A 66,391-nucleotide genomic window follows, 5' to 3' on the forward strand; every position below is an offset into this window, starting at 1 on the left:
CATTTGCAGCTAGCTTTAAAGGGAAAGCTACTGTAAAATTATTTCCCCTTTACATGTTTCAAATTGCCATAGAGTGTCTCAAGCTGCTGAACCCAAAGCCCCCTCTACAGGTTGCTTTTAAAAAATGCTATATACGCTGCTGCCACATAATGTTAAAGCTACGTGCATAATCCTGAGCATACCTCAGTATTATTTGTTGAAACGTATCTCTTTTCTGAATAGTATACTAATAGAAAGAGATACATTTAATATTAAAATAAATACCTACACCAAAAATTGTTTTTACAAGGCACTACACAGCCCAAGGTGCAAGTAAACAACAAAATGGATATAGCCAAACAGTTATATCGTTGTTAGGTCTCATTCCATCTCGCTCTCAAAGGTGTAGGAGACGGAGCTGCTATTACCAGACCAGAGTAATTCATTTGTCTTCACAATAAATCATTTTCTACAAAATAAACAGAAGAAGCCTATCCGCAACTCATTGTCCCCTATTTATTAAAACAATGTTGCACACATATACAAAACACTTACTATGTTATGTCAAGTTTATCAGACGTCACAGCGAATCACACTGGTTCCCGGTAACTGCTACAGTCCTGTGTCACTCCAGGTAATGCTCCCAGTGTTGTAGTCCTCTTGATCGAAGGGTGCAAGTAGGAAGAAGGATCCCTCACTTGGCCACAACGCGTTTCAACTTCTCCTTGGGCAGTCTTTATCAAGAGGATACTATGCCAGAGGAGCAGTTGAAACGCGTTGAGGCCAAGTGAGAGATCCATGTTCCTACTTGCATCCTTCGCTCCGTGAAGTTAGTCGGAGTGAGGAATACAACACTGGGAGCATTACCGGGAGTGACACAAGAGTGTAGCAGTTACTGGGAACCAGTGATCCGCTGTGACTTCTGATAAGCTTGACATTTTCTTCTATCTGGTAAATGTTTGGTATATGTGTGTAACATAGGTGACAGTGAGTCACGGATTTGCTTCTTCTGTTTACTTTGTATGAAATTGATATTAGCAGTAAATTGGAACATTTTGTTTAAATGCCTTCTTTATCTGAATGTCCCTTCCTGGTATTACTATACACTATCAAGCCAGGATTTAAATATCTCCCTAAATGTGTTTGTGGGACCCAGTCAATTTGACAATACTATATGCAAATGTTTGTGCTACAATATGTAAATGTTTGTGCTACTATATGCAAATGTTTGTGCTACTATATGTAAATGTTTGTGCTACTATATGCAAATGTTTGTGCTACAATATGCAAATGTTTGTGCTACAATATGCACATATTTCTGCTACAATATGCAAATATTTCTGCTACAATATGTAAATGTTTGTGCTACTATATGCAAATGTTTGTGCTCTATATGCAAATGTTTGTGCTACTATATGCAAATTTTTCTGCTACAATATGTAAATGTTTGTGCTACAATATGTAAATGTTCGTGCTACTATTTGCAAATGTTTGTGCTACTATATGCAAATGTTTCTGCTACAATATGTAAATGTTTGTGCTACAATATGTAAATGTTTGTGCTACTATTTGCAAACATTTGTGCACAAATCGCCTAGGGACAGATGGTTGAGATTGACAACTCTCACAGTATTGGTGGATAGATAAATATCTGCAGTAGCAAGAAAGCTAAAAAGATATACTGGAAAAATACTTTAATTTTCATGAAAAGCTTGAAGGGACAGTCTGGTCAAAATTAAACTTTCATGATTCAGATCGGGCATGCAATTTTAAATAACTTTTCAATTTACTTTTATGATCAAATTTGATTTGTTCTCTTGGCACTCTTTGTTGAAAGCTAAATCTAGGGAGGCTCATATTCTAATGCCTATGGCCTTAAAGTGCCACCTCTTATCTCAGTGCATTTTGATAGTTTTTCTAAGTTTTTTACAGCACTGATTGGCTAAAATACATGTCTGCCAAAAGAACTGAAATAACATAATTTATGTAAGAACTTACCTGATAAATTCATTTCTTTCATATTAGCAAGAGTCCATGAGCTAGTGACGTATGGGATATACATTCCTACCAGGAGGGGCAAAGTTTCCCAAACCTCAAAATGCCTATAAATACACCCCTCACCACACCCACAATTCAGTTTAACGAATAGCCAAGAAGTGGGGTGATAAAAAAGTGCGAAAGCATATAAAATAAGGAATTGGAATAATTGTGCTTTATACAAAATCATAACCACCACAAAAAAAGGGCGGGCCTCATGGACTCTTGCTAATATGAAAGAAATGAATTTATCAGGTAAGTTCTTACATAAATTATGTTTTCTTTCATGTAATTAGCAAGAGTCCATGAGCTAGTGACGTATGGGATAATGATTACCTAAGATGTGGATCTTTCCACACAAGAGTCACTAGAGAGGGAGGGATAAAATAAAGACAGCCAATTCCTGCTGAAAATAATCCACACCCAAAATAAAGTTTAATGAAAAACATAAGCAGAAGATTCAAACTGAAACCGCTGCCTGAAGTACTTTCCTACCAAAAACTGCTTCAGAAGAAGAAAATACATCAAAATGGTAGAATTTAGTAAAAGTATGCAAAGAAGACCAAGTTGCTGCTTTGCAAATCTGATCAACCGAAGCTTCATTCCTAAATGCCCAGGAAGTAGAAACTGACCTAGTAGAATGAGCTGTAATCCTCTGAGGCGGAGTTTTACCCGACTCAACATATGCAAGATGAATTAAAGATTTCAACCAAGATGCCAAAGAAATGGCAGAAGCTTTCTGGCCTTTTCTAGAACCGGAAAAGATAACAAATAGACTAGAAGTCTTTCGGAAGGACTTAGTAGCTTCAACATAATATTTCAAAGCTCTAACAACATCCAAAGAATGCAACGATTTCTCCTTAGAATTCTTAGGATTAGGACATAATGAAGGAACCACAATTTCTCTACTAATGTTGTTGGAATTCACAACTTTAGGTAAAAATTCAAAAGAAGTTCGCAACACCGCCTTATCCTGATGAAAAATCAGAAAAGGAGACTCACAAGAAAGAGCAGATAATTCAGAAACTCTTCTAGCAGAAGAGATGGCCAAAAGGAACAAAACTTTCCAAGAAAGTAATTTAATGTCCAATGAATGCATAGGTTCAAACGGAGGAGCTTGAAGAGCCTCCAGAACCAAATTCAAACTCCAAGGAGGAGAAATTGACTTAATGACAGGTTTTATACGAACCACAGCTTGTACAAAACAATGAATATCAGGAAGAATAGCAATCTTTCTGTGAAAAAGAACAGAAAGAGCAGAGATTTGTCCTTTCAATGAACTTGCGGACAAACCCTTATCTAAACCATCCTGAAGAAACTGTAAAATTCTCGGTATTCTAAAAGAATGCCAAGAAAAATGATGATAAAGACACCAAGAAATATAAGTCTTCCAGACTCTATAATATATCTCTCTAGATACAGATTTACGAGCCTGTAACATAGTATTAATCACAGAGTCAGAGAAACCTCTGTGACCAAGAATCAAGCGTTCAATCTCCATACCTTTAAATTTAAGGATTTCAGATCCTGATGGAAAAAAAGGACCTTGAGACAGAAGGTCTGGTCTTAACGGAAGAGTCCACGGTTGGCAAGAAGCCATCCGGACAAGATCCGCATACCAAAACCTGTGAGGCCATGCCGGAGCTACCAGAAGAACAAACGAGCATTCCTTCAGAATCTTGGAGATTACTCTTGGAAGAAGAACTAGAGGCGGAAAGATATAGGCAGGATGATACTTCCAAGGAAGTGATAATGCATCCACTGCCTCCGCCTGAGGATCCCGGGATCTGGACAGATACCTGGGAAGTTTCTTGTTTAGATGAGACGCCATCAGATCTATTTCTGGAAGTTCCCACATTTGAACAATCTGAAGAAATACCTCTGGGTGAAGAGACCATTCGCCCGGATGCAACGTTTGGCGACTGAGATAATCCGCTTCCCAATTGTCTATACCTGGGATATGAACCGCAGATATTAGACAGGAGCTGGATTCCGCCCAAACCAAAATTCGAGATACTTCTTTCATAGCCAGAGGACTGTGAGTCCCTCCTTGATGATTGATGTATGCCACAGTTGTGACATTGTCTGTTTGAAAACAAATGAACGATTCTCTCTTCAGAAGAGGCCAAAACTGAAGAGCTCTGAAAATTGCACGGAGTTCCAAAATATTGATCGGTAATCTCACCTCCTGAGATTCCCAAACTCCTTGTGCCGTCAGAGATCCCCACACAGCTCCCCAACCTGTGAGACTTGCATCTGTTGAAATTACAGTCCAGGTCGGAAGCACAAAAGAAGCCCCCTGAATTAAACGATGGTGATCTGTCCACCACGTTAGAGAGTGTCGAACAATCGGTTTTAAAGATATTAATTGAGATATCTTTGTGTAATCCTTGCACCATTGTTTCAGCATACAGAGCTGAAGAGGTCGCATGTGAAAACGAGCAAAGGGGATCGCGTCCGATGCAGCAGTCATAAGACCTAGAATTTCCATGCATAAGGCTACCGAAGAGAATGATTGTGACTGAAGGTTTCGACAAGCTGTAATCAATTTTAGACGTCTCTTGTCTGTTAAAGACAGAGTCATGGACACTGAATCTATCTGGAAACCCAGAAAGGTTACCCTTGTCTGAGGAATCAAAGAACTTTTTGGTAAATTGATCCTCCAACCATGATCTTGAAGAAACAACACAAGTCGATTCGTATGAGATTCTGCTAAATGTAAAGACTGAGCAAGTACCAAGATATCGTCCAAATAAGGAAATACCACAATACCCTGTTCTCTGATTACAGACAGAAGGGCACCGAGAACCTTTGTAAAAATTCTTGGAGCTGTAGCTAGGCCAAACGGCAGAGCCACAAACTGGTAATGCTTGTCCAGAAAAGAGAATCTCAGGAACTGATAATGATCTGGATGAATCGGAATATGCAGATATGCATCCTGTAAATCTATTGTGGACATATAATTCCCTTGCTGAACAAAAGGCAAGATAGTCCTTACAGTTACCATCTTGAACGTTGGTATCCTTACATAACGATTCAATATTTTTAGATCCAGAACTGGTCTGAAGGAATTCTCCTTCTTTGGTACAATGAAGAGATTTGAATAAAACCCCATCCCCTGTTCCGGAACTGGAACTGGCATAATTACTCCAGCCAACTCTAGATCTGAAACACAATTCAGAAATGCTTGAGCTTTCACTGGATTTACTGGGACACGGGAAAGAAAAAATCTCTTTGCAGGAGGTCTCATCTTGAAACCAATTCTGTACCCTTCTGAAACAATGTTCTGAATCCAAAGATTGTGAACAGAATTGATCCAAATTTCTTTGAAAAAACGTAACCTGCCCCCTACCAGCTGAGCTGGAATGAGGGCCGCACCTTCATGTGGACTTAGAAGCAGGCTTCGCCTTTCTAGCAGGCTTGGATTTATTCCAGACTGGAGATGGTTTCCAAACTGAAACTGCTCCTGAGGATGAAGGATCAGGCTTTTGTTCTTTGTTGAAACGAAAGGAACGAAAACGATTATTAGCCCTGTTTTTACCTTTAGATTTTTTATCCTGTGGTAAAAAAGTTCCTTTCCCACCAGTAACAGTTGAGATAATAGAATCCAACTGAGAACCAAATAATTTGTTACCCTGGAAAGAAATGGAAAGTAGAGTTGATTTAGAAGCCATATCAGCATTCCAAGTCTTAAGCCATAAAGCTCTTCTAGCTAAAATAGCTAGAGACATAAACCTGACATCAACTCTGATAATATCAAAAATGGCATCACAGATAAAATTATTAGCATGCTGAAGAAGAATAATAATATCATGAGAATCATTATTTGTTACTTGTTGCGCTAAAGTTTCCAACCAAAAAGTTGAAGCTGCAGCAACATCAGCCAATGATATAGCAGGTCTAAGAAGATTACCTGAACACAGATAAGCTTTTCTTAGAAAGGATTCAATTTTCCTATCTAAAGGATCTTTAAACGAAGTACCATCTGACGTAGGAATAGTAGTACGTTTAGCAAGGGTAGAAATAGCCCCATCAACTTTAGGGATTTTGTCCCAAAATTCTAACCTGTCAGACGGTACAGGATATAATTGCTTAAAACGTTTAGAAGGAGTAAATGAATTACCCAATTTATCCCATTCTTTGGAAATTACTGCAGAAATAGCATTAGGAACAGGAAAAACTTCTGGAATAACCACAGGAGATTTAAATACCTTATCTAAACGTTTAGAATTAGTATCAAGAGGACCAGAATCCTCTATTTCTAAAGCAATTAGTACTTCTTTAAGTAAAGAACGAATAAATTCCATTTTAAATAAATATGAAGATTTATCAGCATCAATCTCTGAGACAGAATCCTCTGAACCAGAAGAGTCATCAGAATCAGAATGATGATGTTCATTTAAAAATTCATCTGTAAGGAGAGAAGTTTTAAAAGATTTTTTACGTTTACTAGAAGGAGAAATAACAGACATAGCCTTCTTGATGGATTCAGAAACAAAATCTCTTATGTTATCAGGAACATTCTGCACCTTAGATGTTGAAGGAACTGCAACAGACAATGGTACTTTACTAAAGGAAATATTATCTGCATTAACAAGTTTGTCATGACAATTAATACAAACAACAGCCGGAGGAATAGCTACCAAAAGTTTACAGCAGATACACTTAGCTTTGGTAGATCCAGCACTAGACAGCGATTTTCCTGTAGTATCTTCTGACTCAGATGCAACGTGAGACATCTTGCAATATGTAAGAGAAAAAACAACATATAAAGCAAAATTGATCAAATTCCTTAAATGACAGTTTCAGGAATGGGAAAAAATGCCAAAGAACAAGCTTCTAGCAACCAGAAGCAATGAAAAATAAGACTTAAATAATGTGGAGACAAAAGCGACGCCCTTATTTTTTAGCGCCAAATAAGACGCCCACATTATTTGGCGCCTAAATGCTTTTGGCACCAAAAATGACGCCACATCCGGAACGCCGACATTTTTGGCGCAAAATAACGTCAAAAAATGACGCAACTTCCGGCGACACGTATGACGCCGGAAACGGAAAAGAATTTTTGCGCCAAAAAAGTCCGCGCCAAGAATGACGCAATAAAATGAAGCATTTTCAGCCCCCGCGAGCCTAACAGCCCACAGGGAAAAAAGAGTCAAATTTTTGAAGGTAAGAAAAAATGATTAATTCAAATGCATTATCCCAAATATGAAACTGACTGTCTGAAAAATAAGGAAAGTTGAACATTCTGAGTCAAGGCAAATAAATGTTTGAATACATATATTTAGAACTTTATAAACAAAGTGCCCAACCATAGCTTAGAGTGTCACAGAAAATAAGATTTACTTACCCCAGGACACTCATCTACATGTTTGTAGAAAGCCAAACCAGTACTGAAACGAGAATCAGCAGAGGTAATGGTATATATAAGAGTATATCGTCGATCTGAAAAGGGAGGTAAGAGATGAATCTCTACGACCGATAACAGAGAACCTATGAAATAGACCCCGTAGAAGGAGATCACTGCATTCAAATAGGCAATACTCTCCTCACATCCCTCTGACATTCACTGCACGCTGAGAGGAAAACCGGGCTCCAACTAGCTGCGGAGCGCATATCAACGTAGAATCTAGCACAAACTTACTTCACCACCTCCATCGGAGGCAAAGTTTGTAAAACTGAATTGTGGGTGTGGTGAGGGGTGTATTTATAGGCATTTTGAGGTTTGGGAAACTTTGCCCCTCCTGGTAGGAATGTATATCCAATACTAGCTCATGGACTCTTGCTAATTACATGAAAGAAAAGGGTGCCGTCTGCAGGGGCTTAGATACAAGATAATCACAGAGGTAAAAAGTATATTAATATAACAGTGTTGGTTATGCAAAACTGGGCAATGGGTAATGAAAGGATCATCTATCTTTTTAAACAATAAAAGTTCTGGAGAAGACTGTCTCTTTAAAAGTTTTTTTTTTCTTCAATAAAGTGAAAGGAATTTAAGCTAACTTAACTTTTATTAATTACTAGCATAAACATTTGTTATAAAATTATTTCTACATCTGAGATCAGTAATTCTTGCAAAGTGCAACAACTTGAAAAGGTAGCACAAACTGGGGTTTAAATTAAGAATCACTCTGCAATTAGTATTGGTTCCATGGGGGAGGGGGGCTGTTGGGGTTCAGACTCCATCTTCACTTTCCTGGCCTCTCTATGGCCTCCATTGCAAAACAGGGCCTTTACCAATATGGTGGCATGGATTCCAACATGGCCATCACAGTGTTGAAGTACACAAAAATCTTTCACCATATTTATACAGGAAAGTAGAGCAAGTGCAGATCTTTTAGTGCTGTCTAACCTAGGGGGAAGGATGACACAAATCACAGAGATGCCCCTGCTCTCACTCGGCACAAACAATGAGACAGAGTCTGTCACTCACTGTAACAATCAGCAAGCTGACTATAATGGTCCCTTTAAACTTTAAATGCAATTTTGTTTTACAGCAGCCAGGGGGCAGCCTAAGACCATTTTCACTTACACTGTTACTATTTGAGATGTAGTTCCCTGTAATTTTAATGTTTTTATCATAAATAATAAATAGATAACAAGGGAAATAATCACCATAGTTCTTAGGAAATAAGATTTACATATATTCTAATGAGGATAATTATCTATTTTATTTTAAAGAGGAGGAATTCAAGCAGCTACATTTAGCAGGTAACTTATATGCACACGTCTGAGCAAAAGTACTTAGATTTTAGGCATTTCAGGAGCATACTTTTAGGGACAAATGTTAGCTATTATTTCAGCTTGTTTATTATTTGTGTGTTTTTAGTAGAGGCCACAATTAAAATTGTATTCTATAATGTGATCTAATGTTATACTATAGTAATATAATAGATCTTTGTTTCCAATGTGTTATTTTTTATTTAAACAAGACAAATAAACCCCCCTGGATTAACCACCCTGTTTTTCCCAGCCATTGTTTGCTTCCAAGCAAATAGATTTGTTCACACTCTTTCTCAATCAGACAGGAAGGAATCCTATTGCTCCCTGCCTTGTGGTTTTATATAGTTTAGATTCTTGTGCAACAGGGGATGAGCAGACATTCATCAGTTCTTCCTAAAGTTTGTTTTAGATTTGGCAATTGTGTTCCCTCATTATCAGGGGCAATATTTGAAATGCTGTCAATGATTTACAAAAACCAGCATTAACGGGAACTCAACATTTTGCTGCAATCTCTCAGGACTTTAAGCTTTTAAAAATCATTTTGCAATAGAAAAAAATGATGAATGCGAACAAGATTTGTGCGTTATTTTCTCTTATTTTTTGTTTTGTAATTTTAAATACTTTTGGGGCAAAAATTGAAGACACAGAAAAGGTATCACTCAGGTAAGGAATACAAAAAAACAAACAAAGCTGTAACATTCTTTTTTTACATTTCCATTGCTGCTTAGTATTGGGCATTGTGGTGACACAAGGGTGAAATGATATTTAATGTGTTATTTTGCAGAAAGCCAGCACACATTTATATGCATTAATCCCAAATTATTAATGTTGTAGTAGGTAAACCTGTTCACTCAAAGGAAAGGAATTAATCCTAAGTGTAAATTGCAGAAAGGTTATTAATACCTGTAAACATTAGAATTAATTCCAATCCGTCAGAATCTAGTTACAATATGTAATTCTATATACAATATGCTGAGATGTCAGCTGTAATGTAACTCAGACTGAATTCGGATAGTTACCAAATATAAAATACTGGCACTCACGGTACGGTGCTGGTCGTTAAGGGGTTAAAGAGAAATGAAACCCAATTTTTTTCCTTTTTGATTCAGATAGAGAATATAATTTTAAACAACTTTCCATTATACTACCATTATCTAATTTATTTAGTTCTCTTGGTATTGTTTGTTGAAAAGCATATCTAGGTAGGCTCAGGAGCTGATAGCTAGCTGCTGATTAGTGGCTACACATTGGTTTACCATTGTGTTCTGTTAGCTCCCAGTAGTGTATTGTTGCTCCTTGAACAAAGGATACCAGGATATTGAAGCAAAATCGATAACAGAAGTAAATCATGTAAGAAAACATGTGCATTTCATGTCCCATTAAATTATTTATTTTTCTCTCTCTTCTGCTGAGTACAATTAGGGTTATATATAAATCAGGGGAAAACGTAAATTCAAACATTACTTTATATATAGAAACTGGAATTTAGAAAAAACTATTTTCAGAGTTAAATTACAGGAAAGGGGGACAAAGAAAATAATTAAAGTATATTGCAAAGTTTAGTAACTACACATTTTATATTACAATCTTGTACTGTTAAATATCCCTTTTAATTTTAACAACACAATACATTTTCAAGACAAAATATTTTCAAAATGTGTAAATGCTGCTCATTCATAAGCATGAGATATAGATATTATTTTTATTCAATAGTCATTTATTTATTTAATAAATATTAACGTCCTTTTTAGGAGAAGTATCAGGAGCGCCTCACCATCCCCCACAGATTGTGACCTTGGTCAGTGGGCTGAATGGTCATCGTGTTTTCCTTGTGAAGGAAAAAAGGTAAGATCTGCTTTTTCTGCTTTCAAATAGGTTTGTCCTAAGCATTCAACAGACACACAAGAAAAATCAGTGGTTGACAAATGAAAGGGATGTGAAACCCCATGTTTTTCCTCCAGACAGAGCATACAATTTAAAAAAAACATATAGATAGATAATAGATTAGACACTAGCAGGCCCATTTATCAAAGGGCTTGCGGACCTGATCCGACACTGCGGATCAGGTCCGCAAGACCTCGCTAAATGCGGAGAGCAATACGCTCTCCGCATTTAACATTGCACCAGCAGCTCACAAGAGCTGCTGGTGCAACGCCGCCCCCTGCTGACTCGCGGCCAATCGGCCGCCAGCAGGGAGCTGTCAATCAACCCGATCGTATTCGATCGGGTTGATGTCCGGCGATTCCTGTCCGCCTGTTCAGAGCAGGCGGACAGGGTTATGGAGCAGCGGTCTTTAGACCGCTGCTTCATAAGTTGTGTTTCTGGCGAGTCTGAAGACTCGCCAGAAACACGGCCCTTCAAGCTCCGTACGGAGCTTGATAAATGGGCCTGTATGGGGTCAATTTATGAAGCAGCGGATTCTGCTTCCGACCCACTCCGCTTCAGGTCCGCCTGAAGCAGAAGTTAAGAAGCAGCGGTCTGAGGCAGCGGACAGCAATAATCCCAATCAGATACGATTGGAATGATTGACACCCCCTGCTACTGGACGCAAATCTGCAGGGGGTGGTTTTGCACAAGCATTTTCTGAGAAATGCTTGTGCAATGATAAATGCCGACAGCTTATGCTGTCGGTATTTATCGATGTGCGGCGGACATGATACGCTACAGCGGATTATGTCCGGTAGCACAATGGTAAATTGTCCCCTATACCTAATACACAAACACACACATAATTGGCCAAATCTTTATGATTACTTTGAGCAAGAACAAGATGATAACCATGGTTACTGATCATCTGATTATTCCATCTGTGCTCCAGTTCTGATATCCTTAAAATCTAGCCTGTTAGGGCACCTTGAGGGCTGTATTTTAGAAACACTATCCTAGTTTATAAACTTTGCCATTTTTTCATATACATCTGTTTAAAAATTGAGGATAAAACATGGCAGATGATATATGATTATCAGATCAACATTTACCGTAGCTGCCATTATTATTATCATTGTTTTCAAAATGTTTTATAGATGTGAAATCAGGATAATTAAGATAGTAATGAAGGCTAAAGTGTAACACTCCACTCTAGTGACATTTTTATTTAACTGAAAGCATTTTTAAATGTGATAAATATTTCTCTTTATGGACACATCAGATCTTATTAACAAAACTAGAGTAAAACGTTTTCTATTTATTTTTTTTATTTAGTACAGGTACAGAAATCTTAAGCAGCCGGCAAAATTTAAAGGGCGAGTCTGCTCTGGCTATCTATGGGATGTAATCATTTGCAAACCTACAGAAAAATGTGTCCAAGACAATAAATGTGGGCTTGATTTCCAGTGTGAGGAAACTGGTAGGTAAACAATTTTAGAAGTGTATTTTGCAAGCTTAGTCATTAATTTAAACAAAAAGTCCTAATTGTATTATAATATATTAAAAATTATGCATATATATATATATATATATATATATATTTATTTATTTATTTATTTATTTATTTATACATTGTATGTAACACAAAACAAAGAAATGGACAGCACACTCAAATATATATGAGCCACAAAAATGATTGTATAACCAATTAGTGCACCTAGGCAAGAACCCACCTTCGTCTTTCCCCAGAACTATTCTGTATACATTGTTACCAATGCACAAGAGAACTCTAGGAATGTATGCAAATAAGATATACAACATCCTGTTCAGTTTGTTTACAGTACTGTGCTTAAACACAAAAATCTCCTTATGAGGTAGGTGCAGCAAAATCACACATTAGATAGACAGACAGTCAGACGAACTAGATAGATAGATTTACAAGTTTAAACTGTTCAATTTTTTATTACACACATATGTATTGTACTATAAATGTTTAAAAGAATTTGGATTATTACCTATTATTACCTATTCACACTCCTGCTCCACCAGTTACCTACAATGGACAATCTTGACCCATCCCAATGTCACAAAGACTATGTTGTGGTCTTGACAGCTTAGCTTTGAAACTTGTGTCAAACTTTTGAGTTACGCTTTTTCTTATCAATGTGACATATTGTGTTGGTCTAGATAGAAGTGTACTGTGTTAAATATGTTAATGAAAACTGAGGGTTAATTTGCCTAAAAAATGCCCGAATGTTTCTTAGTTTAGGATGTACAGGGGGTTTATTGGCCCAACTGCCAAGAAGTGATTGAAAAAGCCTGGCTAGTCATGTGGTACCCTCTGCAATTCCTTACATTCTGTGTGCCACAAACTGAAATATTATATGTGATCAATCATTGGGTTTAGCATTAAAGCTTATGTTTAGAGGAAAATTCTACCAGACATTATTCATTGACTTTGGGGCTACAGAATTTATGCATTTTAAAATTCTGATACTTACCAGCATGGTGGGCAGGTAAACACGGCCAAACACAAAATGAAAAAACAAAGTTAAACAGAAAGTGTATTACAGCATTGCTTTAAAATTGATTTGATAGTTACATAGCTTGTGAATAGTGTATCCCTTTAAAAGATTAATCTGATCCTGTTGTAGTGAATTACCATCCTGAGTGGTGCAGGATGGTAATTCATTAAATTCAGAAAGCAGGCAGGCTGAGCCTACTTTTCCACCTTTGTTCTTTTGGTGTAGATGTATTGTACTTCTGAAAGTATTTATTTTTGCTATGTCCGACATGAAATATTAATGCACTCACATATGGAAGAATATTTTCATTTTCAGTGTCCCTATGGTTGTAGCAAATGCCACTTAGAAAACTGCTCAGAAGTGAACACATATTTAACTTCTTTTTCTAATATAATGTTTATTAGTTTATTTTCAGTTTTTCTGCCCCCTATTAATTGGTAAATATATAACTCTGTGGAGGGACTTTGTGGAAATTGTAAGGTGGGATAATAAATGGATTATAGCTAACTAGTGACAGTCAAAGTGATCTTTATTTGACAATATTAATTCAAGAGATGTACAGTATATAGCAATCCTCTGGTGCTAAGCCTACGCATTTCACTTAGTTATGAAAAACTTCCTCCGATGCTAAAATAGACTGATGTGAATAAGTAAAGAAACTTGCATAATACCAACAAACATGCTAATTTTGTAAATAGTTGTAGATAGTAAGCTCTGCAGGATAGGGTTTGTCTTTTGTTAAATAAATATGTATTGTTATATAATTGTATCTTTTTGTTCATTAGTTTTTTCTATGTTACAATATTAATAATATAATTCAGAGTAGATAATATTTACCCCTTTGCTACTGGAAATTTCAGAGAAGAACTTGCCCAATATACCAGAGATTTTTTAGCATTTTTGCTATCACTCAATTAAAAATAGAGTCTTGTTTTTTTTTTTATTTACCTATCAAAACTATATATATTTTTTTTTAAGTAGACAGCACAAGGTAGATCTAGGCCCATTTTGGTATGCAAATACGCCCAGTTTCTTATTTATCATTGCTTTGCACCAATAGGGAACTGAAATTTCTCCTTATATTGCATGTTCTATATTTCACAATACATACTGAGGCGAACAGCATTTTCATACATTCTTTTGCAGCTTGTGATTGGGTACTTTCTTCTTTTAACTGCTTTATCCAAGGCTCGGCGCCAAGAAGAGACTGATATTGCCAGAAATTTGCGCTTTCACAGGCGCATACGGGTTCCAAGAGTTTTCATTCCCCGTTGTGGTCTTTATAAGCCTTGACTGACAATGATAGATATATATAATGTTTAATTTGATTTGTGTGATCTTAAATTACCAACAAGGAAGAACATATGGAAAAAACAGCAACAACATTATTAAATACGTCAAAAATAGAAAATATAATATTAACACATTATTAAATTAGGTACCGTACCTAACTGCACAACATATAAAAGATATGACATATAAATATGCGCAAAATAGATACCTAAAAAACGCATTTTTAATGATCAAGACATGGCAACGTAAATATTTTTAGGGATGTACTATGATTAATAGGGAGTAAATACTTTTTCCGACAGGCGAAATTTATCATTATTACGCCCAGCTCGCCTTTTACAAAACGTGCAAAGTTACTCTAATTTTTTTTATAAATTCAGGTGCACGTGTGCGCTTCTCCGGAGGTGAACTGGGGTGCAGTTACAGGTGAAGCACATAGACAGTTTGCCTAGTCTTTAATAAATCGCCCCCTAACTCTCCCACTAATAGTGGCCATCTTTGGTACTGGCAGCTGTCTGCCAATACCTAAGTTATGGCTATTTTTTTCCCATTTATTTATATAAAAACATCTGTAGTGTAGTGGTCACCCCACCTCCCGGTAATTATTAACTAGTGAACCCCCACTCCCCATTCCACCTCTTTTCCAGAGTGCAGCACATTATCCCTCCCTCTCTCTTCACTTTTTTTTCTGCAGTGTAGGGCCCATTCCACTCCAGGGGTGAACATGCCATGGGCCACTCAAATGCCAGCTCCGGCGCTGGCAATACAATCCACCACTTGTCCCTCCCTTCTATTGCTGGATGTGCCACTTTTAAATTCCCTTGCTGCATCCCTTACTGCGTAACCTCAGGTGACGCAGCCATCCACCTGTCAACTGCACTGCGACGCCCCCAAACCACTAGGACAATGGTCCATCAGACAATCGTTTGGAAGCACAGATAAAATTTTGCATATTTAATTGCATTTGATTGTATGTTATTGGTTATATATATATAAACAAGAGTATTGCAGTAATACATTTTTTATTGGACTAACATTACACAGTAAAAGACAAGCTATCAGGTTTCATAACCAGTATGTCCCTTTAAATTTGCCTATTGTCTATTTTTCATACTTTAACTGAGACTCTCCCAGTAACACAGAACAATATATTATTTACTGGCAATCTAGGACGTTGCATTAAGAGACGGCTGGTGTGTAATGGAGAACACGACTGCAGGGACGGCTCAGATGAGGTTAATTGCCAATCAGAAGTTGATGAAACGTTCTGCATGCAATTATTCCCGATTCCTGGGACTGAGAAAGCTGTACGAGGGTAAAACTTCTATTTATTTTTTTATATGACACGTTGTGTTTCAACTGTAATATGTTAAAACGTAATTAGAGCATTTTTGATTCCCTCCTCTCAATACATGTTTAACCCTTGGCGCTCAGGGTAATGATACAACCACCGAGCCACGTATTGATAATATTATTTTATGATATAATCACTACAGATTTAATATACTCACTCAAGAAGAAACTCAGAATGTATTTGATAGCAATTACTTCGGAGGACAGTGTGAATATGTCTATAACGGCGAGTGGAGAGAACTAAGATATGATCCAGCGTGTGAGCAAATGTATTATGCAGACGATGAAAAATATTTTAGGAAACCCTACAATTTCCACGTATATCAATTTCTGGTAAGTTGCTTTGCAAAGGTGATTTGAAAATGCAATTACGCAAACAAAAAGGTGTCTCTCTGTTATTTTCTATTTATCTAAATTTGCTTAAAGGGACATTTAAAACATTTCCTGCATATATTTAAAAGTTTCACTTCTCACACACTCTCTAGAGAGACCAAAAAATGCAAATTCTGTAACCTAGGTTTCCATCAAAATGCTGCAAACCACTTAAAGGAAAGCAATTTTTAGCTATATCAGTTGTTTAAATATTGAAGATATAAGTGTAAATATTTTAGCTTCTATAAAGTATTTTAGCTTCTAAAGCACTGGTTTACACACCTGTCCTCAGACTCCCTAACAGGCCATATTTTGAGGTTATCTGAACTAGAGCACATGTGAGACAATCAGCTGATTAGTAAACACGGTTATTTTTCCTGCTCTCATCCAAAGTAATCCGGAAAATCTGGCCTGTTGGGGGGGTCTGAGGACAAGTTGGAAAAAAAGTGATTTAAAGTAATGAGCACCATCATTTTGGAATCCAGGTTTTCCCCTTATCTCCTTCTTCTGTTGAGGAAAGTTTTAAGACACACGGCTAGATTTAGAGTTTGGTGTTAGCCGTCAAAACCAGCGTTAGGAGCTCCTAACACTGGTTTTGGGTTACCGCTGCTATTTAGAGTCAGTCAGGAAAGGGTCTAACGCTCACTTTGCAGCCGCGACTTTTCCATACCGCAGATCCCCTTTACGTCAATTGCGTATCCTATCTTTTCAATGGGATCTTTCTAACGCCGGTATTTAGAGTCGTGGCTGAAGTGAGCGTTAGAAATCAAAAGAAAAAACTCCAGCCGCAGCAAAAAGCCAGGAGTTAAGAGCTTTCTGGGCTAACGCCGGTTCATAAAGCTCTTAACTACTGTGCTCTAAAGTACACTAACACCCATAAACTACCTATGTACCCCTAAACCGAGGTCCCCCCACATCGCCGCCACTCTATTAAATTTTTTTAACCCCTAATCTGCCGCCCCTAACACCGCCGACCCCTATATTATATTTATTAACCCCTAATCTGCCGCCCCCAACGTCGCCTCCACCTACCTACAATTATTAACCCCTAATCTGCCGACCGGACCTCACCGCTACTCTAATAAATGTATTAACCCCTAAAGCTAAGTCTAACCCTAACACCCCCCTAAGTTAAATATAATTTAAATCTAACGAAATAAATGAACTCTTATTAAATAAATTATTCCTATTTAAAGCTAAATACTTACCTGCAAAATAAATCCGAATATAGCTACAATATAAATTATAATTATATTGTAGCTATTTTAGGATTAATATATATTTTACAGGCAACTTTGTATTTATTTTAACCAGGTACAATAGCTATTAAATAGTTATTAACTATTTATTAGTTACCTAGTTAAATAATTACAAAATTACCTGTAAAATAAATCCTAACCTAAGTTACAATTAAACCTAACACTACACTATCAATAAATTCATTAAATAAAATACCTACAATTATCTATAATTAAACCTAACACTACACTATCAATAAATTAATTAAATACAATACCTACAAATAAATACAATTAAATAAACTAACTAAAGTACAAAAAAATAAAAAAAGAACTAAGTTACAAAAAATAAAAAAATATTTACAAACATTATAAAAATATTACAACAATTTTAAGCTAATTACACCTACTCTAAGCCCCCTAATAAAATAACAAAGCCCCCCAAAATAAAAAAATGCCCTACCTTATTCTAAAATACAAATAGAAAAGCTCTTTTACCTTACCAGCCCTTAAAAGGGCCTTTTGCGGGGCATGCCCCAAAGAATTCAGCTCTTTTGCCTGTAAAAAAAAACCATACAATACCCCCCCCCAACATTACAACCCACCACCCACATACCCCTAATCTAACCCAAACCCCCTTAAATAAACCTAACACTAAGCCCCAGAAGATCTTCCTACCTTATCTTCACCACGCCGGGTATCACCGATCGGTCCAGGCTCCGAAGTCTTCATCCAAGCCCAAGCTGGGGCTGAAGACGTCCATCCTCCGGCTGAAGTCTTGATCCAAGCGGCGGCTGAAGAGGTCCATCATCGGGGCTGAAGTCTTCATCCTATCCAGGCAGAAGAGGAGATCCGGACCGGTAGACTTCTTCATCCAAGCGGCATCTTCTATCTTCTTCCATCCGTCGACGAGCGGCTCCATCTTCAAGAGCTCCGGCGTGGATCCATCCTCTTCTTCCGACGTCCTAACACAAAATGAAGGTTACTTTAAGGGACGTCATCCAAGATGGCGTCCCTCGAATTCCAATTGGCTGATAGGATTCTATCAGCCAATCAGAATTAAGGTAGGAAAATTCTGATTGGCTGATGGAATCAGCCAATCAGATTCAAGTTCAATCCGATTGGCTGATCCAATCAACCAATCAGATTGAGCTTGCATTCTATTGGCTGTTCCAATCAGCCAATAGAATGCGAGCTCAATCTGATTGGCTGATCCAATCAGCCAATCGGATTGAACTTGAATCTGATTGGCTGATTCTAATTGAATCAGATTAGGGATTAATATATATAATATAGGGGTCGGCGGTGTTATGGGCAGCAGATTAGGGGTACATAGGTATAATGTAGGTTGCGGTGGTGTACGGAGCAGCAGATTAGCGGCAGATTAGGGGTTAAAAATAATATGCTGGGGTCAGTGATAGCGGGGGTGGCAGATTAGGGGTTAATAAGTGTAAGGTTATGGGTGTTTAGACTCGGGGTACATGTTAGGGTGTTAGGTGCAGACATAGGAAGTGTTTCCCCATAGGAAACAATGGGGCTGCGTTAGGAGCTGAACGCTGCTTTTTTGCAGCCCAAACTGCCCCATTGTTTCCTATGGGGGAATCGTGCACGAGCACGTTTTTCAAGCTGGCCGCGTCCGTAAGCACCGCTGGTATTGAGAGTTGCAGTGGCGGTAAATTATGCTCTACGCTCCTTTTTTGGAGCCTAACACAGCCATTCTGTGAACTCTAAATACCAGCGGTATTTAAAAGGTGCGGGGGATAAAAAACCAGCGTTAGCTATGCGGGTCGTTACCAATAAAACTCTAAATCTAGCCGACAGTTCCTGGTAGTGCTGTGAGGTTATCATATGGGAATATCATTATTTAAATGCTGAAATGACAATCTGTACAGCACTTTTCTGCTGTGTGACTACCTTTATGCTTTCTATATCCTGAAGCCTAGTACTTTATATGGTCTCCATATTCAGAATCTTGCAGTTAAAGGGATATGAAATCCAAACATTTATTTTGTGAATCAGACAGAGCATACAGTTTTAATAATGTTTCCAATTTACTTCTATCATGAAATTTGCTTTATTCCCATGGTATTCTTTGTTGAAGAGATCCTCCTTAGCTTATGTCCCTTCAACAAAAGATACCAAGAGAATTAAGAAAATTTTATAATAGAAGTAAATTGTTGAAAATTGCATTATCCATCTGAATCATGAAAGAAAAAAAAAAATAGGTTTTGTGTCCCTTTAAAGCAACATTCGCTTGTAATAATAAAAAGCTCATATTTACACTGTCCCTGGTTGTCTCATTGTCTCTGTCCTGCTCAGAAGAAGCATTTGAATATTCCTGAAAGCACAAATGCAAATTTGTGTTTAACCTCTTTAAATTGATCACAATCCTTTAGAAAAGCTTGTTGAATGATTTATCTACAAACATCTCCATAGATTTAATGGGGAATTTGGTTCGTAAAACTACTCTGGTTTTAAAATGTAGTAAGCAATACAGATCTGTCATATTTAAATAACTCTTCAAGTAAATTGCATTATATTCCAAGCAGTGAATGTGATTGTCTTTACTATTATCACTGATATTCACAAAGCTGGTATCTTCTCTTAAAGGGACATGAAACCCATTCACAAAGCTGGTAGTCTTCTCTTAAAGGGACATGAAACCCATTCACAAAGCTGGTAGTCTTCTCTTAAAGGGACATGAAACCCATTCGCAAAGCTGGTATCTTCTCTTAAAGGGACATGAAACCCATTTTTTTCTTTCATAAATCAGATAGAGCAGCAATTTGAAGCAACTTTCTAATTTACTCCTATTATCATTATTATTATTAATATTATTAGTTCTCTTGCTATCTTTATTTGAAAAGCAGGAATGTAAAACTTAGGAGCTGGCCCATTTTTGGTTCAGCACCTGGGTAGCGCTTGCTGATTATTGGCTAAATGTACCCACCAATAAGCAAGTGCTATCCAGGGCTCTGAACCTAAAACGGTCTGGCTCCTAAGCGTTGCATTCCTGTTTTTCAAATAGATAGAAAGAGAACAAATAAATATTGATAATAGGAGTAAATTAGAAAGTTGCTTACATTTCCATGCATTATCTAAATCATGAAGAAAAAAAAGTGGGGTTAGTGTCCCTTTAAAGGGTCTAAAGAAGGCATGTGGTGCTTGTGTGTCTGACCCTCGCATGTTTATTCCCACAGGCTCATGCTGACACCGGAATGTCTTCTGAGATTTTTGATGATACCAAAGAATTACTTAAAGCCGTTAAACAGGGCAGTTCCTCTTCTTTTGGTTTCACTTTTGGAATAAGTGCCGCAAAGTCACCAGTTGGAGTTGAATTTGGAATTGGCACTTCAAAGGCCCAAGAATTCTTGAAAAATATAACATCTTATGAAGAAAAGGTATGAAAATTAGATTGCCCGGAATTACAATGTCAAAACATTGTTACAATCTAAAAAAGATCAGAAACAAATTGTTGATTTGGTCCAAGCCAGTCGATTCTCTTATCAAAATTGTGCTTAAATGAAAGGAACATATTAGTGACATTAGGAATATACAGCAGTGCACTTGATGTAACATTGGCAGAGTTACTGTACAAGAAATGTGCCTGAACAGTGAAGATACTAGTGGGGGTCCTACTCAATATTTTTTTTGTTTGTTTTGTTTTTGTGGGGAGTCAAAACGTTAACAACAAAGCTAAATATTAGGAGTGCAGTTGGGACATTTGATGGACCTCATCTTTGCTATATTTTTCTACCTTAAAGGACCACTAAACACAGTAGAAGAACTTAATCAGTAAAAACATAATAAAGATACAATGCAAAAGCACTTTGCTTGAATTTCAGATGAGTAGTAGATTTGTTTCAGACAAATATTAAAGTTTCTTCTATTTTCCCTTCCACTGCATCATGTGACAGTCATTAGCCAATTAAAAAATGCATATATGTATATTCTGTGAATCATGAACATGCTCAGTAGGAGTTGGTGCCTCAGAAAGTGTGCATATAAAAAGATTATGCACATTTAGATAATAGAAGTGCATTGGAAAGTTGTTTATAATTGTGTTCTCAATCTGAATCATGAAAGTATAATTTTCACTTTAGTGTCCCTTTATAGGGAAGTTAAAGTCAAAATTAATCTTTGGTGAGCTTAGATACAATGTACCTGATGATCTAAAGGTCTCTAGGCTGGAGATATTCTATTAGAACGCTGCCGGTGCTTCCATTTCCTGGTGGAATGATCAAAAGCCACTTTTTACCCTGAAAACAGGGTGTGTCGCTAAGAGGTATATACTGCATTTCCGTATGGGAAGGAGATGCATACATTACAGAAGTGCACAAAGAAATTTGTAATTTAACAACCACACCAAAAGAATAATTGAACCATTCACACAAAAACACCCAGGAAAAAATGTATTGTTAAGGTGCATCAAAAATCGTAACGAAATTGTTCACCAAAATCACATTTTAGCAAAAATGTTAAATTTGTATGTAAATTACACAGGAGGAATAAATTGTATTAAATGTGCACAGAGTAAATATTAATTTTAGTACACTGGATGTGCTGAAGACTGCTGAACACAGCATCAGAATGGTGATTCCTGTTCATAACAAACACAAGCCTGGATTTGTAGTTTGGCGGTAGCCGTGAAAACCAGCGTTAGAGGCTCCTAACGCTGGTTTTAGGCTACCGCCGGTTTTTGGAGTCAGTCAAAAAAGGGTCTAACGCTCACTTTTCAGCCGCGACTTTTCCATACCGCAGATCCCCTTACGTCAATTGCGTATCCTATCTTTTCAATGGGATCTTTCTAACTCCGGTATTTAGAGTCGTGGCTGAAGTGAGCGTTAGAATTCTAACGACAAAACTCCAGCCGCAGAAAAAAGTCAGTAGTTAAGAGCTTTCTGGGCTAACGCCGGTTTATAAAGCTCTTAACTACTGTGCTCTAAAGTACACTAACACCCATAAACTACCTATGTACCCCTAAACCGAGGTCCCCCCACATCGCCGCCACTCGATTAAATTTTTTTAACCCTTAATCTGCCGACCACCACCTACGTTATACTTATGTACCCCTAATCTGCTGCCCCTAACACCGCCGACCCCTATATTATATTTATTAACCCCTAACCTGCCCCCCACAATGTTGCCGCCAGCTACCTACAATAAATAACCCCTAATCTGCCGACCGCAAAGCGTCGCTACTTACGTTATCCTTATGTACCCCTAATCTGCTGCCCCTAACACCGCCGAGCCCTATATTATATTTATTAACCCCAAATCTGCCCCCCACAACGTCGCCTCTACCTGCCTACACTTATTAACCCCTAATCTGCCGACCGGACCGCACCGCTATTATAATAAAGTTATTAACCCCTAATCCGCCTCACTAACCCTATAATAAATAGTATTAACCCCTAATCTGCCCTCCCTAACATCGCCGACACCTAACTTCAAACATTAACCCCTAATCTGCCGACTGGAGCTCACCGCTATTCTAATAAATGTATTAACCCCTAAAGCTAAGTCTAACCCTAACACTAACACCCCCCTAAGTTAAATATAATTTACATCTAACAAAATTAATTAACTCTTATTAAATAAATTATTCCTATTTAAAGCTAAATACTTACCTGTAAAATAAATCCTAATATAGCTACAATATAAATTATATTTATATTATAGCTATTTTAGGATTTATATTTATTTTACAGGTAACTTTGTATTTATTTTTACCAGGTACAATAGCTAAAATAGTTAAAATAATTACAAAATTACCTGTAAAATAAATCCTAACCTAAGTTACAATTAAACCTAACACTACACTATTAATAAATTAATTAAATAAAATACCTACAATTACCTACAATTAAACCTAACACTACACTATCAATACATCAATTAAATACAATATCTACAAATAAATACAATGAAATAAACTAACTAAAGTACAAAAAATAAAAAAAGAACTAAGTTACAAAAAATAAAAAAATATTTACAAACATCAGAAAAATATTACAACAATTTTAAACTAATTACACCTACTCTAAGCCCCCTAATAAAATAACAAAGACCCCCAAAATAAAAAAATGCCCTACCCTATTCTAAATTACTAAAGTTCAAAGCTCTTTTACCTTACCAGCCCTGAACAGGGCCCTTTGCGGGGCATGCCCCAAAGAATTCAGCTCTTTTGCCTGTAAAAATAACACATACAATACCCCCCCCCAACATTACAACCCACCACCCACATACCCCTAATCTAACCCAAACCCCCCTTAAATAAACCTAACACTAAGCCCCTGAAGATCTTCCTACCTTATCTTCACCATACCAGGTTCACCGATCGATCCAGAAGAGCTCCTCCGATGTCCTGATCCAAGCCCAAGCGGGGGGCTGAAGAGGTCCATGATCCGGCTGAAGTCATCATCCAAGCGGGAGCTGAAGAGGTCCATGATTCGGATGAAGTCTTCATCCAAGTGGGAGCTGAAGAGGTCCATGATCCGGCTGAAGTCTTCTATCAACGGCATCTTCAATCTTCTTTCTTCGGGAGCCATCATCTTCCATCCGACGCGGAACATCCTCTTCTCCCGACGCCTACTCGCCGAATGACGGTTCCTTTAAATGACGTCATCCAAGATGGCGTCTCTCGAATTCCGATTGGCTGTCACAGTTCTGTCACAGTTCAGAATCTGCTTAAATAAAAGGACCAATTGTGCAGATTAATAATTTATATTTCACATGCTTCAGAAAATAAATGTATGTGTTCCTATCTGAATCATTGAGCTAACTATACTGGTTAGTGATATGATTCAGTTAGAATTTAATTTACCACTATGTAGTTAGATGTTGTTTGAACTTTAACAAACACAAAACTGCAGTGTGGATACAAAATATAATGTTAAGTTTAGGCAAAATAAATCTATAATGGTATCACTTAGGTTGATAGAAACTTTCCTATGAGATAATATTATCATCTGTGATTACACTGATCAGTTAGAAAAAAACAATGTAGATACAATTGTATAAGTTGATAAAAAGTTCTGGTAAACATAAGACACTTCAAATTCCCAATCAGGTAATGGCAGTTATGACAATGAAAGTACTTTAGGCAGGACAAGTAGGAAGTGTTGAATAACCCAAAGCGGTAAGTACTTACACGCTGAAGAGAGGGAGAGGAGACACAGAACAAGTGAGTTTGAGCGCGAAGTCCGTTCACAGAAGGAGGCGGTCCTGAGGCGGAGAAAAACAGTGACAGCGTAAGCTGTCAGTTTACACAGAGGCAGATAGGTCCGAGAGGCAGGAGGCTTGGATGAATCCAAAACGGAAAGGAACTCAATTACAAGCGATGAAGGGAAGGACAAGTGGCCCTTATAAAGGAAGCTTAGCCACCATATTTAAAGGTACAGTGTATAAGGCTCACAATATGACAGGTCCCCCACCCAAGGAAAACCTCCAGGTTTTCAAAAAGTAGGTCTCTCCGGATGCAGTCTATGGAAAAGATTTATCAATCGGGGAGCAGAGACCTGTGAAGCAGATACCCAAGAGTCATCATCTGGGGAATAACCAGACCAGCGAACAAGATACTGTAAATCCCCACGGTACAGTCTAGAGTCTATAATATCAGAGACCTCATAATCCACTTCCGAAGATTGAGCATCAGGAGCTATAGTCAAAGGGACTGGTTGTGTTCGAACAGGTGTGTATGGTTTCAGTAATGAAACATGGAATGAGGGATGTATACGGAACTTCTCAGGTAACTGTAGGACAACGGCGTTGGGGTTAATGATCTTAGTGATCGGGAAGGGTCCGGTATACAACTGGTTAAACTTTGCCTTAGAAGCCGGAATTTTCAAATGCCGGGTGGATAACCAAACAGAATCTCCAACTTTATAATTAGGTGCTGGTCGCCTTCTAAGGTTATAATAACGTTGGTGTTGGTTTTGTGCCTGTTGAATATTTTCCTTTAAAAGATTAAAAGTTTGTGCTATAGAGTTGACCAAATTATTAACAACAGGACATGGCACATGGATGTTACGATGAAATTCATAATCTGGATCAAATCCATAATTTGCAAAAAACTGAGTCATTTGAGTGGAAGCATTCTTAGTATTATTGTAGGCAAATTCAGCAGTTGCCAAGAAATCTGCCCACTTCTCTTGTTGTTGAGAACAATGAATTCTCAAGTATTGTTCCAAGGATTGATTAGTGCGTTCACACTGGCCATTGGTTTGCGGGTGATAAGATGTGGTTAATTTTCTTGTGATATTCAATTTTTGACATAATGAATGCCAGAACTTCGACGTAAATTGACTTTCACGATCAGTTAAAACACTGGTTGGAAGACCATGTAATCTAACTATATGGTTCAAAAAAAGGTCAGCTGTTTGTGAGGCAGTGGGTAATGCTTGTATAGGTAAAAAAATGTGCCATTTTAGTAAAAAGGTCAATTACCACTAGTATTGTGGTGCAATTTTTTGAAGTTGGAAGTTCTACAATTAAGTCCATTGCCACTTCCTTCAATGGCCGTTCTGGAATGGGTAGAGACATTAAATAACCAAACGGCTTTTTATGTTCCTTTTTATATTGAACACAAATTGTACAAGTACGGACATATTCCTCAACTGATTTCCACATTTTTGGCTACCAGTATTTTCTTCTCAATAATTGATAGGTGTTTTGAACACCTGGATGACCATTTAGAATAGAGTTATGGTTTTGTTGTAATATACTTCCTTGTAAAGTAGGGGGTATATACAATAGATTGCCGAAATAGTACAACCCATCTGAACGTTTTGTGAGGTTGTATTTTTCTGGGTTACAGTCTCTACCTTGAGAATATTCTCTCTCTTGTTCTAAACTCAAGGTACAAGAGATGAATTGTGTAATAGGTAGTACAGTACCAGGTAGAGATCTTTTATTTTCTGGCAAAGTCTGTCTAGATAATGCGTCTGCTTTTTTATTCCTTGTACCTGGTCTGTATTGAATGTGGAAATTGAACCTGGAGAAAAACAAACTCCATCTGAGCTGTCTTGAGGATAAGGTGCGATTAGTTTGTAAATATTCTAAGTTTTTATGGTCTGTATAAACTAAAATTGGCGTCTCAGTCCCTTCCAATAAGTGTCTCCAATTTTCAAAAGCTGACTTAATGGATAGGAGCTCTTTTTCTCCAATAGGGTAATTAATCTCTGCTGGAGACAGAGATCTTGAAAAATATGCCACTGGGTGCATAGGTTCTGAGAGACTTTTCCTTTGAGACAAAATAGCACCCAATGCACAATCAGACGCATCCACTTCAAGTACAAACTGCTTGGTGGGGTCTGGAAATTGAAGGATGGGTGCTGTAGTGAAACTAATATTAAGAGTTTCAAATGCTTGTTGAGCTTCTGTACTCCAAATGAATGGTACATGTTTTCCTGTGAGTCTTGTCAATGGTTTCACAATATGTGAAAAATTGTTAATAAATTTACGGTAAAAATTTGAGAACCCTAGAAAACTTTGTAACTCCTTTACTGTAGTTGGTCTTGGCCAGCCTGTTATAGCTGATATTTTTTTATCTTCCATATTGATACATTCAGCTGTTATTCTATAACCTAAAAAGGAGATATCTTGTGTGTGGAAGATACATTTTTCAAGTTTAGCAAAGAGTTGGTTCTCTCTGAGTCTTGATAAAACTGTTGTAACATGTTTGATATGTTGTTCCAAGGACTCAGAATAGATTAAAATATCATCCAGATAAATTATAACACAGACATCCAATAAATCTCTAAATATCTCATTTATGAAATACTGGAATGTCGCGGGGGCATTACAGAGCCCGAATGGCATCACAGTATATTCGTACAATCCGTACCTAGTACGAAATGCTGTGAGCCATTCGTCTCCCTTCCTTATTCGAATTAAATTATAGGCACCCCTTAAATCCAACTTGGTAAAAATTGTTGCGTTACCCAAACGTTCGATCAATTCTGTAATTAGAGGTAAGGGATATCGATTTTTTTGTGTGACCTTATTTAGTTGCCTGTAATCAATGATGGGTCTGAGAGTACCATCTTTGTTACGTACGAAAAACATTCCAGCTGCTTCTGGAGAGGTGGATGGTCTTATGAACCCCTTTCTCAAATTTTCATCTAGATATTGTTTTAGATGTGAAAGTTCGGGTTGAGATAGGGGATAAATATGACCATGAGGTATTGGGGAACCAGGTAACAACTCAATAGGACAATCGAAAGCCCTATGAGGGGGTAAAGATTCTGCCTCTTTTTTGTCAAAGACATCTTGGAAAGAGGTATATTCTTTAGGTATAGGGTCTGGTGTGTTGTCTAAATCTGATTGTATAAAACAAACTTTAGACAAACAGCCGTTTCTGCAGTGTTCCGAAGAAAATTGAATTTTATTTGTAGACCAATCAATAATTGGTTGATGTTGTTGTAGCCATTTTAACCCCAAAATTATTGGAAATAAAGGAGAAGGTGTTATGTCAAAAGATATCTTCTCTATATGTCCTTCTTGTGTACTCATAACTATATTATGTGTCTGGTGTGTGATTGAACCATTAAGTGCCTGGCTACCATCAAACACTCTTAAAACATAAGGATGATTAATCTTTTTTATTGGTATATCATGTTTACACACCACATGATAATCTATGAAGTTGCTTGTTGCACCGGAATCAATGAGTGCCTTCAAAGTAATCTCTTTTGAACCCCACTGCAAAGAAATAGGTAAGAGACAATAAGTTGAATTTCTACTACATTTATCAGGGGATTTTGGTATCATATGTTTCTCACCTTTCTTTGTCTTCAGAAGGTTAGGGCATTCCTTGACCTCATGTTCTTTGGCAGCACAATAAAGGCAAAGATTATTATCCCTTCTTCTTTTTTTTTTCTTCCATGGATAGGGGGCCCCTAATCACACCTATTTCCATAGGTTCATCAGGAGTTTTATACTGTTGAGTACTAGTGGGATTAACTATTCTCTTTACTACAGTTTCCTGGCTAAATCTTTCTCTCTTTCTTTCCCTCAATCTTCTATCTATATTAATAGATAATGACATTAAGTTATCTAAGGTATCTGGTATATCAACTCGTGAAAGTTCATCTTTCAATGCATCTGACAATCCAAGTCTAAATTGATTCCTCAATGAAATGTTATTCCATTGTGAATCTTTAGATACTCTCTTAAATTCTGCTATGTAATCCTCTACGGGCCTTTTCCCTTGTTTAAGGGCTCTCATAGCATTTTCTGATGTTATCTGTTTGCAAGGGTCATCATAAAGTAAGGCCATCGCTTGGAAGAAATCCTCCAGACTGTCCAAGATCCTCCAGACTGTCCAAGAAGAGGTTCTCCTCTTAAATAAGATATTACTGTTAGAACTCTCTGTTTATCTGTGGCATAAGTTTTAGGTCTGAGGGTGAAGAGTAAATAACAAGAGTTTTTGAAGTCACGAAAATTTTTTCTGGTGGTGATACATTTGGCTCATTGGTAGAATCTACAGTTAACTGTTTTGGGGTTACTGTGTCTTTAAGGATATCTTTTAATGTCTGATTTTCTAATTGGAGTTGTCTTAACCCTTGTGAGAGTTGATCTACCCTCTGGGATAAATTATAGACATGAGAAGGCAATTCTGCTTGATCCATCTTTTTGGGCTTGTAATTCTGTCACAGTTCTGTCACAGTTCAGAATCTGCTTAAATAAAAGGACCAATTGTGCAGATTAATAATTTATATTTCACATGCTTCAGAAAATAAATGTATGTGTTCCTTTCTGAATCATTGAGCTAACTATACTGGTTAGTGATATGATTCAGTTAGAATTTAATTTACCACTATGTAGTTAGATGTTGTTTGAACTTTAACAAACATAAAACTGCAGTGTGGATACAAAATATAATGTTAAGTTTAGGCAAAATAAATCTATAATGGTATCACTTAGGTTGATAGAAACTTTCCTATGAGATAATATTATCATCTGTGATTACACTGATCAGTTAGAAAAAAACAATGTAGATACAATTGTATAAGTTGATAAAAAGTTCCGGTAAACATAAGACACTTCAAATTCCCAATCAGGTAATGGCAGTTATCACAATGAAAGTACTTTAGGCAGGACAAGTAGGAAGTGTTGAATAACCCAAAGCGGTAAGTACTTACACGCTGAAGAGAGGGAGAGGAGACACAGACTGCAGCCGCGGCACAAGTGAGTTTGAGCGCGAAGTCCGTTCACAGAAGGAGGCGGTCCTGAGGCGGAGAAAAACAGTGACAGCGTAAGCTGTCAGTTTACACAGAGGCAGATAGGTCCGAGAGGCAGGAGGCTTGGATGAATCCAAAACGGAAAGGAACTCAATTACAAGCGATGAAGGGAAGGACAAGTGGCCCTTATAAAGGAAGCTTAGCCACCATATTTAAAGGTACAGTGTATAAGGCTCACAATATGACATTGGCTGATAGAATTCTATCAGCCAATCGGAATTAAGGTAGGAATATTCTGATTGGCTGATGGAATCAGCCAATCAGAATCAAGTTCAATCCGATTGGCTGATCCAGTGATTTTTTTTTAAGAATTTACATTTTCTTATTTTTTATCTCATAGTGGGTTTAAAATTTCAGTGTCTATTTAAATAGGTTACAACAATTTTGTTTCTTACTTTTTAGAATCTCAGCTTTCTAAGAATTCTAACAAAAGTCCAAACAGCTCGGTTTAGAATGAGAAGGAAATCCATTGTACTGGATGAAGATGTATTGCAGTCACTAATGGAACTTCCGGACCAGTACAACTATGGCATTTATGCCAAATTTCTTAATGACTACGGCACTCATTTTATAACATCTGGTACAATGGGAGGAAAATATGAAATGATATTTGTGCTTGATAAAGAAAAGATGGCAAGAAACGGTAACACAAATTGAAATGTATATTTGCATTTGACTTGTACAAGTATGTTCTATCATACTCTTATCATATCATAGTCACTACTTTGTAGGTTGATAATTCATGCCAACGTCCTACCAATGTCTGTTTTTTTGGAGTATGGTAGCATAGAATGTTTTACTTCAAGTGAAGTGGTTCTTCAGCCTTCGACTGGGCCACACCCAAGATATGTCAAGATATTAGCAGGTTAATAGGGTTACATCTCACTTAGAGAATAAGTAGAATGAAATAGATGATATGATAATCCATGCCTCTCTATCACTAGAAAGGTAAATGCGGGACTGGATGGCTGAGTCAGAATCACAAAAGTCTGGGGAACGGTTTGAGATTATGACAGCATAGCACAAGGGTGAAGTCAATGTGATCAGGGGGTAAAGGGACAGTCTAGTCAAAACTAAGCGTTCAAAGTTCAGGTAGGACATGCAATTTTAAACAACAGTTTTTCACAGCTAGACAGCCCTAGTTCATGTGTGCCATGTAGATAACATTGTGCTCACTCCGGTGGATTTATTAATGAGTCATCATTGATTGGCTAAAATGTAAGTTTGTCAAAAGAACTAAGGTAAAGGGGCAGTCTGCAGAGGCTTAGATACAGGGTAATCACAGAGGTATAAAGTATATTAATATAACTGAGATAAGGAGCAGTCTGCAGAGGCTTAGATACAAGGTAATCACAGAGGTATAAAGTATATTAATATAACTGAGATAAGGGGCAGTCTGCAGAGGCTTAGATACAAGGTAATCACAGAGGTATAAAGTATATTAATATAACTGAGATAAGGGGCAGTCTGCAGAGGCTTAGATACAAGGTAATCACAGAGGTATAAAGTATATTAATATAACTGAGATAAGGAGCAGTCTGCAGAGGCTTAGATACAAGGTAATCACAGAGGTAAAAAGTATATTAATATAACTGAGATAAGAAGCAGTCTGCAGAGGCTTAGATACAAGGTAATTACAGAGGTAAAAAGTATATTAATATAACTGAGATAAGGAGCAGTCTGCAGAGGCTTAGATACAAGGTAATCACAGAAGTAAAAAGTATATTAATATAACTGAGATAAGGAGCAGTCTGCAGAGGCTTAGATACAAGGTAATCACAGAAGTAAAAAGTATATTAATATAACTGTGTTGGTTATGCAAAACTGGGGAATGGGTAATAAAGGGATTATCTATTTTTTAAATAATAAAGATTCTGGTGTTGACTGTCCATTAAAAGGGACAGTGTACTGTAAAATTTGTTTCCCTTTAATGTGTTTCTGATCAATTCGTAAACCTGCTGCAGAGTATAAAATGTATTGGGAAATGTTCAGTTACGTTTATTTTTGCATATGAAATAGCAATTTTCGCTCTTTGAATCCTTAAACAATTAATATTGGCTGATCTTGCAGGAAGCTTAGAACGCATTATCTTATCACTCTCTATACACATAAATGCTTCCTTATCTTTGTCTGGATATGAAATCCCAATTCTTAGAGAGGACAGTAGAAAATTAACCATTTAGTACTTATCTCATCAATACGCAACTGGGGGTGTATTTTATTCTATTGGATTTGTTTACATAGCTTTTCTATAGCAAATACTTAAATATTGCAATTTCAGCATAGGTGGCGGAATCAACAGGCAAAGGTAGCTATTTAAAAAGCTATTTGAAAAGACAAAATAAAGCCAAAGAAACTATTTGTAAACAGTAGGTAAAACTGATTATTTTCAACACAGTAAAGGGAAGAAGATTTTACATTACAGTTTTCTATTCTTTGCACAGTTTGGGCCAGATTACAAGTGGAGTAATATTTAACGACCCCTTTTGTGAGCTAACTCTGCTACAAGTTAGTTTTTTGCGTGCGACGGGTAGAGCTTATTTTAGTTTAAAGTAAACTGTTTTAGCAGGAGTGCTAACCAGATGCGTGCAAAAAACTGAACTTAGAATATTATACTCCAATAATCTATACCCCCAAAGAAGTCAATGGAGCAAAAAAGCGGGGGGAACACCTCGCTCGCGCAAACCTGATCGCATATTCTCGAGTGCACTAACCCGACATGAAAATATTAATATTTCACATTCAAATGTTCTTCACATATGTTCTATTTATTCATAAATACATATTTCTAAATATATATGATGGTATTTTGTACAATTTATATATTATATAGTTATATGATTATATATAGGTATAGATATATAAAGATAAATATATATAGGAATATTTATTTATAAATACATAGAACATATTGTGCTATGTGCAGAACATTGTAATGTGAAATATTTACAGTAAATACATAGTATATCACTTGCATAAATATGATTTTTCATGTTTTAATCTACTTGACTGCAAAGGTTTCCAATGCGCATATATTATTATTACTATTATTGTTGTTATTATTATTATTATTAGTTATTTGTAGAGGGCAAACAGATTCCGCAGCGCTAAAATATATATGTAGCGCTTATATATATACATATGTATTTATGTTCAGCATAACTTTTATTAAAACCAATATTAAAAAACCAAAGGGTATGTATATTACCCAAAGTAATTAAAATAATATAGGCAACAGATTGCAACGCGTTTCACAGCTTATACCTAGCTGTTTCATCAGGCATCAGGAAACAGCTAGGTATAAGCTGAGAAACGCGTTGCAATCTGTTGCCTATATCATTTTAATCATTTTGGGTAATGTACATAGCCATTGGTTTTTTAATATTGGTTTTAATAAAAGTTATGCTGAATATCATGGAAGCCTGAGCTTTATTGGACCTATCCTTGGCACATCTGGGCCTCTACATCCTCTTGAGGATCAATTTGCTGGGTAACTGTTAGATCTCAGCTTGCGACACTTTTGTTTGTGAGTATATTTTCACTTTATGATATGATATTGTTGGTTCCACTTGCAGTATTACACTAGGAGGCACCTTCTTTTGTGATCTTCATTCACAGATACTCTAATCTCAAAGAAGGTTACTATTTGATGTCAATAAGGAAATCAGACAACTATTGTTTGTTTTTTCATTAATGAGATAGATTTAAATTTTACATCTGCACAGAGTAAAACCGCACATTCTTGAATTAATTTAGAATTTTAAATCTTTCATTTGGGTCAAACAAATAGCACAAAAAATAACTATTGCACAAATGTAGTGTCTTCTTTTGTTTTGTTTAAATTGTATACTCTATGAATCATGAACTTTTTTGATCTTCATGTTAAAGGGAAAGGATAGTGTAAAGCCCTTTCTTTAAAGGGACACTGAACCCAAATTTTTACTTTCTTGATTTAGATAGAGCATGCAATTTTAAGCAACTTTCTAAATTACTCCTATTATGAAATGTTCTTCATTCTCTTGGTATCTTTATTTAAAAAGCAAGAATGTAAATTTAGATGCCGGCCCATTTTTGATGCACAACCTGGGTTGTTCTTGCTGATTGGTGGATAAATTCACCCACCAATAAACAAATGCTGTCTAGTGTTCTGAACCAAAAATTGTCTGGCTCCTTAGCTTAGATGCCTTCTTTTTCAAATAAAGATAGCAAGAGAACAAAGAAAAATTGATAATAGGAGTATATTAGAAAGTTGCATAAAATTGCTGTTCTATCTGAATCACGAAATAAAAAAATTGGGTTCAGTGTCCCTTTAAGGACCAGTGGTATTGGAGGTGTAGTGTAGTTTTTGCAACAGTGTTGCAGTGTGTTTGGAGGGATCTTAGCTAACCATTATAAGGTCCTGACAGGAAGTCACAGGCCTCTCTTTTTCCTGCTGTGCTAGCTGAAGATTATTGCTTGTCCCACCCTCTCTCCCTAATTATTGGATGGGGGCTTGAGTTTGCGGCTCCTGTATGTACGTACTTTAGTTAACATGGCTGGGGTAGGGTAATTTGAACTAGCCTTCAGTAAGCTCATTTTTTATTTTGTGCTCTTCCAGGTGAGAGTCAGCTTGAGCAGCTGACGGATTTAGGTCTCCTTAAAGGGACAGTCAACACCAGAATTTTTGTTGTTTAAAAGATAGATAATCCCTTTATTACTCATTCCCCAGTTTTGCAAAACCAACACTGTTATATTAATATACTTTTTACTTCTGTGACTAACTGGTATCTAAGCATCTTCTGACTGCCCCTAATCACATGACTTTTAGTTATTAACTATTGACTTGCATTTTAGCCAATTAGTGCAGTGTCTTTCACTAGCCACGGGCGTGATCACAATGCTATCTATATGGCCTACATGAGCTTGCTCTCCCTTGCTGTGAAAAGTAAATAAAATAGTGGAGGCCTTCAAGGGCTTAGAAATTATCATATGTGCCTTCCCAGGTTTGCTTTCAACTAGAATACCAAGAGAACAAAGCAAAATTGTTGATAAAAGTAAATTGGAAAGTTGTATAAAATTACATGCCCTATTTGAAAATGAAAGTTTTTTTTGGACTTGACTGTCCCTTTAAGGGAGATAGATGGTTACCCTCTAGTTGGGAGAGATCTTGGACCCTATTTTGATCTAATGCAAATTAAATGGGGTGGAGCAATTGGCAGGCTTAAAGGAAGTGCCTACTAACTCTAGGTGTGTGCCTATGGTGTCTTTCTCGAGTAGGTGGGTCATGTGAACTCCCTGCAAGCCCCATATTGTCATTGCAGTGTGTGGAGCATTGGGGACTCTGCTCCACACTCTGTTCAGGGGCCTTAACCTCTTGCTTAACTTGAGTGGACTAGTGACTCAATTCGCCGCCATCCCAGTTTATAGTCGGTTATATTATGTTTTGAATAAACATGACTGTTCACAGTCTTCCTTCCATACCTTGTCTCTTGTGTCTTTTTAAGTTTAGCTACACTGTTAATACCAACTTTAATCCCTTATGAAACTCAAATATTTTCTTTCATGATCTAGATACAAGACAAAAATTTAAACGTTTCCAATTTACTTCTATTATCAAATTTGCTTCAATCTCTTGGTATCCTTATTTGAAGGAGCAACAATGCACTACTGAGCCTACCTAGTTATCCTTTTCAACAAAGGATACCAAGCTAATAAAGTAAAATTGATAATAGAAGATAATTGAAAAGTTGTTAAAAATTGCATATTTGAATCATGAAAGTTTAATTTTGACTTTACTGCCCCTTTAACTTGTATCCATTTTTTCTTGTGAAAACATTTTTTAGCTGTGTAGTTTGTTGAAGTCCTCTTTGTCAACTAAGGAGTTAATAATTTCTCATTTCTTTCCAGAGGTGACCGCTACAATGGTGGAAAACTGTTTAAAATTATCTCTGGGAATCTCGCTTAAGTTAGAGGATATTCCTGTTGAACCAAAAGTTGCAGTGGAAACCAATAATTGTAAGAAGAAGGAAAATGAGTTTGAAAGTAAGTTGTTGCATTTATAAAATATGCCAAAAAGAAAGCCACTGTTTTCAAGTCACAAATTCACAGAACCATTATATACCTTTGTCAATTGCTGGTCTATATCTTAATAAACTCACTATCAAGTGATTCTGTTATGCTGAGTTATTAGTAGAGGTGTGCTGGCCAAATTTCCAAAAATAAGTATATGTGGAATTTAGTTTCCCAGAATATTCATTGCCCGTGCCATTCAGTTCTCAGTTATACTGATATTAGTTAAAAAATTACATTTGTTTTTGTTACACATTAAATGTTCAAAAGCTACAGATAAAAAAGTTCACCTGTTTCTTTATACTTACCGTAAGCGAGCAGACCCTGGGAGCCGCTACTCTAATCCTTCTGTTAGTACGTGCAGGGCTCTGTGAAGAAGAGGAGCGGGATAGCGCGGCTCTCCAGCTCGCTTACGATAAGTATTATAAATATTTAAAAGAAACAAGGGAATACTGCCAAATTCTGCATTATTCCTTAATTTTCTTTCAATTTTGGGTCCATTCTTTTGGATATTCATTTAGTGGAAAATAAACGAATATCCGTGTTCCGGTAACAAATTAGATTTCCTTTATGAAATGAATGCACATGCCTATTTATAAGACTCTTAATAAACATTGTTTGAGAACTCAAAGGCACTCAAATCTGAAGTCCCCATACAGGGTTAGACTACAAGTGGAGCATAATCAACCAATTAGAGCAAACAATAACACACAATCTCGTGTTGCAAGTGGATGGTTAAATATTCTGACCAAAGGTGAAATGTTTTTAGAGCACCCTATACTTTTAATGGTTAGCATAGGGAGGACTATTAACACATTTGTCTCACTCATATTAAAAGTGATGAGTTAAAGGGACAGTCTAGACCCAATACGTATTCTTTATTACTTATTGTTACATACCAGGCAAGCATATTGCAATGGGTTGCACGTCTATATGTTTGTTACATGAAACTTTATAATAATCATCACCAAGCTCCGCCCACAGCTTTCTTCTTGTCCAGTTAGCGGTTTTCTTGTATGACAGCCTAGCAGTGTATGTTTAATATTTGTCAGTTAGCTATTTCAAATAGCACATGCACAAATCAGCGTGTGCGAGTAGGAAAACTTTATTAAGAGTCGATTGTGATTGGAGATACTTAACATATCAAAATACACAAGCAATAGGTGGGCGGAGCTTGGGGACATTTTTAGCTCCTAACAAACAATGAATATTTAAATGTTTCATGTACTTACAAGCTTATAAATGTGGGACCTGTTGCAGATTGCTTCTCTGGTAAATAACAATAAGTAATCAAAATGATATATTGGGTCTAGACCACTGTTATAGTTAGTGCTTTTACCGACCTAAAATAAACCAATATTTTATTATTATTCTTGCAAGTTTCATTTTGGCTTTCGTGTCCCTTTAAATTACAGTAAAAAGAGGCAAAATAAATAAAGTATATTGAAAGTTTATTTTACTATGTATACTTAAGCATTTTATATAACAATCTTAAAGTGTCTCATGTCCCTGTAAAATAACTTGTCATTGGTTAATGAATAAAACAAAAGTTTATAGAAGTAAATAACTATAAATCATGCCATGGTTGAGTAGGAATAAAACAAAAATATTATGGAAATGTAGTCCTCAATTCGTTCAGTTGGAAACTTCCAAGTAACTTCCAAGTGAAGTACTTCTGGCTACTTTTGCTTTAAATGGAAATGGTAAAATAATCCTTTTTTTATACATTATTTAACATTATGAACGTGGTTAGCTTTAATGTCTGTGGACTAAAGCCCAGATTGGCTCCTCCAAATAAGGCCAATAGCGGGTGAAGTTTGGCTTTTGAAAAACAATTGCAGTAAACAAGATTTTAACCTGTTTTAAAAATGTTGACTTGACTGATATGTTACTCTATAGTAACACAATACAAATGTAATTACACAGTGTTTACTGTCACATTAAACAAGGAATAGAATTTAGAGAATGTTGGGACAAAGAACAAATTACACTTATGGCTCCTTTAATATAACCACATATGTTAAATAAACGCCCTACTTGAAGTCTATTCACCAACATTTAAAGGGGGATAAAATATCTTTAGATTGTAACACAAATGTTTAATTACATGCAGGAAAAAATATGTGCTTTCATTATATATTAAACAAAAATCATTATACTATGGCACACTACTTGGAGGAACTAGGAACTAACATTTGACAAAACTGGTGTAAATGTATAATTACGCATCTAATTCTAACAGGCCCATTTATCAAGCTCCGTATGGAGCTTGAAGGGCCGTGTTTCTGGCGAGTCTTCAGACTCGCCAGAAACACAAGTTATGAAGCAGCGGTCTAAAGACCGCTGCTTCATAACCCTGTCCGCCTGCTCTGAGCAGGCGGACAGGAACCGCCGGAAATCAACCCGATCGAATACGATCGGGTTGATTGACAGCTCCCTGCTGGCGGCCGATTGGCCGCGAGTCAGCAGGGGGCGGCGTTGCACCAGCAGCTCTTGTGAGCTGCTGGTGCAATGTTAAATGTGGAGAGCGTATTGCTCTCCGCATTTAGCGAGGTCTTGCGGACCTGATCCGCAGTGTCGGATCAGGTCCGCAAGCCCTTTGATAAATGGGCCCCATAGTCTGTTCTAAATAAACATCTCAACATAGCAAATTAACTAAATCATGTTATGATACAGTATTTATGTCTATTCATATCTGTACCTATTTCAATAATTAAAGGGACATATAAATTTGTCTAATCTAGAAATGCATATTCCAGAAATTCCAAATATGTTACTGACACTGGGAATAAAGGTTCATTGTAGGACATTTTTTTGTAGAAGTGAAAAATAAAGAATAATGTGTAATACTAAGTGACTTTGAGAGGTGTATTTAATCATAAAACAGTAATTCTTCTGTAATGAGATCACTTGTATATATGTATTTTTTAGAACCAATTACAGGTGGAGGCATAATCAATAATGTGCTTTCACTTGTAACCGGGGGGGACACTGGATCTACTGAGGGATTATCTAATGTGTATACTGAAGATACCTATCGTTTCTGGGGTCGGTCCCTAAAGTACAATCCTGCAGTAATCGATTTTGAGGTAACACATTATTTAAGCATAATAAATAATATAAAAACTTAATGTGAACTTTATAATCTTCTCTTAAATGTACATTATCAAATTGACCTCTTTCTCTTGGTCTTTTGTTAAAACTTAGTTCCTTTGCATTAGAGCATACTGAAGTAGACTTAGAAGTTTGCATGTGTCTCGAGCACTATATAACATTAGAATCACTGTTGAACCTACCTCAGTATGCTGAATATTGAATGTAAGTATTAAAATATGGCATGTACAAAGTGAATAACTGAATGTTACAATTGAAAATTGATTCCCATAGACTTACAATGAATCCAGTGGGATTCATTAAAGTAACCCTTAATGATTGAATGTTACATTAAATAACTAAATGGTACATACAATAAACGGAAAGTTTTAGGTTTCTTGTTTATTTTATTTTTTTCCATAAATGATTGTTGAATAATCAACAAATATTAGACATTCATTTAAAAACAACAAAATCAGCCAACTTATACTACAGATCAAACATTGTTTTAATGTACTTTGCAATTAAAGCATAGAGCAAATAAACAATTGAAAATAAATCATGGATTTGTTATGTTTAATAAAGTTGTATTTAAATGTTTGACAAAGTAGCCACCATTTGGAGATAGAACAGCCAAACACATAAGTTCTTCCCAGCACTGTAGCTGAAGTTCCCACAAATACGTTGCACTTGTAGGCTGATTTGCTTTCACCTTTCTGTCCAGTTCATCTAAACAAGCTTGATGAGGTTTAAAGGGACACCATACTGTAATAGTTTTTTTTTTCTTAAAGGGACACTCAATTCAAAATTAAACTTTCATGATTCAGATTGAGCGTGCAATTTTAAACAACTTTCCCATTTGCTCCCACTAACAAAATGTACACAGTCTTTTTTATATGTACATGTTTTAAAATTCCCAGCTCCTACCGAACATGTGCAAGAATTCACAGAATATACATATATGCATTTGAGATTGGCTGATGGCTGTCACATGATACAGGAGGAGTGGAAAAAGAAATCACTTTTAAATTATTACTCATTTGAAGTTCAGATTTAGGGGTCGATTTAACATGCTCCGTATTGGCCCAAATGCAGCTGTTTCCGTGAAAGCCTTCAGGCTCGCCAGAAACAGCAGTTAAGAAGCAGTGGTCTTAAGACCACTGCTCCTTAACTCGTCCGCCACCTCTGAGGCTGCAGACATGAATCCCCTGATTGTATATGATCGGGCTGTTTGACACTGATCATGTCGGACAGACACTTCATAAATCGCTGTCTGCATTTATCATTGCACAAGCATTTCTCATGAAATGCCTGTGCAATACCGCCCCCTGCACATTCGCCTCCAATCAGCTGCTAGCAGGGGGTGTCAATTATCCCAATCACATCGGGACGATTGCTGTCCGCCGCTTCAGAGATGGCGAACAAGTTAAGGAGCAGTGAACGCTGCTTCTTAACTCCTGTTTCCGGCAAGCCTGAAGGCTCGCGTAGAAACTGTAGCATTGACAGGTTGATAAATCGGCCCCTAAGTGCTATTGCATTGTCTTTTTATCATTCATTTGTTGTTTATGCAAATCTCTTGTATTGACAGGTCCTTTAATGTATTTTCAATGACTTATACCAGCTGCAGAGTATAAAATGTATGAGAAATTGCATTTACAGGTTTATTTGTTTATATGAAATAGCTGGTTTGGTGCTTTGAAAACACAACCTTATAAAATGGGTTGAGCTTGCAGATAAAATCAGATCTCATTATTGTATCACTTGTGTACACACACATGCTTCGTTATCTAATATCTGTCTGTAAACCAAAGACCAATATTTACAGAGAACAAAGGAAAATTAATATTTTATTACGTATCTCTTCTACACTCCACTGGGAGTATAATTTCTTCTGCTGACTATGTCTACATAGCTTGTCAATAGCCTATACTGAAGTATAGAAACTTTCAGTATAGAAAGGGACACCACTGGTAAAAAGTAGCTATTTCAAATGTCAAAATAAGGGTAATGGGCTACTTCTAAACAATTTAATATACTCCAGCTGTTAAAATGGGTTTTGAGAACAAATTAAAGGGGAGAAACAATTTGAGCTGCCTCTCATGCAAGTTGTTGACGCTCTGATGCTGTTGTGGCTTTCGGTCGTCGAAACCTCTTCCTCTCAGGTTCTTCAAATTTCTAAGCGCCTTTTAATGGTGTAGGTCATAAACTGTACTCACTTACACCTAGGATATGTTTAGCAATTTCTCTAAATAAAAAACATATCATTTTAAGGGTTACAATTGGATACATTTATTATTTTTCAGTTTTTGGTAACCTAAACTTGTTACTTGAACCTCTGGCAGTTTACTTATTATCTTTGTAACATTGCAGGTTATTAACTGGACATAAACTGCTTACATTACAATTAAAGAAATATCGGAGGTGTTCTAAATGTTTGATCAGTAGTCTATAAATTATTTTAAATGTCTAAAATAAAATGTAAATAGGGTAATTTAAGCTGAAATAGAAGCATTTTGCACTATTTTTCCATTAGCAAAAATACTTCTAATAAGTTATTATGTTTTTTTTGGTGGCATACGCACATATCCTGTGATGGCCTGTGCACCAGAATTCAAAACACTACCAGTGCTTGATTGGCCCACAGCTGGTGTGCCGCCTTAGGGCTGCATGCAACGTCAGGGAGTTCACAGAGCGAGCCTTGTGCGCATGCATAGCGCATTACTTCGATGCTGATCCACTCCTGACAAAGGGTGTACGTGCCTGTAGAGGCAAAAAAAGGCACTAAGGGGGATAAAAATGGTCCAGGGGGCTGGAACCTGGGGTGGAGGCTGGGCCAAGGGTTTCTGGGGCTGGCCTTCAAACAATTCTAGGGCCAATCTGATTTCCCAGTCTGGTCTTAAACACTACACCTTCTTAGAGAGTCAGTAGTGGTTTGTATGGCACAAATTACGTTGTCAGAAGCAATACAAACCACCGCCAGCTCTCTGAGGAAGCATGGTGTTTGAATACTGGTGCACGAGCCCTCGCAGGATATGTACATATGCTGATGAAAAACAGTAATAACTTTTACTAGAAACATTTTTGCTAATAGAAGTATATTGCAAAATGCTTATATTTCAAATTGAAATGCATCCATATACATTTCAGTTTTGACCTTTCCATCCTTTTAACAGGTTTCTAGCTTGCAGCATAACATGGTGATTTTTTTCTACACATTGCATTATAAATATCTTTGTAAGCCAGGCTTTCTTTTACTTTAGATTGTATTCCCCCGAAATAAGAACTTAATCTTGTAAAATTGTAGCACATGCTAAAGTTTATACCCCTAAAGTGAAAGCTGAAACAGATTTTATTCTATTATGTCTCTAACTTTATATTATTATATTTCTGTAGAAGAAATGTATTTTAGGTAGAAAGGCAGTGGCACCATGAGAAATTTTAGCCATTTGATCTCTTCACTTGCAATTGTTGGCAAGGACCCTTCAGTGCAATATAAAGCTTTAACAATATTTGAAGAAGCAAGACTATTTTATTGCATTAAAGGAGACTGTACAGTATCAGGAGGCTAAATCATGTTTAAACTACAATTTACTTTTATTGTCAGAACAGAAAATCACAGAGAATTCTTGTATATTGCACACTGTATTTTTAAGTTTAAAAAGAATATAAAAAGAAAAAAATATACTGTGTAAAGCATGTTTCTTGAAACCACGGGTTGGGACCCATTACTGGGTCACAACACCATGTGTACTGGGTCGCGACTTGTCTGTGTGTGTTGTAGGAGTATGTGTGGTGTATTGTATGAGGTTGTGTGTGTGCTGTGTGTGTGTTGTGTATGAGAGTGTGTGTGGGGTGTATTGTATGAGAGTGTGTGTGTGTTGTATGAGTGTGTGTGTTGTATGAGTGTGTGTGTGGTATGCGTATAATATGAAAGTGTGTGTGTGTTAAATGGAAGTGTGTGTTGTATGAGGTTGTGTGTGTGCTGTGCGTGTGTTGTGTATGAGAGTGTGTGTGTGTTGTATGAGTGTGTGTGTTATATGAGAGTGTGTGGGGTATGTGTGTTGTATGAGCGTGTGTGTGTGTGGTATGCGTATAATATGAAAGTGTGTGTGTTAAATGGAAGTGTGTGTTGTATGAGAGAGTGTGTGTTATATGAAAGTGTGTGTGTGTATGTTGTAAGAGAGTGTATGGGGTGAGTGTGTGTTGTATGAGAGTGTGTGTGGTATGTGTGTTACATGAAAATGTGTGTTGTATGAGAGTGTGTTTGTGTATGTGGTATGATTGTGTGTGTGTGTTGTATGAGTGTGTGGTGTGTGTGTTGTATGAGTGTGTGGTGTGTGTGTTGTATGAGTGTGTGGTGTGTGTGTTGTATGAGAATGTGCGTGTTATTACGTGTTACAACGCTTTCAAATTTGACTACAATCAGGAAAAAGCATGCACATATTTTAGTCTCTTTGCCAAAAATTGCAGCTATCATGTTTATTTCTTAAGAAATTTTCAGACCAAGTATACAAATTGGGTCCTAAAGGTATGTGGTATCATGGCACTGGGTCTTGGGGGAAAAAGAACCCTGGTGTAAAGAACATCATCTTTGCAGTTTAAGAGAAAGTACTTTTATCTAATTAGTTGGTATCTTTTAAACTATTGATTTACCTTTGCATTTATACCTGTCTATTTATAAAGGTGTTTAGTTTTATTAAAGGGACATTGTACACTAGATTTTTTTTTTGCATAAATGTTTTGTAGGTTATTCATTTATATAGCCCATCTGAGAGTGTTTTTGTAACAATTTATAGTTTTTTTATTTTTAATAACATTGTGCTGATTTTCTGACTCCTAGCCAAGCCCCAAATTATCAGATGTAGACTGAAGTCTACAGATTCCTGCTTACTCCTGTTTGTGTACTGGGTCTTTTTATATGCAGAGGGGGGTCTGTTCTTCCTGCTTTCTCTGCCCTTTTCAATTTGGTGTTCCAGCCTAATCAACAGTGCTAAACTGGGTGCTTCTAAGTAAGGTTTTAAAAGGTTTTATACTGGATTTTTAGATCAATATCTGTGCATATTCTTCTTTATAGTAGCGTCTATTACATGAAAATTGGTGTACACTGTCCCTTTTATAAAGCAGAGTGTATTTAAAAGTACCAGTAAATACAGTAGATTTGCATAATCAACAAATGCATGATAACAAGACAATGCAGTAGCACTTAGGGCTAGATTTAACAAATGCCGGGCAGACATGATTAGTTTAAGTGAATCATGTCCACCGACATCACAAAATGCCGACAGCATACATGAAATGCTTGTGCAATGCCGCCCCGTGAAAGCAGCATCCGCTGTTTGTTAAATCTGCGCCTAGTCTGAACTTCAAGTGAGGAGTAGATTGTTTTTCTGATAAATTTCAATTATGTCTATTTCCACTCCTCCTGTATCATGTGACAGCCATCAGCCAATCACAAATGCATATACTTATATGCTGTGAATTCTTGCACATGCTCAGTAGGATCTGGTGACTCAAAAAGTGTAAATATAAAAAGACTGCACATTTTGTTAACGGAAGTAAATTGGAAAGTTGTTTAAAATTGCTCCTCTGTCTGATTCATGAAAGTTTAATTTTGACTTGAGTGTCCTTTTAATAATTTTCTCACTTATTGTGTTCTCAATATACTTGTTATACCAGCTGCAAAGTATTAAATGTATTGGAAATAACTAAGTTGGTTTTATTTTGCAATTTAAATAGCTGTTTATAAGAGCATGTTCTTGAGAACAAAGGTCGTCGGTTTTAATCATCAAAAGCATCTATTTCTAATACAAAAATTATAAAAATGAAGAGAGAAAAAGGTCACGCAAGAACTTGAAGTGAAAAAACACTGGGTTTATTCGGTTAATCCAACAGTGTACATGTACAGGTCACAGTCAGTGAATGCCTAGTGCGTTTCGCGCATGCATACATGCGCTTCTTTGGAGGCTGATGGGAATCTGACATAGCTGACTTATATACTTATGTCGAACCAATCAAAAACAATGTTACAATGATTTAATCAGGATGACCCTATTGACTATGTAGCACAAGTTGAAAGAGAAAAACTTATCTCCATGAAATATATCTATTATCGATATTGACAGGCTACAGTGTGTTACACATAAGGGGGCCATCAAACATTAGTTAATACATAATATATTAACTGATATACATATAAACAATAATGAACTTATTATAAGTGAAAAAATAATGAACAGTATAAGTAAATTATACCTCAAGATCAATATTGTAGGCATTAAACAAAATAGCTAAAATAGAAGAAAAATGAAAAACAAAATAAAAATATTTTTTTTATATATATACTGTATGTATGTATTTATATGTGTGTATATATATATATATATATATATATATATATATATAAAATTTCAATTAATGGATAGATGTATAAAATTGGTTCAATATACTATAAATATAAATCCTATTTGACTATCTAGACCACTAAGTAAGAAAATCAATAAGTATATTACTTTAAATAGATAGGTTACTATAGTGGTGAAGAAAGGAGACATGATATATATTAGTAAGAAAAATTATTCAAAACACCATACTAACTAAATAATTTTATAATTTATAATATCATTAAGGGTATAAATATCTAATTCTTAATTATGTAGTCAGTAGGTGTACGAGGGAAAAGATAGTTTAGGAGAGATGTAGGAACAGAGGAATAATCAGGTATAAAGAGATCATAATATGTAGGTACGGAAGAGGGATGTATATATTAATGGGTGATGTAAAGGATATTAAAAGTATAGGTTTACATCCAAACGTCTATTGATACCATAAGGGTACCTAGTGCTAAGTTTCGCTATCCAGAAGACTTCCCTTTTGAGAAGTCTTGCTACTCTATCACCCCCTCCTAGCATTCTTTTGTATTTTCTCAATACCTATAAAGGAAAAATATATATATCTCAATACCTTATAATAAGTTCATTATTGTTTATATGTATATCAGTTAATATATTATGTATTAACTAATGTTTGTTGGCCCCCTTATGTGTAACACACTGTAGCCTGTCAATATCGATGATAGATATATTTCATGGAGATAAGTTTTTCTCTTTCAACTTGTGCTACATAGTCAATAGGGTCATCCTGATTGGATCATTGTAACATTGTTTTTGATTGGTTCGACATAAGTATTTAAGTCAGCTATGTCAGATTCCCATCAGCCTCTGAAGAAGCGCATGCGTGAAACGCATCAGGCCTTCACTGACTGTGACCTGTACATGTATACTGTTGGATTAACCGAATAAACCCAGTGTTTGCGTAACCTTTTTCTCTTTTCATTTTTGTATTTGTGCGGTTGGGAATACCGCTATTGGACTCGCTGAACGCCAGCTGAATTTGTTCCTGAACAGGAGCCTCCTCCCCCCGCTTTCTCCTATCAATAGCCTTGTTTTGTTACCGGTGACGTATCAGGAAGCATCTACTGCAGTTACGTCTCACACGTCATACGCCAGCAGCTCACAAGTACGCTAAGGAGGACACACAGTCTGTACCCGTTCCAGAGGGGTCTCATCGCCCGTCTGGGAGGAAGTCCGGAGTGAGTCCAGGCATCCCACCTGACACAGTGGAAGTAGTAAGAGCTGCTGAGACCCGAGATCCATCTGATACCGGTTTGAACTTTCATTATTTGTGGTGACTGAGGCAGAAGCGGAGACCTTAAGGGGGAGAGCTTGAGACATTCTCATTCATGCAGACTGACTGTTTACCCAAGTTTACTACAACGATTGGGACTTTCATTAACCCTTTGCATCAATCTCCATTATTTACCTACAGGATATTGTGGGTTAGACCGAGCACTCCTATCTTTTGGTAAATTAGCCTAAAGGGACTTCCAATATTCTTATTCTTAAAGGACCATTAAATACAGTATAATTGCATAATCTACAAATGCAGGATAAAAAGACAATATAAAAGTACTTAGTCTGAATTTTAAATGAATAATATTTTTTTTTTCTGGCAAATTTCAACATTATCATGTGACAGCCATCAGCAAATTACAAAATGCATATATGTAAATTCTCGCAAGTGCTTAGTAGGAACTGGTGCCTCCAAAAGTGTGCATACAAAAAGTCTGTGCACATTTTGATAATGGAAGTGAATTGGAAAGTCAATTACAATTGTGTGCTCTATCTGAATCATGAAAGTTTTATTTTTGTTCCTTAAAGGAACAGTCAACCTAAAAAATGTTCCAAACTTTTTAGATAATGTTTGCAACGATTAATACTGCAAACAGTATCCCAATGTTGATAGATATATAGTGTGAAAGTAAAAATAGTTACTAGTTCATCTTCGGCCATTTTGAGATGACCACTTGAGCCCTCCTACCCCAAGTGTCATCCTGATCTTGTACTCATCTCCACCATGAAACTACTCGATCCTGCGTGGTCCCGCGATTGCAATGCAACATTTATGCTGAAGGGGGATAATTCAGTAAGGAATTAAAAATGACCGCTCAGAATCATAGCGGTTCTTGTACACAGCATGCAGACATGGTTAATAATGTTAAATGGTTTTATAAAGCAGTTAAATAAACAAGCTACCTTTAGTGACTTAGGTTGTCTTTAGAGAAAAAAAATAGCAACAAAACGTTAATCTATCAATTAACAAGAACTTGGCTGAGCTATCGATCTGACAAATTATTAGTTCTGTGGCTTAAAAATCATGCAATGACATTTACAGGCTGAGATCAGGACTCTCTAGTGTAAACACATTGCAGCCCTACAACTGTGATTAAATGAAACAGCTTTTTTGCGAACTTTGCTGCCTGTTCCTCTTGATCTGTGGAGCTGCTGGTGAAACTGTGGATAGGTCTCATTCTGCTACTAATAATCCAAGATGGCGTCCCTTCAATTCCGATTGGCTGATAGAATTCTATCAGCCAATCGGAATTAAGGTAGAAAAAAATCATTTTGGCTGATGCAATCAGCCAATAGGATTAAGCTGGCATTCTATTGGCTGATTGGAACAGCCAATAGAATGCCAGCTCAATCCTATTGGCTGATTGGATCAGCCAATAGGATTGAAGTTCAATCCTATTGGCTGATTGCATTAGCCAATAGGATTTTTTCTACCTTAATTCCGATTGGCTGATAGAATTCTATCAGCCAATCGAAATTGAAGGGACGCCATCTTGGATGACGTCACTTAAAGGAACCGCCATTTAGTAAGAAGACTTCAATGGAAGAGGATGCTCCACGCCAGATGTCTTGAAGATGGACCCGCTCCGCGCCGGATGGATGAAGATAGAAGATGCCGTCTGGATGAAGACTTCTGCCACGTCTGGAGGACCACTTCGCCCGGCTTGGATGAAGACTTCTCCCGGCTTCGTTGAGGACTTCGGCCCGGTTGGGTGAAGACTTCTCCCGGTAAGGTGATCTTCAAGGGGTTAGTGTTAGGTTTTTTTAAGGGGGTATTGGGTGGGTTTTAGAGTAGGGTTGGTTGTGTGGGTGGTGGGTTTTAATGTTGGGGGGGGATTTGTACTTTTTTTTACAGGTAAAAGAGCTGATTACTTTGGGGCAATACCCCGCAAAAGGCCCTTTTAATTGCTATTTGTAATTATAGTGTAGTGTTAAGTGTAATTGTAACTTAGGTTAGGTTTTATTTTACAGGTAAATTTGTATTTATTTTAACTAGGTAGTTATTAAATAGTTAATAACTATTTAATAACTATTCTACCTAGTTAAAATAAATACAAACTTGCCTGTAAAATAAAAATAAAGCCTAAGCTAGATACAATTTAACTATTAGTTATATTGTAGCTAGCTTAGGGTTTATTTTATAGGTAAGTAGCGCTGCAGAATCTGTTGGCGCTCTACAAATAACCGATAATAATAATAATAAGTATTTAGTTTTAAATAGGAATTATTTAGGTAATAATAGTAATTTTATTTAGATTTATTCAATTTATATTTAAGTTGGGGGGTGTTAGGGTTAGACTTAGATTTAGGGGTTAATAACTTTAATATAGTGGCAGCGACGTTGGGGGCGGCAGATTAGGGGTTAAGAAGTGTAGGTATTTTGCGGCAACATTGGGGGCAGCAGATTAGGGGTTAATAAATATAATGTAGGTGTCGGCGATGTTGGGGGCAGCAGATTAGGGGTTCATAAGTATAATGTAGGTGGCGGAGCTGTCCAGAGCGGCAGATTAGGGGTTAAAAATTTAATTATAGTGTTTGCGATGTGGGAGGGCCTCAGTTTAGGGGTTAATAGGTAGTTTCTGGGTGTTAGTGTACTTTTTAGCACTTTAGTTAAGAGTTTTATGCTACCCGCGTTGTAGTGTAAAACTCTTAACTACTGACTTTTAAATGAGGTACCAGTCTTGACAGGAGAGGGTCTACTGCTCACTTTTTGTCAGACTCGTAATTCCGGCGCTATGCAAGTCCCTTTGAAAATATAGGATACGCAATTGACGCAAGTGGATTTGCGGTATTTCCAAGTCTGGCCAAAAAAGTGGGCGGTACACCTGTACCTTCAAGACTCGTAATACCAGCGGGCGTTAAAAAGCAGCGTTAAGACCAGCCAACTCTGCTTTTTAAGCCTAACGCAACTCATAATCTAGCCGTATACATTGTTTCAACAAAACTCCCAGATGGGCTATATATATAGATCATCTACAAAACATTTATGCAAAGACAAATCTAGTGTACAATGAGGCCTATTTATCATAGGACTTGTGGACCTGATCCGACACTGCGGATCAGGTCCGCAAGACCTTGCTGAATGCGGAGAGCAATATGCTCTCCGTATTCAGCATTGTGAATGTGAGCTGCTGGTGCAACGCCGCCCCCTGCAGACTCGCGGCCAATGGCTACCAGCAGGGGGTGTTAATCAACCCAATCATACTCGATTGGGTTGAATTCCGGCGATTCCTGTCCACCTCATCAGAGCAGGTGGACAGGGTTATGGAGCAGCGGTCTTTGTGACTGCTGCTTCATAACTGCTGTTTCTGGCAAGTCTGAAGACTCACCAGAAACACGGCCCTTCAAGCTCCATTCGGAGCTTGATAAATGGGCCTCTAGTCTCTTTAAGAAGCAGTCCAGTTGCTTCTCTGCTGCCCCTAAGACATTCTACATAGAAATTAGGTTGTGAAATAGTTTTTTGTTTAACAAATATCATACAAAACATCAAGTGATTCATCTGAAATAAAAAAAATTCCCATCTCTAACGTGGAATTCCTTCCAGCAGGGGTGGCAGGAAAAATATTGTATCTATCTTATATCTGTCCTGTGTGTTTATCTACTATGTGCTAATCCTAATCGTATATGTCATCTGTTCAATACTAATCCTAAGTAAATCTAATAGATATGTGCATTTGGCTATTCCAGGCTGATCCAAATGTCAAAGATAGCGACCACAAGTTGCTGTCGGCAATTTTTGGAGCCGAATTTATTCTTGTGAAAGTGCAACACACTACGATCTGGATTTGCACAGATATTACTTTGTTGCACTTTTACTAGAAAAAAATCTGGCTGAAAATTGCTGAATGTGGCCATCATCTTCAGCATGCGAATTGGCCCAAAATAGATGAATGCACATGTCTAATATCTAATATGTGAAACAAAGAAAAATGTAGTCTCCAATTGTTGCAAAGAAGTCCTTTTATTAGGTTACATAGAATAAGATCCAAACAACCATGAAGTTTTGGGGTAACACCCCTTAATCATTTGATGCATTGGTCATCCAAATAGTCCAATTTAACTTCACTGCAGGATAATTTGATTTTTTTTCCTCAAATATATTCATGTAGATATTAGCATAATTGAGGGCGACATCGGATCCCATGTCAGTACCCTGCAGTTGAAGATAAAATCAATTCTCAAAAAGAAAATAGTTGTATAAAATGATTTCTAGCAACTGTAAAATGAAATTAATCTGCTCAATTCTATGTGTCCCTGTGGAATGTGAAGCATATTTCACTGCCTCTAGACCACTCTCATGAGAGATAGATGTATACAAACTTGTTACATCTAGACTAAACATTGTAAATGTATCTGTAGTTAGTTGCAAATCATTTAATTTATTAAAAAAAATTATTAGTATCCTTTATAAAAGTATTTGATTGCTACACCAACGGACGTAGTATTCTGTCCAAAAAAATGTCCATATTATAAAAAACAGAGTTGGTACCTGCAACTATGGGACACCCTGGTGGAGCAACCAAAGACTTATGAATCTTTGGAAGTATATATAATACTGGTGTTAATGGATCATTTACCACAAGGAATTTTGAGGTTTTGTCATTAATAATGGCATTACTCAGAGCTGTCTGGATAACACACTGAATTTCTTTGACAATCTTAAAAATGGGATTAGAAGGAACTAAGACATAAACATTGCTCATGTTCAGTTGTTGTGAAATTTCAGGTTTATAATCCAATTTGTTAAGAACAACAGTGGCACCGCCCTTATCAGCCTGCTTCAGGATTAACTCCTTCTTTGCCTGTAAAGATTTAAGAGCTGCTCGATTCACTGTTGTAAAATTAACAGAGTTATGCTTGTTCTTACAACCACATTTCTTTATCTTCTGGACACATCAGAAAGAACCAAACTTTCAAAGGTTTCTATACTGTGATAAGTGTTAGTAGGACAAAACACACTTTTATTATGCAAACCCATGTATTTAATACTTAAGGTGTCAAAACCTGTTTTTACATTTAAACCTGATTTTACATTTAAACCCACTTGATATGCAACATCATCAGCCACAGTGAGAGAATCTCTATCATGATCACAATACTTGCTATACTGATACGTGGTCTATCTGATGATATGCCCATGTGGGCGTGTCTATGTGGGAGAATTCACTAGACGTATTTGTGACCGCATTAGTGAACATAAAAACAACATCAGATGTAATGTGATCACTGCTCCAGTTGCTTGCCATTTTTTGAAGGCAGGATAAATCAAAATCAATAAATTAAGGTACCAGGTAATAGAACAGATAAAAACACCTAGAAGGGGTGGGATTAGAGTACTATTACTTAAACAATGTGAAATCTATTGGATCTTCCATTTGGATACATGAGAACCAAAGGGTATGAATAGGGAAATAAATTGATCGGTTTTCTATTGAATTTTCTGTTTATTCACAGGATTTATAATTTTGTAATTTTTTAACTGTATTGTACTGGTGTATTCACTAATTGTGGCAACATTTAAATTGAGTATGTTTATCAATATGTATTAACATTGTAAAAAAGGATGTATTATTAACATCTATGATGTAATTCTATGTCTCCTAGATTTTTGGTGTTTTTAATTTTCATCCACTAGAAGGCAATGTGTAAAGGAATTGCACTGTTCCCATTAAGGGTTAATAGAGGTGTACTGCTATAAAGGTAACGAAAATTGATGACCAATGCATCACATGATTAAGGGGTGTTACCCCGAAACCTCTTGGTTGTTTGGATCTATGTAACCTAATAAAAGGACTTCTTTGCAACAATTGGGGAAACCCCATTTTTCTTTGTTTCACTATTTTGGCTGAGTTTTTGGCAGTTTCTCACTGTGGTACTCTTTGTTGTGCTGGTCTCTATGAGTCCTATTTAACAACGGTCTTGCGGACCTGATCCGATAGTGCGGATCAGGTCCGCAAGACCTCGCTAAATGCGGAGAGCAATACGCTCTCCGTATTCAGCATTGCACCAGCAGCTCATAAGAGCTGCTGGTGCAACGCCAACCCATGCAGGCCGCCAGCAGGGAGGTGTCAATCAACTCGATCGTACTCTATCGGGTTGAATTGTGGCGATTCCTGTCCGCCTGCTCAGAGCAGACGGACAGGTTATGGAGCAATGGTCTTTAGACCGCTGCTTCATAACTGCTGTTTCTGGTGAGTCTGAAGACTCACTAGAAACACGGGCCCACAAGCTCCATATGGAGCTTGATAAATGGGCCTCCATATCTCTATATAATATCTAATATGTATCATATGTCTAAACCCTCATGTCTAATGCTATCTGCTGCTTCTAATATGTAGGCATAAACAAAGCATCTTCTTATAAAAAATAAAAAAGTTAAAGACTTTATTTCAAATACTTTAAAAACATCAAAATGTAATCAAAACCAGAATCTCAATATATTCATTTAGCTTTGCAGTATTAATAGGGCAATATTAAATATGTGATGATGCATATAGTATAACATTTAAACTCAATCTTAGAAAGATGCAAAAGATACAAATAATCAAATACAGTAGAGTCAAATAATAAATTATAAATAGTTAAATGCACAACTGTTACTAAAATTATATTAGTGCAATAAATTATAGCACATGTTTATTCTAAATGAGTATAAAGAATATATATTAAATTAGACATGATGGTCAACATCCAAGTGCTTTTTTAAACCATAGAGGCGATGAGTAAAGTAAAAATCTCAAATACATCTTGTTAATTCATTAAGCTTTTCCTGTCACATTTTCTGGTTGGTCTGAAATTAGAAATTCATGATAGCCCAAACCATGAAATACCTAGCAATTAATGTCACTCAATTAGATTCATAATTAGTATATGTGTCTTCAATAGTTTCTTTGTTTGACCTATATATTGTAAAGTACAAGCGAGATACACTGTATGGCCAAAAATATATGGACACCCCAACTAATTATTGGGTTCAGGTGGTCACACCCATTGCTACCAGGTGCATAAAATCTAGCACATAGCTATGAAATCTCTATAGACAAATATTGGCATTACATAAGGCCGTACTGAAAAGCTCGGTGACTTTAAAAGTAGCACTGTCATAGGATGCCATCTTTGCCACAAGTCAACTCAATGTTAATGTCCATGGTTACTGAATGTGATGACCAACAAGCTCATATAGATCTGACGTTCAGGTGTCCACATACTTATGGAATAGTATATGTGATTTTGAACATTATATACTTCACTTTAAAGGTAATATAAGTTGTAAGGGCAGCAGATGATGCCTCCCCCTAGTTTAGAATAAAGCTACAATGTGCAATATCTATCCTGCCTGTAATTTAAGTAATCTATAAAATATCTATTTTATGTGTCCCCTAGATCAGTGTTTCTCAATCGCGGTCCTCAAGTACCGCCAACAGGCCAGGTTTTCATTATAGCTGAACCAGTGCACAAGTGAAATAATCAGCTGATCAGTACCAATGGTTACTAACTTGCTCTCATCCAACAGCTGATTAGTTCACCTGTGCACTGGTTCAGCTATATTGAAAACCTGGCCTGTTGGGGCTACTTGAGGGCCGCGGTTAAGAAACAATGCCCTAGATCTTTTTATTTCTTAAATTGATCATAACCCATAGACAAATCATTAATGCTCTAGTTGCCTAAAACAAACCTATACAAACTATTTGTTTTTCTAAAGTCTTTCTTTATTTTTTCTCTTCACTCTTAACACCATCTTAACATAATTAAATTGCATTAACATTCACTTTTATTGACGCCCTTATTTCAACCTCCCATCGTTGCATTCCATTGAATCCTCTTATCATTATAACACTAATGTTGTATGAATATTATTAAAATAAATTGCTTAACTGAACTATAGGATGAAGCGTCTAGAAATCTTTTGCAATATTACTCTCATAGTACGGTGCATTTATCTCAGCCAGTATTTTATCTCAGCCGGTATTTTATCTCAGCTGGTATTTTATCTCAGCCGGTATTTTATCTCAGCCGGTATTTTATCTCAGCCGGTATTTTATCTCAGCTGGTATTTTATCTCAGCCGGTATTTTATCTCAGCCGGTATTTTATCTCAGCTGGTATTTTATCTCAGCCGGTATTTTATCTCAGCCGGTATTTTATCTCAGCCAGTATTTTATCTCAGCCGGTATTTTATCTCAGCCGGTATTTTATCTCAGCCAGTATTTTATCTCAGCTGGTATTTTATCTCAGCCGGTATTTTATCTCAGACGGTATTCTTTAACAAATCTAAACTTCCGTTTGTACATGATGTAACATTTTATAGCAGAAAAGATCTATTGGCTTTAAGACCTTAAAGGGGCATTCTCTTGCAAAAACAACATGCTCTACTTTGAGTGGTACTTTAGTTATGTGTTTAACATCATTGCAGGGAATTTAAACAAATAGTAAGCTAGGGACAGTGATTCAAAAATGACACCCTATAATAAATTAGAATGTGTTTTTTTTTATATCAGAATGCCCCTTTTAAATGAGCATTAAAATAGTTATCTCTTTGTTGTACCTATAATTTTTGTTATCCTTGTGGGATATGTCACTCTAAACCATTGGTTTCTAACCTCAGGCCTCCCCAACAGGCCAGGTTTTCAGGATCACCTTGTATGAGAGCAGGGAAAATAACCGTGTTTATGAATCAGCTGATTATGTTAGGGAGGTCTGAGGACAGGTGTGACAACCAGTGGTCTAAACCAATAGAGAAGTGAGTGTCCTTGTGAAGAACCAGACCATATAAATTGGTTGTATACCGGCTTCACTTTTAAAAGCAAAGTAAATAGCTTTAAAGGGACAGTAATATAAACTGCCAAAGTAAAACCACTTTGTAACCGGGTTATGTTATTTATTTTTCCAGTGCTGTAAACTTAAAGTACATGGCAGCTTCACAAGTCTAACACTGCCACATATCTGTTGCGGAACTGAAGTTTATTCTTTTCTGCTGAAGCCAAACAATAGTGATTTTGTTAACACAATAACAGTAACAAAATAGAGTATTTTATTTTTGCAATATATTGTGCATTTGTGAACATAAATAAATATAAATGTAATGATACAAAATGCTGTTACGGTAAAAAATGCAATATTGTTTAATAATTCTTGTTACTTATTAAAATAATAAACTAAATATGCTTTATTTTGTATTTTAGTACCAACCAATATATGAAATATTAGCACAAACAGATCTCACTGGGATGGAGAAAAAAAGAGAAAATCTGAAGAAAGCTTTGGATGAATTTCTTAATGAGTTCAATTCGTGTCGCTGTGGCCCCTGTCAGTACAGTGGAGTGCCGATTCTGAACTTTAACGAGTGCAGCTGCAAGTGCTCAGGCGGGTTTGAAGGCAATGCTTGTGAAAAGACCTTACGGCAAGGTATTATAAAACTATATCGCACACACACATATTCTACTAGAATAGCTACATTGATAATTAGGATAAAGCAAGATGTACCAACATTAAATGGAAAATAAATTAAATTACATGAAATTCATATTTAAACTTTCATAATTCATATAAATCATGTAATTTAAATTCACTTCTGTTATATTCTTTTTCTGTTGGTATTCCTTGTTTAAAGTCATTATATGTATTCAGTATTTCAGCAGCAGCAGTACACAACTATGAGCTAGCTGCTGATTCGTGGCTACATACATATGTTTCTTGTCATTGGTTCAGCTAGCTCTCAGAAGAGCATTACTGCTCTGGAGCTGATTTTTTACCTTGTTATATGCCAGCAAATGTGCAATTATAAAATGCTCTAACAAATCAGAGCTTTTTCTTTTCAGCTTGTATGTTCCTTTGAGTTTGTACTATAAAACAGGAGCAAGGGCATGTCTTAGCCAAGACCACCTAGGTCCATGCCTAGAGCAGCACAATTTAGGGGTTGACAACATATTTTGAGGTGTCTATGACATGTACTAAATGCTCTACAAATCTCTATTTATATTTTTTATTACAAATCAATAATAGCAGGTTTTCTACTCTGCGTGCTCTGTCTTAAGCAGTAACGTTTAACCTTGAAATTCCAGGTTTTCTTTTTGTAATTCATCATTTTGAACTTCTGTATTCATTTAATAAGAGAAATTAACTTCTGTCCTCATGACATTTTATATATGAGCAGGCAATTAATAAAAATAACCCTTCTCTAATTGCAGGTGCACCAGGTGATGGTTATTGGAGTTGTTGGTCTTCATGGACGAGTTGCCAGTCAGGAAAACGTCAACGAACAAGAGAATGTAACAATCCCCCTCCCAAAAATGGTGGTGCACCGTGTGTGGGCAGAAGCGTACACACCGAATACTGCTAAAAATCTACTTTTATTTTATATTTACTTTTACATTTCTTGAGAAGAAGATATGGAGCTGTGCATATTGTGTCAAAACTAAATAAAACATAACTAAAGACTGTTTTTGTACAATATGAAGTAGGAAATATGTTCTGCAATGTTGTTTCATTTCTTCTGTCAAATCTTCTACTATAGAAAGGCAGTTTTATTTTTCTTCTTAATCATTTTCCATAAATACATGATTTATTTTTTTGTTTTTGTAACTCATTATAAGGGCATTCAAAATAAAAGTAACACAAATTTTCCAACTGTTTGTTTATTTATATTTTTAAATGTTCAGTACAACATTCAGCAACTATATCACAAAATATTCACACACTGTTCTTCAAAAAAAATCAAGAGAATAGCTGTTAAAAAACATTCACCTAGATTACGAGTTTTGCGTTAGGAGGGGTGCGGTGCTAACGAGCAGTTTATGCTCACCGCTCACTTACAGACAACGCTGGTATTTCGGTTTTTTAAAAACCCGGCATTAGCCGCAAAAAAGTGAGCGAAGAGCAAAATTTTGCTCCACATCTCACCTCAATACCAGCGCTGCTTACGTTAGCGGTGAGCAGGTAAAACGTGCTTGTGCACGATTTCCCCATAGGAATCAATGGGGAAGAGCCGGCTGAAAAAAAACCTAACACCTGTAAAAAAGAAGCGTAAAGCTCCTAACACAGCCCCATTGATTCCTATGGGAAAATAAGTTATGTCTACACCTAACACCCCATAATCTGCCGCCCCCGACATCGCTGACACCTACGTTATACTTATGAACCCCTAATCTGCCGCCCCCAATATCGCCAGCACCTACATTTTATTTATTAACCCCTAATCTGTCGCCCCCTATGTCGCCGCAACCTACCTACATTTATTAACCCCTAATCTGCTGCCCCCAACGTTGCTGCCACTATAACATAGTTATTAACCCCTAAACCTAAGTCTAACCCTAACACCCCCTAACTTAATTATAATTACAATAAATCTAAATAAAATTACTACAATTACTTAAATAATTCCTATTTAAAACTAAATACTTACCTGTAAAATAAACCCTAAGATAGCTACAATATAACTAATAGTTACATTGTATCTAGCTTAGGGTTTATTTTTATTTTACAGGCAACTTTGTATTTATTTTAACTAGGTAGAATAGTTATTAAATAGTTATTAACTATTTAATAACTACCTATTAAAATAAAGACAAATTTACCTGTAAAATAAAACCTAACCTAAGTTACAATTACACCTAACACTACACTACAATTAAATTAATTACCTAAATTAAATACAATTCATTACAATTAAATAAAATTATCTAAGGTACGAAACCCCCCCCCACTAAATTACAGAAAATAATAAAGAAATTACAAGATTTTTAAACTAATTACACCTACTCTAATCCCCCTAACAAAATAAAAAAGCCCCCCAAAATAAAAAAAAGCGCTACACTACACTAAATTACAAATAGGCCTTAAAAGGGCCTTTGCGGGGCATTGCCCCAAAATAATCAGCTCTTTTACCTGTAAAAAAAAGAACAAAAATACCCCCCCAACATTAAAACCCACCACCCACACAACCAACCCTACTCTAAAACCCACCCAATCCCCCCTTAAAAAAAACTAACACTAACCCCTTAAAGGTCACCCTACCGTGAGAAGTCTTCACCCAATAGGGCAGAAGTCCTCAACGAATCCGGCAGAAGTGGTCCTCCAGACGGGCAGAAGTCTTCATCCAACCGGGCAGAAGTGGTCCTCCAGACGGGCAGAAGTCTTCATCCAGACTGCATCTTTTATCTTCATCCATCCGGCGCGGAGCGGGTCCATCTTCAAGACATCCGACGCGGAGCATCCTCTTCATCCGACGGCCGACGACTGAATGAAGGTTCCTTTAAATAATGTCATCCAAGATGGCGTCCCTTCAATTCTGATTGGCTGATAGAATTCTATCAGCCAATCGGAATTAAGGTAGAAAAAATCCTATTGGCTGATGCAATCAGCCAATTGGATTGAACTTCAATCCTACTGGCTGATCTAATCAGCAAATAGGATTGAGCTGGCATTCTATTGGCTGTTCCAATCAGCCAATAGAATGCCAGTTCAATCCTATTGGCTGATTGCATCAGGCAATAGGATTTTTTCTACCTTAATTCCGATTGGCTGATAGAATTCAGCCAATCGGAATTGAAGGGACACCATCTTGGATGAAGTCATTTAAAGGAACCTTCATTCAGTCGTCGGCCGTCGGATGAAGAGGATGCTTAAAGATGGACCCGCTCCGGATGGATGAAGATAGAAGATGCCGTTTGGATGAAGACTTCTGCCTGTCTGGAGGACTAGGAGGAGGGGTTAGTGTTAGGGTTTTTTAAGGGGGATTGGGTGGGTTTTAGAGTAGGGTTTGTTGTGTGGGTGGTGGGTTTTAATGTTGGGGGGTATTTTTGTTCTTTTTTTACAGGTAAAAGAGCTGATTACTTTGGGGCAATGCCCCGCAAAAGGCCCTTTTAAGGGCTATTTGTAATTTAGTGTAGGGTAGGGCTTTTTTTATTTTGGGGGGCTTTTTTATTTTGTTAGGGGGATTAGAGTAGGTGTAATTAGTTTAAAAATCTTGTAATTTCTTTATTATTTTCTGTAATTTAGTGTGGGGGGGGTTTCTTACTTTAGATAATTTTATTTAATTGTAATTAATTGTATTTAATTTAGGTAATTAATTTAATTATAGTGTAGTGTTATGTGTAATTGTAACTTAGGTTAGGTTTTATTTTACAGGTAAATTTGTCTATATTTTAACTAGGTCGTTATTTAATAGTTAATAACTATTTAATAACTATTCTACCTAGTTAAAATAAATACAAAGTTGCCTGTAAAATAAAAATAAACCCTAAGATAGCTACAATGTAACTATTAGTTATATTGTAGCTAGCTTATGGTTTATTTTATAGGTAAGTATTTAGTTTTAAATAGGGAATTATTTAGTTAATTGTAGTAATTTTATTTAGATTTATTTTAATTATATTTAAGTTAGGTGGGGTTAGGGTAAGACTTAGGTTAAGGGGTTAATAACTTTATTATAGTGGCGGCGACGTTGGGGGCGGCAAATTAGGGGTCAATAAATGTAGGTAGGTGTTGGCGATGTTAGGGACGGCAGATTAGGGGTTAATAATATTTAACTAGTGTTTGCGATGCGGGAGTGCGGCGGTTTAGGGGTTAATATGTTTATTATAGTGACGGCGATGTCCGGTTCGGCAGATTAGGGGTTAAAATGTTTATTTTAGTGTTTGCGATGTGGGGGGGGGGGGATTTGTTTAGGGGTTAATAGGTAGTTTATGGGTCTTAGTGTACTTTTTAGCACTTTAGTTAAGAGTTTTATGCTACGGCGTTGTAGTGTAAAACTCTTAACTACTGACTTTTAAATGCGGTACCAGGCTTGACAGGAGAGGGTCTACCGCTCACTTTTTGTAAGACTCGTAATACCGGTGCTATGCAAGTCTCATTGAAAATATAGGATACGCAATTGACGTAAGTGGATTTGCGGTATTTCCGAGTCTGGCCAAAAAAGTAAGCGGTACACCTGTACCTTCAAGACTCGCAATACCAGCAGGCATTAAAATGCAGCGTTAGGACCTCTTAACGCTGCTTTTTAAGGCTAACGCACAACTCGTAATCTAGGCCATTGTCTAGAAACCTGTGAAAATTAGCAAATGGGTGATAAATTTGAAGGCATGAACACACATACAAGTTTATTCTTACACAAAAACTATTCTACCATGATATATATATGTAAAATGTGTGCTTCACCTTTTGGAATAAATACTTTTTCTGTGCTGTTTGGTGACCAATTTGAGCCATATCGTTTCCAGACGAATTTTGGTCGATTTGGAGATTTGAATGCATCCAAATTCCCGAATCGGCACCATAACTAAAATCCTGAAAAATTCCGAAAATGAATATATCAGTTTCCGAATTTTCTGATTGATTATTTATATTCCGAATTTTTCATTCTTCTAATCTAAACCGCAGTTCGCCGACACTAACTAAATCACTAACGGAAGATATTAACCCCTAAACTGCCATTCCCGATATTGCAGACAATAACTAAACCTATTAACCCCTAAACCGCAGTTCGCTGACACTAACTAAACCTATTAACCCCTAAACTGCCATTCCCAAACATTGCCAACACTAACTAAACCTATAAACCCCTAAACTACCAGCCCCCACATCGCAACAACCTAAATTAAACTATTAACCCCTAAACCTAACAACCCCTAACTTTAACATAATTAAACTAGACCTAAATTAAAGTTACAATTGTTCACTAACTACCTATTTAAAAATAAATACAAACTTACCTGTGAAATAAAAATAAAACCTAAGCTTACACTAATAAAACCTAACATTACTAAAAATAAAAAACCTAACATTACTAAAAAATCAAAAATCCTAACATTACTAAAAAATTAAAACTGCAATAGTTATATTGTAGCTAGCTAAGGCCTAGATTTGGAGTTTGGCGGTAGATGGGCTGTTAACGCTACGCGGGCTTTTTTCTGGCCGCACCATAAAATTAACTCTGGTATCGAGAGTCCCAAAAAATGCTGCGTTAGGCTCCAAAAAAGGAGCGTAGAGCATTTTTACCGCAAATGCAACTCTCGATACCAGAGTTGCTTACGGACGCGGCCAGCCTCAAAAACGTGCTAGTGCACGATTCTCCCATAGGAAATAATGGGGCTGTTTGAGCTGAAAAAAAAACTAACACCTGCAAAAAAGCAGCGTTCAGCTCCTAACGCAGCCCTATTGTTTCCTATGGGGAAACACTTCCTACGTCTGCACCTAACACTCTAACATGTACCCCGAGTCTAAACACCCCTAACCTTACACTTATTAACCCCTAATCGCTGACCCCTGCATATTATTATTAACCCCTAATCTGCCGCTCCGTAAACCGCCGCAATTTACATTATCCCTATTTACTCCTAATCTGCTGCCCCTAACACCGCCGACCCCTATATTATATTTATTAACCCCTAACCTGCCCCCCACAACGTCGCCGCCAGCTACTTACAATAATTAACCCCTAATCTGCCGACCACAAAGCGCCGCCACCTACGTTATCCTTATGTACCCCTAATCTGCTGCCCCTAACACCGCCGACCCCTATATTATATTTATTAACCCCTAATCTGCCCCCCTCAACGTCGCCGACACCTGCCTACACTTATTAACCCCTAATCTGCCGAGCGGACCTGAGCGCTACTATAATAAAGTTATTAACCCCTAATCCGCCTCACTAACCCTATCATAAATAGTATTAACCCCTAATCTGCCCTCCCTAACATCGCCGACACCTAACTTCAATTATTAACCCCTAATCTGACGACCGGAGCTCACCGCTATTCTAATAAATGTATTAACCCCTAAAGCTAAGTCTAACCCTAACACTAACACCCCCCTAAGTTAAATATAATTTTAATCTAACGAAATTAATTAACTCTTATTAAATAAATTATTCCTATTTAAAGCTAAATACTTACCTGTAAAATAAATCCTAATATAGCTACAATATAAACAATAATTACATTGTAGCTATTTTAGGATTAATATTTATTTTACAGGCAACTTTGTAATTATTTTAACTAGGTACAATAGCTATTAAATAGTTAAGAACTATTTAATAGTTACCTAGTTAAAATAATAACAAAATTACCTGTAAAATAAGTCCTAACCTAAGTTATAATTAAACCTAACACTACCCTATCAATAAATTAATTAAATAAAATACCTACAATTACCTACAATAAAACCTAACACTACACTATCAATAAATACATTAAATACAATTTCTACAAATAACTACAATTACATAAACTAACTAAAGTACAAAAAATAAAAAAGAACTAAGTTACAAAAAATAAAAAAATATTTACAAACATAAGAAAAATATTACAACAATTTTAAACTAATTACACCTACTCTAAGCCCCCTAATAAAATAACAAAGACCCCCAAAATAAAAAAATGCCCTACCCTATTCTAAATTAATAAATTTAAAAGCTCTTTTACCTTACCAGCCCTGAACAGGGCCCTTTGCGGGGCATGCCCCAAGAAAATCAGCTCTTTTGCCTGTAAAAAAAAACATACAATACCCCCCCCCCAACATTACAACCCACCACCCACATACCCCTAATCTAACCCAAACCCCCCTTAAATAAACCTAACACTAAGCCCCTGAAGATCTTCCTACCTTGTCTTCACCTCACCGGGTATCACCGATCGGTCCTGGCTCCGATATCTTCATCCAACCCAAGCGGGGGCTAGACATCCACTGAAGAAGTCCAGAAGAGGGTCCAAAGTCTTCCTCCTATCCGGCAAGAAGAGGACATCCGGACCGGCAAACATCTACATCCAAGCGGCATCTTCGATCTTCTTCCATCTGGTGCGGAGCGGGTCCATGTTGAAGCAGCCGACGCGGATCCATCCTCTTCTTCCGGCGTCTCCCGACGAATGACGGTTCCTTTAAGGGACGTCATCCAAGATGGCGTCCCTCGAATTCCGATTGGCTGATAGTATTCTATCAGCCAATCGGAATTAAGGTAGGAATATTCTGATTGGCTGATGGAATCAGCCAATCAGAATCAAGTTTAATCCGATTGGCTGATCCAATCAGCCAATCAGATTGAGCTTGCATTCTATTGGCTGATCGGAACAGCCAATAGAATGCGAGCTCTAAATACCGGCGTTAGGAAGATCCCATTGAAAAGATAGGATACGCAATTGACGTAAGGGGATCTGTGGTATGGAAAAGTCGCGGCTGAAAAGTGAGCGTTAGACCCTTTAATTACTGACTCCAAATACCGGCGGTAGCCTAAAACCAGCGTTTGGAGCCTCTAACGCTGGTTTTCACGGCTAACGCCAAACTCCAAATCTAGGCCCATGGTTTTATTATAAGTTCACAGGTAAGTTTGTATATATTTTTAAATAGGTAGTTAGTTAATAATTGTAACTTTAATTTAGGTCTATTTTATGTTAAAGCTAGGGGGTGTTAGGTTTAGGGGTTAATATAGTTTAATTTAGATTGTTGCGATGTCGGGGCCAGCAGTTTAGGGGTTAATAGGTTTAGTTAGTGTTGTCGACTTTTGGGAGCGGCGGTTTAGGGGTTAATAGGTTTATTTAGTGTTTTAGTTAGTGTTGGGGATGTTTGTGAACGGCAGTTTATTGGGCTAATGGGTTTAGTTAGTGTTGACAATGTTTGGAAATGGCGGCTTAGTGGTTAATAGGTTTAGTTAGTGTCTGAGATGTTTGGGGATGGTGGTTTAGGTGTTAATAGATTTAGTTAGTTTTGGGAACTGTGGTTTAGGGGTTAATAGCTTTAGTGATTTAGTTAGTGTCGGCGATGTCGAGGATCTGCGGTTTAGGGGTTCAAAGGTTTAGGTAGTGTTGGTGATGTGGGGGGGCGGCGGTTTAGGAGTTAATAGGTTTAGTTAGTGTCGACTATGTGGGGGGATGGCGGCTTAGGGGTTAATAGGTTTAGTTAGTGTCTGAGATGTTTGGGGATGGTGGTTTAGGTGTTAATAGATTTAGTTAGTTTTGGGAACTGTGGTTTAGGGGTTAATAGCTTTATTTAGTGATTTAGTTAGTGTCAGCGATGTTGAGGATCTGCGGTTTAGGGGTTCAAAGGTTTAGGTAGTGTTGGTGATGTGGGGGGCGGCGGTTTAGGAGTTAATAGGTTTAGTTAGTGTCGACTATGTGGGGGGATGGCGGTTTAGGGGTTAATAGCTTCATTTAGTGTTTGTGATATGGGTTGCTGCGGCTTTAGATAATTTTCTTTCGGCAATCGCCGGCATATTAGTTATGTTTAGTTAAATTGTGTTTTCGGATCCTTTTGTTTCTCCGGGTCCATTCTTTATTCATATGCATTATTCTATTCTAAACTTCAGAATAGAATAATGCATATGGATAAAGAATGGATCAGAAAAAAACGAATGGATCCGAAAAAACGATTTAACATAACTAATTTGCCGAAACAATTTTTTTTTAAACTTAACTAAACTAATTTGCCGAAGCAAAATTATTTATTTAACTAATGAAAATGAAACAAAACAATTTTTTTAGCGTTGCACATATCTATTTAAAGTCTGCCTTCATGTGAGTGCCTGTGGTTTACAAACAACAGATATACAGGGAGTGCAGAATTATTAGGCAAATGAGTATTTTGACCACATCATCCTCTTTATGCATGTTGTCTTACTCCAAGCTGTATAGGCTCGAAAGCCTACTACCAATTAAGCATATTAGGTGATGTGCATCTCTGTAATGAGAAGGGGTGTGGTCTAATGACATCAACACCCTATATCAGGTGTGCATAATTATTAGGCAACTTCCTTTCCTTTGGCAAAATGGGTCAAAAGAAGGACTTGACAGGCTCAGAAAAGTCAAAAATAGTAGACATGTGCACCGCTAAAAAATTCGGTTCGTTTTCGGTTCGGATCGATTCGGACTTTTAGAATTTCGTTTCGGATCGAATCTGATTCGGCAAAATTTGAATAAATTCGTTTCGGATTTATTCGGATCCGAATAAATTCGTTTCGGATTTATTCGGATTCGGCTGAATTCGGTTCTATTCCGTTCCGAAATTCGGTATGTTTTTACTACACTAACACCCATTTAGTACACTAAGTCACTAACACCCATAAACTACCTATGAACCACTAAACCGAGGCCCCCCCACATCGCAAACCCTATAATAACATTATTTAACCCCTAATCTGCCGATCGGATATCGCCGCCGCCTACATTATAGCTATTAACCCCTAATCTGCTGTCCCTAACACCGCCGACTCCTACATTATAGTTATTAACCCCTAATCTGCCTCCCCCAACGTCGCCGCAATCTAACTACAAGTATTAACCCCTAATCTGCCGACCCGATATCGCCGCCGCCTACATTATAGCTATTAACCCCTAATCTGCTGTCCCTAACACCGCCGACCCCTACATTATAGTTATTAACCCCTAATCTGCCTCCCCCCAACGTCGCCGCAATCTAACTACAAGTATTAACCCCTAATCTGCCGACCCGATATCGCCGCCGCCTACATTATAGCTATTAACCCATAATCTGCTGTCCCTAACACCGCCGACCCCTACATTATAGTTATTAACCCCTAATCTGCCTCCCCCCAACGTCGCCGCAATCTAACTACAAGTATTAACCCCTAATCTGCCGACCGCAAATCGCCGCCACTATAATAAATGTATTAACCCCTAAACCGCCGCACTCCCGCCTCGCAAACACTATAATACATTTTATTAACCCCTAATCTGCCCTCCCTAACATCGCCGCCACCTACCTACAATTATTAACCCCTAATCTCCCGTCCCCATCGTCACCGCTACTATAATAAGGTTATTAACCCCTAAACCTAAGTCTAACCCTAACCCTAACACCCCCTAACTTAAATATAATTTAAATAAAACGAAATAAGTTTACTATAGTTAAATAAATGAATCCTATTTAAAACTAAAGACTTACCTGTAAAATAAACCCTAAGATAGCTGCAATATAACTAATAGTTAC

The 66,391-nt window shown here is 37.0% G+C and overlaps 1 protein-coding gene across 1 annotated transcript; it reads left to right on the plus strand.

Moving 5' to 3' along the window:
* Positions 1-9,123: 9,123 nt before the first annotated feature.
* C8A (complement C8 alpha chain) lies at positions 9,124-57,081 on the plus strand. The gene is made up of 11 exons (XM_053693622.1): positions 9,124-9,402; positions 10,491-10,584; positions 11,941-12,085; positions 15,594-15,738; positions 15,920-16,109; positions 20,587-20,787; positions 30,034-30,274; positions 35,518-35,652; positions 38,611-38,768; positions 55,642-55,864; positions 56,647-57,081. The coding sequence occupies exons 1-11, from the start codon at positions 9,296-9,298 to the stop codon at positions 56,796-56,798; spliced, it is 1,791 nt and encodes a 596-aa protein (XP_053549597.1). The 5' UTR covers positions 9,124-9,295; the 3' UTR covers positions 56,799-57,081.
* Positions 57,082-66,391: the final 9,310 nt, after the last annotated feature.

The sequence above is a fragment of the Bombina bombina genome, chromosome 10 (assembly GCF_027579735.1).
Source record: "Bombina bombina isolate aBomBom1 chromosome 10, aBomBom1.pri, whole genome shotgun sequence".
Classification (NCBI taxonomy): Eukaryota; Metazoa; Chordata; class Amphibia; order Anura; family Bombinatoridae; genus Bombina; species Bombina bombina.

Bases quoted from the DNA above. Each gene is read 5' to 3' on its own strand.
- C8A (XM_053693622.1), top strand. From the start codon at position 9,296: ATGATGAATGCGAACAAGATTTGTGCGTTATTTTCTCTTATTTTTTGT. The intron at 15,739-15,919 runs GTAAAACTTCTA...TAATCACTACAG, and splicing joins ACTGAGAAAGCTGTACGAGG to ATTTAATATACTCACTCAAG. The intron at 16,110-20,586 runs GTAAGTTGCTTT...TTATTCCCACAG, and splicing joins TCCACGTATATCAATTTCTG to GCTCATGCTGACACCGGAAT.